The sequence below is a fragment of the Quercus suber genome, unplaced genomic scaffold (genome assembly GCF_002906115.3).
Source record: "Quercus suber isolate HL8 unplaced genomic scaffold, Cork oak 2.0 scaffold_2, whole genome shotgun sequence".
Taxonomy (NCBI): domain Eukaryota; kingdom Viridiplantae; phylum Streptophyta; class Magnoliopsida; order Fagales; family Fagaceae; genus Quercus; species Quercus suber.
Genome location: NW_027069469.1, coordinates 3074759 through 3145893, shown reverse-complemented (window position 1 = coordinate 3145893; position 71135 = coordinate 3074759). Strand labels below are relative to the sequence as shown.

Genomic DNA, 71135 nt, shown 5'->3' with positions numbered 1-71135 from the left:
ATCCTCTATTCTGGTAATATTCACTGACCTCTTCCAAGTCATCCACCTATAAGATTCATAACACAGACCAACATCAAGTAAAGGTTAAACAAATGTATGAATTATCAATATAGAACATGCTGGTTATATGACAAAAAATGCCAAGCATGAAACACTGCCAAGCAATGTTCTCATCTTCATTCTCTGCAGGGGCCCATCTTTCAAGCTTCCAAAAATTCCATGCAACAGATGCTGAATGAAAACAAATTTCAAAATTCAAAGAAAGTATAAAGAATGCAACATTTCACCTGTATAATAATGTTGAGCCCACATATCTGAGCTAAGCGGAACTCCTCCGCGTCAACACAAGCAAAGCAGACTTCCTTCCATGTTTTTGAACTGTTAGCTTTCCTTGCTGCATCCACAGCACCTTGGAACTGTCTTAGTTTCACAAGTGTGATAGCCAACTTGGCCCAATTAGATATAAAGGCAAATATTATCTTTGCAGCCTCATATAAGGCTTCATCATATAAGCGATCACCAACATTTTGGAGATTAGCCACATTTGGCATGAGAATAAACTCTTCAATGTCACTCAGCCTATCTATTTTGGCATATGCATAGATGAGCTCACTGTCAACCTTGGGCTCTTTCACCTTCTGCCTAACCATCAGAAGGTACCTCACCAAGTCATGGTAAACATCAGCATCCTCAGAAGCACGAATAACATCCAAAAATTGAGTTGCATCATCTGCACGAATAAATGACTCAATGGCATCGCTCACCAGGCCCTCCCTGAGTTGAGCCTTGCCCACTTGGCTCCAAACTGCATCTTCTTCAACACGGAATGCAAACTCCACAGCCCGTTCAATGCTTCGGATATTATCCAATAAGACATTGACAGCCTGAACATTCAAGTTAAACTTCTTGAAAATTGCAAATGCTTCCTCATAAAGTTGGGCTTCCACAGCCACTTCCCCAACTGCAGGTCCATCAAAGTTGTCTAGTCTATTAATGTAATCCATAACTCTAGATGGATCTGCTTTAATGGCTGTCAGAATGAGCAGGTTCTGCAGATTAAAGTTCCCACTGAATGCGGAGTTCTGCAGCACAATCTTTTCAAGGAGCTCAATTAATTCGTGAGGTAGATCAGCAGTCATGAAAGCCTTAACAGCAGCAGAAACTTGTTCTGGGCTCTTGCTTTCAGGCAAAGCAGTAGACACAACTTGATCAATGAGCTGTCTTCTAAAGACATTTTCAGGGTTAAGAACTTTCTCCCAAAGATCACCATCCATCCTTTCTACCACATATCTGAAATCAAAGCATGAGTTAATAAACTGCCAAGCACCACAATACAATGTAGATAATCAAACAAAAATACTGAACAAATCACAAACCTTGCTTGCAGTTTGAACAAAGAATTTTTATTTGTGACATTGATGAGCTCATCATCACATTGTCCTCGCCGGTAAGCCACAACTGCCAGGGTAGGATCGCGTTTCTCACAATATTTACCCACAACACGGGAATCATAATAGGGGTTCGTGGTGAGGAAGTGCTCTGGATTGTTGTTGCTATCAATGATGATTTTACCCAAAGCATTATGAACATGTACATCTTGGCTTCCCTCACTCACAAGATGCTCCAAGAACTGAGTGAGTAAACGAAGTCGATTCCTAATTACCACAGAGAAAACATGAGAAAAAATATCAAGAATTGAGAAAAAGAACCATGAAGCGATGAAATAGAGTTGGGACACCACCTCTTCTCACATTCCTCCACAAGGGGCTCCACTGGAAGCAAAGAACGGACAGAAAGAATCAAGCCTTTGATAAAATCTTCAGGACACTCATCATCTAGCAGCTGCCCAACAACTAATGGAGCATTCCCTGGGTTCACCTATTAAAAGAGACATAAAGTATCAAGTACAAGAAACAAGTAAAATTCACATAACAGGAAAGGCATTTGCAAAAGCTCAGGGTACCACAAGTAACATTTAAAACCTCATACCTTTTGAACATAACCTTCAATGTAACGAAGCATGTTATTTGAGTACAGATAGTGCGTGAGATCTGGAACAAACCCAAAACGGTCACAAACATTAATTAGTGGGCGTGCATCTGGAAGCTTAGCTTCCATTAAAAAGTTCTTCGTTTTCTCCGGGTCATAGAAATTTGACTCTCTGGTCACACGCTCAACCTCTTTGATTTGTCCAGTTTTAGCAGCTGCCTCAATGTACTTGAAGTGAATGTCAGGGTCCTCACTGTCCCATATGCAAAAATGAGTTAGCAAAAAACAAAATGGACATACCAATAACTCGCCAAAGTTTAAGTTTTTCTTTATTGAACAGATTACCTGGAGCTCAAAAATGACCCAAGGAAAAAGTACAGTCCTTCATATGACTTAAATTGCTCAAAAAGCTTTATGCATGAATCAATACCCAACTGTTCACAATATTCCTTGGCAGCCTGCATAGATGCATGTAAGTAAGCTTCAGTTAAATACTAATTAAGATACTCCATAACATAACACAAGACAATGACATTTACCTGCACAATTATCTGAAGATTGCCTCTTAGGTTGACCAATAAAAGGTCCTTCATACACTCCAAAGCCCATTCTCGTGACAGAGTGCCAAAAAACTCTACAAGTGACTGTGATGAACCACAAAATCAGTATGAAATTTAACAGCCATCATGTACTGAAAGATATAAGCATTGGAGTACATAAACCTGTGGCTCAATTGCATGTGTATTCACAATGACGCGTTTAATATCTGGCAACTCTGTGTAATGCTGCATCAGAAGTGAAATGTTTTAACACAAGAACATTTAACTAAATGTAAGAAAAAAATTAATGAATACAAAAAAACTGCAAGAAGACATTACTTGCAGAGCACGTATATAAAGACCAGCTTTTTCACAAAGTTGGCCAATTCGAGGACGGTCATAGTGGCTGAACATTCCATTGGCTAATATAGCATCAGCTACATTTGGAAAAGTTACCAGATTGATTTCCAGGACCTATATATAAGAAAGTGTTACAGAGCTCAAAATGGGTACAATTATACAAACCGAAATCACATCACCTTAACAAAGAAAGTGAGAGTTAAGGAAAAACCTTTGTTTGAAGGAAACCATGTTCAGGAAGATTGGGCTTCAAAACATCTAATAGGAAGGCCGTCGCCTCACGAATCAAGTTCCTCTGAAAAAGACAGAATAGAAAGCAAAAACTATTAATTATAATCACTTAAACCTTCTGCAAAATTTGCAACAATGAGAATTAATTTATGCTTTATGAAGCATGTTGACAAGAAACAATAACAATGAAAAGCACAAATCATTGTCGTTATTAAATCAATATAACAACTTAGGCACCACTAGAATCAACAAACCTGAAGAAAGAGATCTGTTATGGTATTGTAATCAACTGGACAACCTCCCTCCATTTGAGACATCATTAATGCAAAATTGACAGCTCCCTACATTCCAAAAATAAATATTAGCTCTATAGTTTCAAAAAGAAAGAAGTCTATCCTAGACTACAGCTACATTGATTAAAGTATGGTTTCAAAACAATGGTACACCAGAACAGACAGTAATCAAGAAAAAAGACATTGGCAACATATGAATAGGTTTGACCTTCAAGTACTAAAAGTTACAAAACATACAAGCATGCAAGAAATACTATGCAATACCTGAGGATCTGAACGAAGAATGGTTTGCAGAAGAAATAGATAGTCTGGAGTGTACCCAACCTAAATCAACAAAGAAATAATGATATGCTCAGGTTGCAGAATAACTTGACAAAATATCAGAAAAATATAGTAGTAACAATAATCACAATAATAACAATAGTAATAATAAGCATCCCTTCACCTGCTTTGAATAGATCAGAATTTTGTCAAACTCCCTCCGCTCAGCAAAAGCAGCAACAACTTTCGGAGTTGCTCTGGCTTTAATATATATTTTCAATGCTAGATCATTATCCACGGTCTACAATAAAACATAATTACCAATAAGAACACAACAGGAAAAATAATTACAGATCCAGCAGCTTTGGGATTAAGTATACAAGACACCCAATAAATTTTATTCAGGAGAAAAGTATTTGATATTATTAAATCCCAAGTTGCACATCAAACCTTCACAAGATCCCCTAGTTCCTCGCTGCATTCCAGCTTATCCTCTGCCAACCAATTTTCCAAAAGATTCTTTTTGTTTTGGTTCACAACCAGGCGTGATAATTCCAATGACTCAAATGCATTAAGCTTTCCTCTCGTCAATAGTGTCCCAAAATATTGCAACAGGGGTGGCGTTTGCCCAGCTTGAACAGGAACACTCTGCAACAGAGCAAAATGTTAACTTAATACGACAAGTCTATTTCAGGGAATGTTCCATTCAGGCAAGGAAACAACCAGGACTTCATACAATCTCAACTCATCAAGTACATTTTACGCTAATTGGTCGATTACAGGTCCTTTACCATACCCATTCCTTGACATATATATATATATATATATCAAGGAATATGTGAAAAATGTTTGTTTCCTCTCCGAACAAACACGAGTCTACTATTATATGTTTTATTCAGTAACTACCAAAAATGCAGAAACAAATGCCAGTAGAAGTAGGAACAATATTCTGCAGATTGAACTATTATTCCCCACAATAAGTGGAGGCCAACAAGTGAAATTTATAATTTTTATACAGGAGGAGTGCAGGCAAGGCTTGAACTCAAGACCACCTACTTTGATGCCATGATAAATAACCCCTTTTCACAAAGCTTAAACTGATAATAAAGGGTTAAGTTTATCATTTAACCATTATTATAACATTTCAATACAATAAACTGTTAAAAAGTGAGATCTTAATTGGCAAGAAATCAAATGAAGACAAAATAACATATGCACAACATACACTAGGATGAACAGTGTTGAAACTATGAACATATTAGCAACAGATTAAACATGAAGATTGGAAAAGCAAAATTTTAAACCTGAAATTTTGCAACTGTGTCAGGTGTACGGAGGATTCCCTGTGGAGACTCAGCAGCAAGCTCCGCAGCTTCTTTGTATTTTGTTTGGGCAAACAATTCTTGGAAACGTTGGACAACCTGAGATCCAAGAAAGCACATTCCCAGATTTTCAGCATTATAGAGAACACAGAAATAGAAAATAAGGACCAGTTGAACATCAAGAACATTTCATTTTATTAGAACAAAATACATGGCAAGTCATCAAGTGCAGCATGAAACATCATTGTTTTCATCACTATGAAAGAACACGCCTAACCACAACAGAATAACAAGAAAAAAGAAGCACAAAGATAAGTTGAACACATCCAATGGTGGATACTTAAGATGGATATACAATATTGAGGACAACAAGATGTATAGAGTGCTTTAATAATTACAAAAACCAAACTATCAAATCATTAGCATAATAAAAAAACTATAGCATATCTGCATCACTACATTAAATACATTACCAAGTTTTGACTTTGATACTTACTTTTATCTGACAGAACCATCCTATTTAACAAAATCATTACTATATTTAGATAGAAAAAGAATCACTTACCAGCTGCTCAGCACCAGGAAGATTCCCTCTTTTGGCAAGATTGACAGCTAGCTCCAAATTGTTCAACTGTAAAAATATCCAGGTAATAATTGTAAAGCAAATAGTCATTTTCCTATAAAACCTCGAAGAAAATGCAAGACTGAACATACCTGGCCACTGACAAATGGCACAATCGTTTGTTCGTTGACAGTAGCCAGTAGCACCTGTCCACGCCTATTGACAGCATAAAAACCTCCCAACGATGAAGCTTCCGCTGTCAAAAATATTGGATCTGGACTAATTCTATTTCTATATACTGCAGTAGCAGTCTCCATGTCATAAACAAATAATAGTCCAAGCTTGGTGATCACATAGATCAAATTGTATTTCTGGGATATCTGTCAATTAACAAATTCATGAATAAAACAATGATGCTGCTATTTACTCCAATGAATAAAAGGAGGAGCGACTTTGATACCTGCATTGCAACTGGAAAGTCATCGGCAAAATCTGGTGGGAAGAAAAGATCTGCTTGTTTCTTTGTAAAAGACGGCTTCCCTACCAACAAAAATGCAAAGTTAGATATTTATAGACTCCAGAAAATCACAGAAGCAGGAATGGAATGCTATAAGTTATAACTACCAAAAACAAATTGTCAAATTCTTTAAACTAATTCAGCCTGCCTTAAGGGTTCCCACTTGATACCAAACCACATTCAAAATTCTCAACTTACTTCTTCCTTTATTCATAAACTCCAGGACACATCTTGACAAGCCCAAACATAGCAAAATTTTAAATTACTTAGGACCTATTTGGATTGAGGGGGGAGGGAGGGGGAGTGGAGGAGAGTAGAGTTAGTTGAAATAAGGCTAATTTTGGGTCAACTCAACTCTACTCTACTCTCCCTCCCTTCCCCTCAATCCAAACGAACCATTAGTAAAAATACAACATCTTCAAAATCACAAGTCAAGCATCCAAAGATAGAACCATGTGAATACTGGTATACAATTATATTTTCCATTTTTTTTTTAGAATCTCGCCTTTTCTCTGTAGAAATTTCAATAACTTACAATACAACACCAAAATTGTTTGTGCATGTTATTATCAAAATTCCAATCCAGGCAACATTAGCCAATCCATCAGATTCTCATGATTTTAAATAAATTTAGGGGCCAAGCTACCTATTTCCATTTACCATGCCAGCAGTCGCAACCAATTACTGATTAACATCAAAAGTAATTTGGTACTTTCATCCTTAACAATCTCTTCTTGATTTCAAGGACGTAAAAAAGGTAATTAGATATTGTAAGTTCACCTGGCTGGGCACCAAGCTCAATAATATGTAACTTTGATGTAATCTGTCCAGCATTGAGGGTCTTTGTCGCAAAGGAAATAAGAACAGAAGGATAATCATTTCCTGGAACCTGTAAAAACATACAAGTTCATAGAATTCTGTAAGCACGTGTGTGTGAGTATGCAATGTTGGAAAGGGACTAGGAAAGGGAAACCATAGCACCTTAAATTGGGCAAATGAAGCAGCATGTGCTTCAAGAGCTTGACTGCGCTGCTGATCAATGGAGAAAAGTTGCATATTCCCTTTAACCAATTGTGGCCTCTGTAAACAAAATCAGATGAGGAAATCAAAAACAGAATACCACCAAAGTTGTCCAAAACAATTCATCACATAAATACACACAGAGTAGCATCTGAAAAATTACAACATTAAAAAATACAAAAGTAATCTGAAACTCAAATTATTTTTTATGAGTAGAATAAGAACAAGATTATGTTAAATGTTAAAGCATGCATCCAATCCAATAGTTTAAGGCTTTAAGATACTGAAACTCATAAATTATTTAATGGCCAGATCTAACAGATTGTACTGCAGGGGACAGGACAACTCCGTGTTTCCAAAAGTTATATATAGACGTGGTAAATTGACCAAGTCCAAGGACTGCAAATCATCCAATTACATGTAGGAAAACTTCTCAAGCCCAGTTCACTTGAAGCAGCATGTGTTTGCAACTTAGGCCAGACCCTGCCTGGCCACCACAGTAACATTGATTACATGTATACTTTTTTTTTATATGTAAACATTGATTACATGTATACTACCATTTATATCCTCTCTTTTTTTTTGGGAAAACAGGTTTTCACTTGGGTAGCATTTCTATATATCCCTTGCGAGAAAGAAATACACCCTCTATACATGAGATGCAATCGACTTCTTTTCTTCTTCTTTTTTTGGTTAAGTAACAATGTAACCAACTTGTTTTTTACCCATAAGTTACATGCACAGTGGATTTTGAAACCAAGATCTCACCCTCCACCTCATTCTAAAAAATGAGGGAAAATGTCAGCTGAGATAGAGCTCATTCAAGAAATAATGTAACCAACTTTGTACAGGCATTAACAGAAATAGTAACACACCTCAGGTGCACCAGGAGCTATTCCAATCAAAACCAACCACTTTTCAGAAGGGTCACATCGATAGTTTATAATCTGATTGTTTGCCAAATTAGCTGTTCTATCAAACATCTTTACAGGTTCAGAATCACCTACATAAGGAAATGCAGTGAAGACCATTAATAGAAAACAATGTCAACTTAACAAGAAAGCCCATACCATAAATGTGAACATGTCCATGAAACAATAACCTCATAAGCTGAAAAATTATGGCAGAATGATAATGAAATAGGTTAAATAAAACCAATTTACCTTCAATTGACCAATGATATACTGAGGTCTGTGTCACCAGGCCCAGCATCTTTGGTGTAATCCACTTCCAAAAGACAATCTATTAAGGAAGCAAGGAGACTTGGTTTAGCTAAATAATTTTGATCTCAATGGAACAAAGTGGACCATCAAAATATTTCATAAACTGTAAGCAGGATGCTAAAAAGTAAAGTCCTCACCTGCTCAGGCATCTGATGAGATTTCATTTTTGCTTTCATCTCAATGTTAAATATTTGCAAGTGATCCTGATTAGTTCCTTGGATTTGGGCTGCAGAAGAATGTCACCAACACAGTTAATGAGAAAACAATGTAAGAACAAAGAACAACAGAAGCGTGCACAAACCCAAAACATATAGATATATACTTCAAAAAAGGACACCCTTCATTTTTTTTTTTAACCAGAAGAACATAAATCTAAGCTACATTACAGAGTATCACAATTAGCATCTCGACAATAATATTCTTTCTTGACCCAGAAAGTGATGCTACTCAGGCAGTATCGACAGTTATACAAGCAACACAGTGCATGACACCACTGGTTCAACCAGTTGCATACATAAACAAAATGGATCACACGCTTATGATCATACAATATCAACATGAGTGGAAAAAAGAGACTATTCCAATCATAAAAGCAATTCCAAATATGCATCTGCAATGCTGAATTCAAAACTGATAACAATGTCCTACCTTTCAAAGCAAGGATTCTGGAATTTGGATTCATTAGCGCAGAGTCCGCGGTAATAGGCCTCCTCAAAGGCTGCATTGGCATACTCATATCAATAATAACAACGCTATTCTGCGGCGCTGTTTCACGAACACATATATACTTATCGGATTCCATAGTAACATGAGTGAACGTGATGAATTGTGGATTGATCCCAATGCTCGGTAACTGCAATTCACATCAGAATTCAGATCACACAAGCTCATCACTCAGCCTCTAAGTATGGTAAAATTATATACTTTGCAATAAATTATCAAAAAAAAATTAGAAATAATGTTAAATTTTACAGATCTAACTATAAACCATACATTTCCAATCCAAATAAACCTCGAAACATACTAAGCATTAAAAAGCACTGTTCAAAATAGCAAATCAAGGAAAGTAGAGCACAGTATTTGACCTAGAATCGAAATTGAATGAACAGGAATTACTAAATTAACGCAATTAACGTATACAATGCATTTTCAGCTCAAAAAAAAGTTACGATTCAAAAATTTAAGCATAAAGTTGAAAGAGAAAGCTTCGAATCGAAGTGGAGAATGAGAGAGGACTGACAGTTAGGGCCTCTTTCATGGTGATCGGAGCGTTGGCGGCCGCCATGGTGGCTGAGATCGACGGAGGCTCCGCAGATCTGTGGCTGCGATTGAATCGCCAATTGAGAGTCGGAGATGGAAAGCTCACAAAGGATTCGAATCGCTTCAAGATCTAAAGCAGCGACCAAATCCAGAGACTCAGAGAGAGATCGATCTCCAGCGAGAGAGAGAGAGAGAGGGTGTGATGTGTTTGAGCTGTGATTTGGGAATAAAGAAATGAAGAGAAAGGCAAAGAAAGAAATGTGATTCTGCAACGGAATAACTAGAAGCAGAAATCGAACAGGGTCTTATGGGAAAGTGAAAGGGGAACACTATATAGAAAAATCTCGTCGATTTGGAATAAGACGTGTGTTCAGATGCGCTGTGCCTGTGCAGCCTGGGTGCGCAAATGTGTAAGTGGAATTTACTTTCTTTTGGTTTTTATAGCCACTGGGTCGAGTCCGGCCCAACACGACAGCTCGGACTTCGGACATGTTATTGTGTTGACTGTGGATTGGAGAAGGGAATTGAGGTCCGGTCCAAACTGTAGAGATTCGTGTTTGGCAAAATGGAAGGTGGGAGAAATAAATAAATAAGAAAACTATTACATTTACAAACATTTTTATTATACTTTCGTAATAAATTTTAAATTGTAAGTTATTATTGATTCTAAATTGAACTTAGCCATTGAAATCACTTCTTTTATCCACCAGTAACAATTAATGACAATTTACCACTTATGATTACGCTTGATTTGTTTCGGTGATAATATTTTTTAAAAAATAAGTCATATTTCAAAAATTATTTTCTATAAAACTATCGTATTTTCCTATGTTTAATAGTAACCTTAAATAAGTTGAAAAATAACCTTCTAACTTCTCTTATTTAGTTGCTGTGAGATAGAGTTGTTTTTCAAATAAATTTAGTGGAAAACAATCTCTAAAAATAACTTATACTTATTATGTTAACCAAAGATAGTTTTCCTTCGACTTATTTTTCCTAATACTATCAAACGCTGAAAAACATGAAAATTTATCTTTACACAAGGTTTTCCATCAAAATAAACAAAGTGTTACTATGAAACATATCTTAATAAATAAATAAATAACATCCTTCGTGTTGTACGGTTATGACGAAATGATTTCCTTGAAAAATTAAAATTTAAACTTTTTATTTCACACTTTGTCCATTTTTTACCAATTTGGAGGGAATGAAAATCCTTCAATTTCCTTTCCCTCCCTTTTCACTTTGTGCAAGTGCCTTTTTTTCTTCAGCACAGCGACCCAAGGATCCTAGGCCAAATAATTGTTCTTGGTAAACTGGGCTTGGTTCGCCGCAGCTAAAGGATTGTTTAAGAACCAAGTGGTGCACAAAGCAAACTTTCTACAACACAAATAAACTAACAAGCAAAAATATTTGTATTGAATGACAGCTCAAACAACAAAGAAACGAACAGTAATAAAAAATATAGTAAAACAGGGGTTAGGGATCCTTGAATTAATGAGAAATTCCTCTATTTTTTCTTGAACTTTACAGAGTTTCTTTCCTAAACTCTATTATGATATCTTTTCTAAGAATCCAAAAAAATGGCAACGAATGAATGTCCTTCAACATGGGTTTCTCCTTCCTTTTATAGTGCGACTCTAGGGCTTCGGAGTACCAACGATTTCCCTCTTTTGCATCTCAGAGCTCGTGCTGTGTCAGTTTACTCAGGGGCTGGTCGCTTCCTTCTTTCTCATAATTTCTTCCTTTTGGTGCGACCAAGCTGAAAGCCCTTAGCTAATTTTCTATTTCAAGATCCCCTCAGGTTGCTGATCTTAGCTATTTGGCCATTTTCTTCACCTTTCCAGCTTTTGGTTGCACTCCATCCTTGTCATTTTTCCTAAACACTTGGAATCTTTTACTGTTGGGTTGAAAGCTTCCTTCCAGTCACCTCTTCTTATGGTTTTCTCATTCTTGTTTCCTTGAGGCACAACTCCTTCGTTCATAAATGTTTGCTTTGTACTTTCTGATCCCTCACTGCATTACTGGGCGCTTGAGACCCGCCTGCCCTTCGTCCTTTGTGTTTTTTTTCCTTTGAGCCGTTTCATCCTTACTTAGACCGTGTTGCGCATCCCAGGGATCCTCGAACTCTAGTAACCTCTGGGATCCCGACCCAGCTTTTTCTTTTGGGCTTCTTTTGGCTTATTGATCTTGGCCAGCTAAGCCTTTCCTTTGCTTTATGGATTTTAAAGCCTGTTTCTTCATGGGTTTTTGAATCCCAATTCTTTGGACTTCTCACCCTTTTCTTCTTTCTTTTTCTCTTTTCTTCATTACGTGAGTCCAGCTCTTTTATTTTTTTTCTAGCTTCATTTCCCATGAAATTAGCCCATTGTGTTATTTCTTTGGGCCTTGGGCTGTGATTAATTTTGAACCTCAACACTTAGCCCCCTAAGCTCATGGGTTTCCTGCAGCCCATGTGTGAGTAGTTGAATTTCTGTAGGATCCTTCCATCTTGATCCTTTTCGGGGATCCTGATATTTTATCTTTGGTCTTCAGTATCCTGGCCCCCTCTTCTTTTTTTGCTTCTTTCTTTTGTAACGTCTCTTTTTCATATGGAACGTGGCAGTTGAGTTTTGGAGTAAAATAAAAACTTTCACCACCTACTTTTACGTTCCCCATAACTTCTATTAATAACTGCTGATAACTCTTCCCTCTTTAAATTAAATTTCTAGCAACTGGTGCGTCTTTCCACATATTGTCTTCTTTATCTGCTCTTTGTGTCTTTATTGTAGGCATTTCACATCATCCTTTAATCTCCCTGAATCTTCCATTACTAGTCTCTTTTCTCTTCCTTTCGATCAGTCTATTACTTTCTGCTCTCTTCTTAATTCCCTTTACTTTCAATATACCCATTGTTTTGATGGCTTCTTCTTCTTCTCGAAAAAAAAGGGAACGTACTCCCAGCCCTTTTGAAGGTGAAGGTTCCTCTAGTTCTGCACAATATAAGTCTTATGAGGTCACTGGGTGCCCCGTTTTTCCTTTACGAGACCCCTGATACACGCTTAGTTTATTCTTCCCTCAAGTGTCCCATGGTGAGGTCCCTTCATCCACTTATGCCTGGGTATTCTCCGGTCAAGCAGGTTTCACTGGTTCCGCTTAAGTCCCAGACCCTAGAGAGATTTTTGATCTCCAGATCAGGCGGGGACTTCGAGAGGTGGTTTCCATCTTTTTCGATTTCGTTGCTGGGAAGATCCAAGGCTAGCCCATCTGGGTGGATAAGGAACTCTTTATCGAGGAGTTCGTGGGTCACATAGAGCGCACCGGTATCCTGAAGGTAGTGGCGATCTCCAGGAATCTTGAGGGTTTCAGAGACGCTAAAGGTCTTAGGCATCTGGTGTCTTGTTCTGCACACCTTTTCCTTTTTTGTTGGCGAACTGACTGTCACCCTGGAGGATGTGGTCAACAATTTCCTCATTCCAGTGCTTGGGGATGAAAATCCCTTCGATATTAATCTCTCTGATAAGGATCTCAAGGTAGAAGAGAGTTATTTACTCATTTTGGTAGGCGTACTACTTCTCTTGGTGGGAAACCGGCCAGGATGGGTAGGTAGGTTATGAACCTTTCACGCGAGAAAGACAAGGAAGTTAGGCGAGCTGGGTTCCTCGCATTCTGGCTTAGCAAGTTTCTGTTCAATGAGTTCCCTAGGTATGGGATCAAGTCTACTTTCTTTCCATTGGCGATTACGTTGGCCTAGGATGCCCAATACCCTCTAGCTCCCATATTCTTAGGCCATGTCTACTCTTAACTAGATCAACTTCATGGAGATAAAGCCCAGGGTGACTCTTGTTATATAATCACTTCTTCTCTTTATTGTGCCATTCTCCAGGTATTTATGAGGGATCATTCTTCGGTTACTTTAGCAAGGTGTAGAAATTTGAAGTTTGTGAAAGACAAGTTCTAGGGATCCCCGGAAGTGGCTAAAGTTCTTTGAAGCAGTTCAACCGACAGCCATCCTTTTATTTTCCATTGGCTCAGCCTGAAAGGTGGCAGCCTTAACTTGGTTAAGTTGTTTGATCAGACGGGTCATTTACATTGGCGTTCTTCCCAGGAGGTCGGCCCCGATTTTGTTTGTAATTCTGTATTATCTCCTTTTCTGACTTCTACAGGAAACACTTTTGATTTGCGTCATAGTGATGAGGGTAGTTTAGCCCACCTTGCTTGCATTAGTCCCTCTTGGCTTCCTATGTCTTCTTCAAGCAGCCCTAAGTATACTCATTACTCGACGCATCGAGTACTTCGGCAATTTGGTTTTGATCAAGATATTCCCCCGGTATTTAATGACATAGTACCATCTCTTCCTTCTTTGGATCCTTTTCTGAGACTCCAGGCCTTCTCCTATTGGTCACAGAAGAGTTCTCAGTTCGTAATGCCCAATTTTCAGAGAGAAGTTTTTGCCTCCAGTGGTTATGTTGGCTATTGGAGAAGAGTGTAAAAATCATTTGTAGACTATGCTGGTTCTGACATAATTGGGAGAGTCCCCAACCCTGGCATTTCTTCTGCTCCGACATCCAACAAGTGCTTGTCTCTAGCTACTGCTGGCATTGTATCTACTATTGTGAGCAGCAAAACAAGTTTCGCAGAGTGGCATGCTTCCAGGGGAGGTTAGGTGACTTATGCACAGGATTTTCTAGAAACTTGGTCAAGATGTGACCTTATTGTTGGTGGTTCTGCTGGGGTACCAATTAAAAAGAGGGCAATAGAGGCCATAAGTGCTGATACTCTTGTTGGTATGAGCAAAGGAAGAGCAATTAAGCAGGAAAAATTGAAGGAGGTTGCAGTTGAAGAAAGTGTAGAGGGCATTGGCCCTGAAACGAAAAAGAGGAAGACTGGGAAATCCCAGAAACAATTGGTGCTTGCTAAGGAAAAAGAAGTTGAGCAACATTTGGCTACAAGAACCCGGGTGAAGACTAAGGTAGAGTCTTCTTTCTCCTAGGTTCCTGTGAGTTCTTCAGTCCATGGTTCTCTAGGACCCTCTAGACGTACCCGTAGTAAACAACAGAGACCCGAAGACCCTGTAGAGAGAGAGAGAAAAGGGTAAAGCCTCTTTCCTTCTTCTCTCTTTTATATTGCAGTTTGTTGTTGTTTTTCTTGAACTAATGAGTGATTGTTTTCTTTGCAGTCCAAGCATAAGTCGGACCCCAAGAAAGGTAGAAGTCAATCGTCTGGTGAAGATGTGGTATGGTCTTCCTTCATTCGTGCTTTCTGCCATTTGCTTTCATCCACTTTTCCAATGCTGTATATTTGTGATTCCCTGTTACTTATGCTTTTTGTTGTTTGTGTTGCTGTTTTTTTTAGGTGGAAGTTTCTCCCCCCACGACTGGTAGGACTTTGGAAGAGAAAATGGTTGTAGCTGCATCACATGGTATGAAAGAGGAGGCCCCCAGTGGTGGCATTGCTGAGGAGGTCGGGCAACCAATGCAGGGTGTCTAGGCTACCCAGGATCCTGAGGCTTCCCAACTTCCTGCGTCCCAAGGTCCCCAATCTGAGTAGACTTCCAGTCTCATCAGAACTGTGTTACCTCAGACGGGGTTAAGTACAAAAACTTTGGAAGGCGCATCCCCATCCAAACAAATGGGTGAGCCTTATTCTTTTATAATAGCGTTTAATCATATTTCTTTTTGTATCCCCTTTTCTCTCTCCCCTTTATGAGTTCTCTCTTTCCCTTTTTCTTTTCAGGCCAAGCCATTGTAAGATCTGTCTCTGGTGCTGCTTCTTCTTTAGAATTAGAGGATTCTAAAGGTAGGTGTTGATTGCTCTTATTGCATTTATTTTTCTTTCTTCTTTATGTACCCTTCTCCTATTTTTCCTTTTTTTTTTTTTTTAGAGAAAGCTTCGAATCGAAGTGGAGAATGAGAGAGGACTGACAGTTAGGGCCTCTTTCATGGTGATCGGAGCGTTGGCGGCCGCCATGGTGGCTGAGATCGACGGAGGCTCCGCAGATCTGTGGCTGCGATTGAATCGCCAATTGAGAGTCGGAGATGGAAAGCTCACAAAGGATTCGAATCGCTTCAAGATCTAAAGCAGCGACCAAATCCAGAGACTCAGAGAGAGATCGATCTCCAGCGAGAGAGAGAGAGAGAGGGTGTGATGTGTTTGAGCTGTGATTTGGGAATAAAGAAATGAAGAGAAAGGCAAAGAAAGAAATGTGATTCTGCAACGGAATAACTAGAAGCAGAAATCGAACAGGGTCTTATGGGAAAGTGAAAGGGGAACACTATATAGAAAAATCTCGTCGATTTGGAATAAGACGTGTGTTCAGATGCGCTGTGCCTGTGCAGCCTGGGTGCGCAAATGTGTAAGTGGAATTTACTTTCTTTTGGTTTTTATAGCCACTGGGTCGAGTCCGGCCCAACACGACAGCTCGGACTTCGGACATGTTATTGTGTTGACTGTGGATTGGAGAAGGGAATTGAGGTCCGGTCCAAACTGTGGAGATTCGTGTTTGGCAAAATGGAGGGTGGGAGAAATAAATAAATAAGAAAACTATTATATTTACAAACATTTTTATTATACTTTCGTAATAAATTTTAAATTGTAAGTTATTATTGATTCTAAATTGAACTTAGCCATTGAAATCATTTCTTTTATCCATCAGTAACAACTAATGACAATTTACCACTTGTGATTACGCTTGGTTTGTTTCGGTGATAATATTTTCTAAAAAATAAGTCATATTTCAAAAATTATTTTCTATAAAACTATCACATTTTCCTATGTTTGATAGTAACCTTAAATAAGTTGAAAAATAACCTTCTAACTTTTCTTATTTAGTTTGCTGTGAGATAGAGTTGTTTTTCAAATAAATTTAGTGGAAAATAATCTCTAAAAATAACTTATACTTATTATGTTAACCAAAGATAGTTTTCCTTCGACTTATTTTTCCTAATACTATCAAACGCTGAAAAACATGAAAATTTTTCTTCACACAAAGTTTTCCATCAAAATAAACAAAGTGTTACTATGAAACATAATATTTCTTAATAAATAAATAAATAACATCCTTTGTGTTGTACGGTTATGACAAAATGATTTCCTAGAGAAATTAAAATTTAAACTTTTTATTTCACACTTTGTCCATTTTTTACCAATTTGGAGGGAATGAAAATCCTTCAATTTCCTTTCCCTCCCTTTCACTTTGTGCAAGTGCCTTTTTTTCTTCAGCACAGCGACCTAAGGATCCTAGGCCAAATAATTGTTCTTGGTAGACTGGACTTGGTTCACCGCAGCTAAAGGACTGTTTAAAAACCAAGTGGTGCATAAAGCAAGCTTCCTACAACACAAATAAACTAACAAGCGAAAATATTTGTATTGAATGACAGCTCAAACAGCAAAGAAACGAACAGTAATAAAAAAAAATACAGTAAAACAGGGGTTAGTGATCCTCGAATTAATGAGAAGCATTTTATTAATTTTTTTTTATTAAGATTACAGTGCGCTCACTAAGACGTAATACAAGGTTCAACTAAGTTCAAAAATTACAGACTTTGATGGCTATTCAAGCCTTCAAGACTTGTAAAGTTTGAATCCTTTTGAATCCGAGTATGTGCTATAGTGGCTGTCTCTGGGATACCGGAAAAAATTCCTCTGTTTTTCCTTGAACTTTACAGAGTTTCTTTCCTAAACTCTATTATGATATCTTTTCTAAGAATCCAGAAAAATGGCGATGAATGAATGTCCTTCAGCATGGGTTTCTCCTTCCTTTTATAGTGCGACTCTAGGGCTCCGGGGTACCAGGGATTTCCCTCTTTTGCCCCTCAAAGCTTGTGCTGTGTCAGTTTACTCAGGGGCTGGCCATTTCCTTCTTTCTTATAATTTCTTCCTTTTGGTGTGACCAAGCTGAAAGCCCTTAGCTGATTTTCTATTTCAAGATCCCCCCAAGCTACTGATCTTAGCTATTTGTCCATTTTCTTCACCTTTCCAGCTTTTGGTTGCACTCTATCCTTATCATTTTTCCCAAACAGTTGGAATCTTTTACTGTTATGTTGAAAGCTTCCTTCCAGTCACCTCTTCTTATGGTTTTCTCATTCTTGGTTCCTTGAGGCACAACTCCTTTGTTCATAAATGTTTGCTTTGTACTTTCTGATCCCTCACTGCATTACTGGGCGCTTAAGACCCGCCTGCCCTTCGTCCTTTGTGCTTTTTTTCCTTTAAGCCGTTTCATCCTTACTTAGACCGTGTTGCGTGTCCCAGGGATCCTTGAACTCTAGTAACCTCCGGGATCCCGACCTAGCTCTTTCTTTTGGGCTTCTTTTGGTTTATTGATCTTGGCCAGCTAAGCCTTTCCTTTGCTTTATGGATTTTAAAGCCTATTTCTTCATGGGTTTTTGAATCCCAATTTTTTGGACTTCTCACCATTTTCTTCTTTCTTTTTCTCTTTTCTTCATTACGTGAGTCCAGCTCTTTTATTTTTTCTCTACCTTCATTTCCCATGAAATTAGCCTATTGTGTTATTTCTTTGAGCCTTGGGCTGTGATTAATTTTGAACCTCAACATTTAGCCCCCTAAGCTCATGGGTTTCTTGTAGCCCACGCGTGAGTAGTTGAATTTCTGTAGGATCCTTTCATCTTAATCCTTTTTCGGGGATCCTGATCTTTTATCTTTGGTCTTCAGTATCTTGGCCCCCTCTTTTTTTTTTGCTTCTTTCTTTTATAACGTCTCCTTTCACCACCTACTTTTACGTTCCCCATAACTTCCATTAATAACTGCTGATAACTCTTCTCTCTTTAAATTAAATTTCTGGCAACTGGTGCGTCTTTCCACATAGTCTTCTTCAACTGCTCTTTGTGTCTTTATTGTAGGCGTTTCACATCATTCCTTTATCTCCCTGAATCTTCCATTCCTAGTCTCTTTTCTCTTCCTTTCGATCAATCTATTACTTTCTGCTATCTTCTTAATTCCCTTTACTTTCAATATACCCATTGTTTTGATGGCTTCTTCTTTTTCTCGAAAAAGAAGGGAACCTACTCCTAGCCCCTTTAAAAGTGAAGGTTCCTCTAGTTCTGCATAAGATGAGTCTCATGAGGTCACTAGGCGCCCCATTTTTCCTTTACGAGACCCCTGGTACACACCTAGTTTATTCTTCCCTCAGGTGTCCCATGGTGAGGCCTCTTCATCCACTCATGCCTGGATATTCTCCGGTCAGGCAGGTTTCGCTGGTTCCACTTAAGTCTCAGACCCTAGAGAGATTTTTGATCTCCAGATCAAGCGGGGACTTCAAGAGGTGGTTCCCATCTTTTTCGATTTCGTTGCTGGGAAGATCCAAGGCTAGCCCATCTGGGTGGATAAGGAACTCTCTAACAAGGAGTTCGTGGGTCACCTGGAGCGTGCCGGTATCCTGAAGGTAGTGGTGATCTCCAGGAATCTTGAGGGTTTTAGAGATGCTAAAGGTCTTAGGCATCTGGTACGTCGTTGGTGTCCTGCTCTACATACCTTTTCCTTTTCTGTTAGTGAACTGACTGTCACCTTAGAGGATGTGGTCAACAATTTCCTCCTTCCAGTGCTTGGGGATGAAAATCCCTTCGATATTAATCTCTCTGATGAGGATCTCAAGGTAGAAGAGAGTTATTTACTTATTTTGGTGGGCGTACTGCTTCTCTTGGTGGAAAACTGGCCAGGATGGGTAGATAGGTTATGAACCTTTCGCGCAAGAAAAACAAGGAAGTTAGGCGAGCTGGGTTCCTCGCATTCTGGCTTAGCAAGTTTATGTTCAATGAGTTCTCTAGGTATGGGATCAAGTATACTCTCTTTCCATTGGCGATTAGGTTGGCCCGGGGTGCCCAATACCCTCTAGCTCCCATGTTCTTAGGCCATATCTACTTTCAACTGGATCAACTTCATGGAGATGAAGCCCAGGGCGACTCTTGTTATGTAATCACTTCTTCTCTTTATTGTGCCATTCTCCAAGTATTTATGTGAGATCATTCTTCGGTTACTTTAGCAAGGTGTAGAAATTTGAAGTTTGTGAAAGACAAGTTCCAAGGATCCCCAAATGTGGTTAAAGGTCTTTATGGCAGTTCAACCGACAACCATCCTTTTATTTTCCGTTGGCTCAGCCTGAAAGGTGGCAGCCTTAACTTGGTTGAGTTGTTTGATCAGACGAGTCATTTGCATTGGCATTCTCTCCGGGAGTTCAGCCCTGGTTTTGTTTGTGATTTTGTATTATCTCCTTTTCTGACTTCTACAGAAACATTTTTTATTTGCGTCATAGTGATGAGGGTAGTTTAGCCTACCTAGCTTGCATTAGTTCCTCTTGGCTTCCTGTGCCTTCTTTAAGCGACCCCAGGTATACTCATTACTCGGCGCACCAAGTACTTTGGCAATTTGGTTTTGATCAGGATATTCCTCTGGTGTTTAATGACATAGTACCATCTCTTCCTTCTTTGGATCATTTTCTGAGACTCTAGGCATTCTCCTATTGGTCACGGAGGAGTCCTCAGTTCGTAGTGCCCAATTTTCAGAGAGAAGTTTTTGCCTCCAGTGGTTATGCTGGCTATTGGAGAAGAGTGCAAAAATCATTTGTAGACTATGCTGGTTCTGACATAATTGGGAGAGTCCCCAACCCTGGCATTTCTTCTGCTCCGACATCCAATAAGAGTCTGTCTCTACCTATTGCTGGCATTGTATCTACTACTATGAGCAGCAAAACAGGTTTCGCAGAGTGGCATGCTTCCAGAGGAGGTTAGGTGACTTATGCACAGGATTTTCCAAAAACTTGGTCAAGATGTGACCTTATTGTTGGTGGTTCCGCAGGGGTACCAATTAAGAAGGGGGCAATAGAGGTCATAAGTGCTGATACTCCTGTTGGTATGAGTAAAGGAAGAGCAATTAAGCAGAAAAAATTGAAGGAGGTTGCAGTTGAAGAAAGTGTAGAAGGCATTGGCCCTGAAACGAAAAGACTAGAAAATTCCAGAAACAGTTGGTGCTTGCTGAAGAAAAAGAAGTTGAGCAACATTTGGCTACAAGGACCCGGGTGAAGACTAAGGTAGAGTCTTCTTTCTCCCAGGTTCATGTGAGTTCTTCAGTCCATGGTTCTCTAGGACCCTCTGGACGTACCTGTAGTAAACAACAAAGACCCGGAGACCCTGTAGAGAGAGAGAAGGGCAAGGCCTCTTTCCTTCTTCTCTCTTTTATATTGCAATTTGTTGTTGTTTTTCTTAAACTGATGAGTGATTGTTTTCTTTGTAGTCCAAGCATAAGTCAGACCCCAAGAAAGGTAGAAGTCAATCGTCTGGTGAAGATGTGGTATGGTCTTCCTTCATTCGTGCCTTCTGCCGTTTGCTTTCATCCACTTTTCCAGTGCTGTATATTTGTGATTCCCTGTTACTTATGCTTTTTGTTGTTTGTGTTGCTGTTTTTTAGGTGGAAGTTTCTCCCCCCACAGCTGGTAGGACTTTGGAAGAGGAAATGGTTGTAGTTGCATCTTATGGTATGAAAGAGGAGGCCTTCAGTGGTGGCATTGCTGAGGAGGTCAGGCAGCCAATGCAGGGTGTCCAGGCTACCCAGGATCCTGAGGCTTCCCAACTTCCTGCGTCCCAAGGTCCCCAATCTGAGCAGACTTCCAGTCTCATCAGAACTGTGTTACCTTAAATAGGGTTAAGTATGAAAACTTTGAAAGGCGCATCCCCATCCAAACAAATGGGTGAGCCTTATTCTTTTATAATAGCGTTTAATCATATTTCTTTTTGTATCCCATTTTCTCTCTCCCCTTTATAAGTTCTCTCTTTCCCCTTTTCTTTTCAGACCAAGCCATTGTGAGATCTATCTCTGGTGCTACTTCTTCTTTAGAATTAGAGGATTCTAAAGGTGGGTGTTGATTGCTCTTATTGCATTTCTTTTTCTTTCTTCTTTCTGTACCCTTCTCCTTTTTTTTTTTTTTTAAAAAATTATGGCGAAACCCCTGTATCCTTACCCTACTTTAGCCATTTTGCTGAGGTTTCCTCACCCTTTCTTCAACTTGCCATGTGCTCTTTCTTAGAGTCCTTTAAGAACTCAGAGGAATAAGAGGAGAAGGCTCCTCCCCGAGAGGCCGATACTGGTTTCCCTTCTTTCCTCTTTTACTTTCATCTTTCTCCTTCCCCTTTTTATTTTAAACTAAGTCTGTTCCCCCCCCCCCTCTCCCCCTTTTTTTTTTGCAGGAGTTGATACAGGTGTTAGAGATTCTGAGCTTGTGATTCTTGAGGGAGTTGTGGGATCCGTTTAGGTTGCTAATCTTCAAACTGCCCAGAGGGTTAAAGGTTTCTCACCCCCTTCAGGCGGTGATACAACAATGGGGGAGGCTCTAGGAGTGGCTGCTTTAGATCCTACTTCAAGACTTCCCATCTTTCTGGCTCACTTCGATCTCCTGGAATTCAACAGCCTCTTTGTTAGCCACTTTCATCACTTTGGGCCCTCCTATGGCAACTTCTTACGCTTCTCTGTGCCTATGAAAGGCCTGTCATTGCTAAAAGGGTTATTCAAGAGTCATGGGGATTTTATCAGCGGTTTTAGAGAAGGTGTATTTTTTGAAAATATTCTAATGGAGTTACTGTGTGCCGTGTTGATTTCCTTGAGAGATTCTTCACTAGACTCTTTATCTAAAGAAAAGCTCTTGGAGTGGAGGGGAGTGGTGTAGGACCTTTTAGAAGCCAAGTTCAACTTGTCTTTCTTGCTAGAGTACTTGCGTTCACTGGCCCACACGCTTTTCCAAAGGCAGGCCTCTAGGAGCATTAATGCTGAGATTGCTGCTGCTGAGGAAGTTATAGCTCATGCTCACAAGACTTTACAAGATTTGAAGATTAAAAGGCAGAGGGTTCTTTCTTCTTCAGCTATCCCTGCCGTTTCCCCAAATGATTCTTTGTTGGCTGGCCTTATTTCCTAGCCTTTTCCTTTCTCTCTTTTTTGGCTGGTTTAGATGTTTATGAACATTTTGAGGTTGTATAACTTTCTATTTTTTTGTTTGAACACTACTTCCAGCTTTTTTTTTTTTTTGCATAGATCTGTATTTGTGTTTCGAAACTACTTCTAAGTGCTTGTGTTTCAGGATTGCTTCTAATTTTTTTTTTTGGCATGTGGATCTCTTTTTTTTTTTTTTTTTTTTNTATTTTAACAGCTCAAAACTTCTCTTGCAGGTACAGGGACTCTCTCTCAAGATGCAGCACCTCAGCAGACACAGAAGGCAGATGCACCAGATCAGAGGAGCAATCTGTAGCAGGGAACTGGCAGCTAATTATCAAGATTGCAGGAGTTAGAAGTAGTAGACCATATAGAAATGGCACAGCTTATGAAGCTCTAACAGTTCAGGGAGAAAGGGTGTTCTTTTGGAGTGAACAGTAGCACTGCTAGAACATCAATTAGGGCACTGTTGGAGGCTGTGGTTGAAGCTGGTATGGCAGCAAAGGATCAAGGTTTTCACCATGTCTTGTATCTCACTGACAGTAGGAAACTTTTGCAGACCTTCAAGATGAAAACAGCACCGGATTGGCTTGATAGTACTAGGCTAGCTGATTTGAGTTTTTGTCTAATTCTGGTTTTCATTGTGATATGCTTTGTGTTCCCCACGTGATGGTTAAAGAGTCTTGGATTGTAGCCAAATTGGCAACCCGTGAGCCAATTCATTTTTGTTGGGTTTCTCCAATTGCTGCTGGCCTATGATGTAACCTGTACTGTGTACATGTTTTTCTCCCTTGAATGGTATGGAAAAAAAATAAATAAATAACTTTTTTATTTTAACTTTCAAAAAGAGTCAAATAATAGAGGTGTGTTTGACATCCAGAAATGAAAGTCTAGGCATATAGGGAATAGACCAAAATGTAAAAGAAAAAAACCAGTTATACTGTCATTTTTAACTAAAATTGTGACTTAAAGTCAATATTTCTAATTTGAAAATATGACTTCAAGTTATGATTTCAGTTATAAAGGATATTGTGTGTATACTATGGTTGTTAGAATCTTGATCCTGAATCTTAGAATCCTAAGATTCTACAATCCTACCCTATAAAAATGATCCAAATCTGTGTAGAATCTTTTATGGGGTTAGATTTGCATGTGATCAGTGATTACAATCCTAGATGATGGAATGTAATACCCTATGATCCTACTCCATAAAATCCTTGCTATCCTACCTCATAAAATCAATTTGGATTGGTGTAGATCGTTCATATAGCCTCTAAGAAACAAAATTGACATCCATTAAAGTTATTATAATTATTTGTAATTATGTCTCTCTATGGTAAGTTTAGGATTGTCTAACCCTATTGATCAAATTGTAATAAGTTTTGAAGGGTTTGAAATGTCTCATTATCTTCTTTTTTAGAAAAAAATTTCTCATTATCTTAATAAAATTGAAACATTTGCAAAGTCTTTATAACTTTGGAATTGGGATGATTTTCTTTTTATAGCCAATGAGAGATTTGTTAATTTGGAACTTTATGTATTATTTTGGTCTTGGAACTTGGAACTTGTATTTTTTAAATTTGAAGTTTGTCATTTATTTATGTATTGGTAATTTGGTACTAAGTAGTTCGCACATTTTATGAGTAATTTATGTCACATTTAATATTTCTCTTATGATTCTTTAATGTATATTATCATTACTAATGATTTTTCATTATGTTTTTTCAAAGGGAAAGTAGAATCTTCCGTTCCCACGAAACCCTCTAATCGATCTTAGGTATGTGTGCAAAACACTTTATTGCAATTTCAATTATTATTTATAACCTTTTGCATTTTTATATTCATCAAATTGACCATTGAGATTAATTTTTATTAGTAATTATGAATAGAAAAATCATGTGATTACATTAAGAAAACTGATCAAATAATTAGATCACATTCCTAATAATTTTTACAAGTAACTCAAATGGGTGTGTTTTTTGTTGGACAAGTTTTATATCTAACCTAGATTGCATATAAACATTTTCCTTTATATTTAGGCCTAGAGAAAAAAGAAAAAAGAAAAAAGAAAAGAAAAAGAAAGATACATATATATAGGAACATTGTGGAATGGGGGTAATTCACAACAAATAATGTCATAGAGAAAAATAATAATTTTTTTTTGAAGACTAATAATATTGTTTCATTGCATATAAACCTTTTCCTTTATATTTAGGCCTAGAGAAAAAAGAAAAAAGAAAAAGAAAAAAAAGATACATATATAGGAACATTGAGGAATGGGGGTAATTCACAACAAATAATGTCATAGAGAAAAAAAAAAAAAAAATTTGAAGAATAATAATATTGTTTCTCAAAATAATAATAATAATAATAATAATTTTTTTGGAAAAATAAATAATATTATGTTTCGAGCGTATAAAACGTGTTTCCTTTCCTTTCCTATGCCAAGTATCTATATATCCATACAATTACAAATTCACGACACACTGATTTGACAATTCCCTTTTTGTCTATCGTGTCCGTACAATCTCCCTCCCAAATTCCAATCCATGGTCTCCTACTTCGCAACCCTGCCAAAACCCTAAAACCCCAAATCCAAAACCTTTCCCCACTTTCATTTTCCATTTTAATTATGGAATCCGCAGTCACTACTGAAGGCGATTCTGCCGCCTCCAGCGGCGGAGGCGGCAGCGGAGGCGGAGGCGGAGGGGTGCAGCAACAGCAGCAAGCTCCGGCGCCGATGCCGAGTGGAACTGGGCCGCCGCCGTTTCTGAGCAAGACGTACGACATGGTGGACGACCCGGCGACCGACCCGATTCTGTCGTGGAGCCCCACCAACAACAGCTTCGTGGTTTGGAACCCGCCGGAGTTCGCTAGGGATTTGCTTCCCAAGTACTTCAAGCACAGTAACTTCTCTAGCTTCGTCAGGCAACTCAACACCTATGTAATGCCACTTTTCTCCTTCTTTCCTTTCTATTTTTCACTCTCTCTGTGCTTCTTGTTCTTGTTTTTCTTGTTGAGTAAATGAGTAATTAGGAATTGGGAACTTGCTTTAGTTGTGATGTGAAGTTGGATATGTAGACATGGATTGAAATCAATTGGGGGGGGGTTTTATGATAAAAATATGTATGTGTAATTTAAAACAGCTCGTATGTTGTGGTTGTGACTTAGAATAAGTATTGTTTTGGTGAAAACTTTTGGAAATTGTTAAACCGTGAGATTTAAGCAAATTTGTCTGTTATGATTTAGGGATAGGTTGCGTTCGCAATGCACATTGTCACCCCCCATTTGGTTGCTGAGAACCCGTTTCGTAAAATTGGGAATTGATGGATTATGTTTTTGTTTTCTTGTTTTTTTGTTGCTTTCTTTGTTTGGAAATTTTAGGAACTCATTTCAACTAAGTGGGATGGTCTTGCCAATGAGCTTTATCTCATATGGCATCTCCAATTAAAAAAGGGTGGGGAGTGAGGTCTTGGTTTCAATATCTATCGAGTTGATGTGGAAATTACTATTAAAAAAGAAAAAGAAAAAGAAAAAAAAAAAAAAAAAAAAGAGAAAATAATAACTAAGTAGTTGGTCCTGTCAGGGATATGATGCTGTTATTTCTATGTCCAAAACAATGAAAATTTTGTAAGATTTTGATATCTCGTCTCCCTATTTTTATCAGCAACCAAATGAAGCAGAAAGGGGGAGAAAAGGAAAAGAAAGCCATTCTCAGTTTGATCATGACTTGATTACAAGGTTAATAATGATTTCATTCTATGTACGATCTTGTTGTTGCATTTGTAGTCCAAACCTACTTAGTAAAATAGAAAAAAAGAAAAAAAGAAAGATTTGTAGTCCAGAACTAGCTGAACGCAAGGTCAAACATATGAACTAATTAGAGGGTATGGATGCACCTCTTGCAGCATTTGAAAGAGCTTCAGAGAGATCCAGTTCTGTGAACTACTGGATAGGTTATAGAAATTCTGGTAGTTTTCTTTTGATGATAAATGCGCTCTTTAGTCTTGTTTAAGTCTATAAATAGGTTATCTATGGTCACACCCGAATCATAAAAATGGTGAATGAAGTTACATTTTTTCTTTATTTCACAAAGCATCAAGGTGATGTTCTGAAATGAGTGTATGTCTCTTCCTCAAATCCTATTTCTAAAGTGTAAGGGTGGATATTCTAATTTTTGGTTTAGATCAAGAATGCAAAGGAATTTGGTGACTCTCATCCAAATTGGCTGCCGTCATTTGTGGCCCAGCATATGATTGCATCCAGTTCAGATGGAGTTTACTCTCTAGTTGTAAGAGAAGATCAAATTGGTTTGTGTTTAGAAGTGAACCGAGAATACGATTAAGCTTGTTGCATGTGAATAAAATGAAGATTAATATGACATGTAGGTTGACTAACATTGGTCGGGTGTTTTCATATTGAAACCTTTTTTTTTAATTGTAGCAAACACCCTATGTTGAGGATAATTTGCTTGGAGGTTTTACATTTTGTGAATGTGGTTAATGTTAAATTGTTGAAACTTGAAACCCATTCTTTTAGTTGAGCTACATATTTTGGATAATATTTGTAGTTGTCTATGATTTCTGGATACGGGCATCTATTGTATTTTCAGGATAGACACATGGACACAAGGTGTCGGGCACAATTCCTAGAACTCTAGATATTGGGACTTGACTATTTTTGAATATACATGCAACCCACTTCTTTACACACATGGTAGTAGGCTGACAGCCCGTCTACTTCTATAGATACTCTAGCTTATATTGATAATATGAGATCTAGATGTTAATTTTGATAATTTTCTTTTCTTTTTTAATGGAGTGCTCTTTTATATAAGTCCTGTTTACTTGGGTTGTGCCCCTTTTGAGTTTTTCTAATTTAGTTATTTTACCTATATCAAAAAAGGATATAAGAACTCTATTTTGTAAAACAAAAGTATACATATAAGTTTTGATTTCATTCTTCTTTTCTTAAACAAAAAAGAAAAAGAAAAAGAGAGGAAAATGCAGGCACTGAAATTCTGCACTTCTTTTTAATGTTAGATGAAAGTGAAGTTTTAGATAAGTATTCAAATGAGTTTTGAGCATTGATGGGCATAAGTGACTGTGTCCTTGAGTATTTGTTACACCAAATCTTGTGTAGGAGTGTCCTACTAAACATGGTTTAATAGTTGACTATATGAACCATCCCTTGATGCAGACGGAAACAAAAAACAGGTTCAGTTTTATTTGATTTTAGGAGTGAAGGGTTTTTTCCCCATAAGTATGGAGGGAGATGAAATACAGGATATTTAATGGAGTGGAGACCTCGTTTGATCATTCTTCTTGACATCATTTTTTGAGTGATCTTGAATTCTTGGGTCTTGGCAATAGTGATTCGCAGTCTGTTGTAAACTTTATAGTTTCCCTTTCATTTTATCGTATTTTTATTCTATGAACTACTTGCACTATCTCATGTAAATACCATATGTATGTGAGGTTTCCCCTCTTTCTCAATAAAATTATTACTTATAAAAAAGAACAATTTCAACTCCAATTTATCAGAATGCCTTCTCCTTCTTAAATTGGATTGAGGGGTTGAACGTTTTGTTTTAGACATCAGGCCAGCCTCTTTTTGCTCTCCTTCTCATGGATGAGGAATGCTCCATAAAGCCAACGTTTGGGCACCTTCTCATCGTTGAGGAATGCTCCAGCACCATCTCAAATTTGAGTTCTTAATTTTGTTGACTCTCTTTTATACTCTTTTTTTTGGGTGTGTGTGCACATGTGCAAGTGAACAATTTCATTAATGTAAAAATGGGATGTATACAAGAGGGAGAACAAATAAAGGGTGCAAAAAGTAAGTATTAAAATTAAAAAATTTCTTGAAAACTAGAAAGCTTGAGGGGGAAGCTGGAATCATGGCTTTAGTCCATTTTTGAGGAATCTTTAGTAAATCATTCTTCAATCTATCTACTGGAGTCTCCTTCGTGTAAGTGATCAACAATTTCATTAACGTAAAAACGGGATGTATACAAGAGAGAGAACAAAAAAGGGTGCAAAGAGTAAGTATTAAAATTCAAAATATCTTGAAAACTAGAAAGCTTGAGGGGGAAGCTGGAATCATGGCTTTAGTCCATTTTTGAGGAGTCCTTGATAAATCATTCTTCAAACTATCTACCAGAGTCTCCTTTCCTTCAAACATTATCTCATTCCTCTCTCCAAATACACCACATCATAAATAGGATAATGGCCTTCTAAATGTTGGTTCCTTTGTGTTTACCAAACCTCCTTTTCCACCCCTTGGAAACTTGATTTCGATGAAGGCTGGTGCAAAACAAATGCCCAATTGTCAGTACTAAATTTTGAAATGCTGCTCCTCTAATTCTTGGATGAGCTAGGGTGTTTGGTTTTACTACAGAGTTTTTTCAATGAGTTCCAGTTGTCCCTACAATTAAAATCATCCTTATATGTGGTAAAAGATAGCATACTTTTTCAGCCTTACTGTTGTTATGTAAATATTTTGCATTTTTATTTTCATTTACATTGTTATCTAAATTTAGAGGTAGACATAATTATTCCAGTTTCTTTGTTCATAGATGTTTATGTCTCCATGAAGAATTCATAATTTTCTTTTTCCTGTTTAGTATTTATTGTTTTGCTAGGTTGGGATCACTCAACTTTATACTCTTCGTGTATTCTGCTGATTGAACAGGGTTTTAGGAAGGTTGATCCAGACCGCTGGGAATTTGCAAATGAGGGTTTTTTGAGGGGTCAAAAACACCTGCTTAAGAATATTAGTCGGCGAAAACCTACACATGGACACAGTCAGCAACAGCCACAGCAATCACATGGACAGAATTCATCAGTGGGGGCTTGTGTAGAGGTTGGGAAGTTTGGCCTGGAGGAAGAGGTAGAGAGGCTTAAAAGGGACAAGAATGTGCTTATGCAGGAACTTGTCAGGCTGAGGCAGCAGCAACAAACTACTGACAATCAGCTGCAAACCATGGTGCAGCGTCTTCAGGGCATGGAGCAGCGGCAACAACAAATGATGTCATTCCTAGCAAAGGCTGTGCAGAGCCCTAGCTTCTTGGCTCAATTTGTGCAGCAGCAAAATGAGAGCAACAGGCGCATTACTGAAGCCAACAAAAAACGAAGGCTCAAGCAAGAAGGTATTTCTGAGAGCGAACATTCTACTACTACTTCTGATGGACAGATTATTAAGTATCGGCCTCAAATGAATGAGACAATGCTTAGGCAGATCATGAAAATGGATGCTAATTCCAGGCTTGAACCATTTAAAAAAAATGATAGTTTGCTGATTGCTGATGGTTCATCTTCATCTGATGCAATGGACACTGGTAGCTCTCCAAGCCGTATATCTGGAGTGAGACTGCAAGAGGTAGCACCAATGACTGGGCAGTCATCTTATATGCCATCATCTTCAAGGGTAGCTCCAAGGGTATCAGGGAATGGACCCTCAGCTGCAACTTCCGAAATTCAATCTTCACCTCGTGCTGTAACTTCTGATAAAGTTACAACACCATTCCCAGATATGAGTGTGCTGGTTGGAGCACAAGATGCACCTTCCATTTCAATTCCTGAGGCAGATGTAATCATGCCTGAGCTCTCTCAAATACCTGAAATGATGCCTGGAAGTATTGTTGATATTCCTGAACAAACTTACGTTGGACTCGAGACAGGCAAGAGTGGATTTCTAGATCCCACTTCTTTGGAAGTGAATGGGCCAATTCCCATAGACATTGATAATATTTCCCCAGATCCTGATATTGATGCCTTGCTAGACAATTCTGACTTTTGGGATAACTTCCTTGTGCAAAGTCCAGTGCCTGAGGACATTGAATTAAACTCTGCAGATGGTTTGTCCAAGGAGAATGAAGCGCAGCCAGATGAGAATGGATGGGAAAAATCTCAGCATGTGGACAAGCTAACAGAACAAATGGGCCTTCTTACATCAGATACCGAAAGGGTTTGATAGTGGTTACTAATTGCACATATGGGGACCCTAGATTTAGTTTACTTTATGTTTTTAATTTGGATTTTCCTTTGCTTCGTGTTGGTGCTGAGTTAAATGAACGAGCAAAGTGGTGTTAGTGGCTATATGTTCCTTTGTACAGTTTGATGCCCTGCTCTATGGAATGTCTGTAGAGAGCCTGTGTTCGATGAAACAACTTGTAGTGGATGCCTTCTTCTAAAATTTTAGTCTTCTGGTCCCATTGCAAATATTTCACTAGTTACATTTCCCTTCTCTGAATACACTTTTGTTCATAGTTATCTGAAACGTTCTTAGAGCATCAGCATCCGGTATGCCATATGCCATATGGAGGGTGCATTTAGCATTTTTGCTCCAAATCTCCCCAACATCTGGACTGCTAAAAGCCAAGTATTGTAAAAAATTTTACAATTGTGCTACAGTGCAATTCTATTTAGAATTGCACTGTAGCACAATTCTAAACGTAAATACTATTATTTAATTCTCTCTCCCTCCTACTTTTATTAAATAATGATAATACTCTCTCTCTCCTCTTTCTCTCTCTCTCTCTCGTTAAAACTCTTCTCTCGTCCTTCTTTCTTTAGACCCAAGACCCATAGCTTTTGTGCTTTGTCTGCTCTCTTCCTTCTCTCTTTCTCGGTGCAGATCGGTTGGCTGACAGCTGCGATCGAGTGTGGTGGTTGATCGAGTGTGGTGGTGTGGGTTTGGGTTCGGCGTGGTGGTTGATCGAGAGTGGTGGTGGTGTGGTGGTTGATCGGTGCGGATTGGTTGATTGAGTGTGGTGGTGTGGGTTTGGGTTCGGCGTGGTGGTTGATCGAGTGTGGTGGTTGATCAGTGCGGTGGTGGCGTGGTGGTTGATCGGTGCAGATTGGTTGGTTTGGTGGTGGTGTGGTGATTGATGATGGTGGAGCTGTGGAGGTGGGGACAGTGGGTTGCTGTTTTTTTTTTTTTTTTTTTTTTTTTTTTTTTTGTGGTGTTGATGGTCGGAGAGGGTGGTGTTGATGGTCTGGGTTTTGTTTTTGTTTTTGTTTTTGTTTTTTTTTTTGTTTTTTGTTTTTTTTTGGTGTTGATGGTAGATTATGAGTTGGTGGTGGTGGTGGTGGTGTCAGGTGTTGATGGTAGATTATGAGTTGTTGGTGGTGGTTGTGTGTAGTGCAGTGGTGGTGGGCTTGTGGTGATGGTGGTTTCAGTAAATGTTGCGGTTGTTGAACAGAAAGAATGAGAGAGAGTAAATAAAAATGTGTTGAATTGTAAATGAGGAAGGTTGTTGGATATATTATTTTATTGTGTAGAAATATTATTTTAATGAGTACAATAGGAAAATGAAAGTTGGGATGCTGGAGGTATTGTAAAATGGTAGGGTATAATTGATAAAGTTGCTTTTTGAGATGGTAAAATAAGATGAAATATAGAAACCGGATGCGGATGCTCTGATGCTTTTCGTATTTGACATAGTAAATGTAGGTTTTAGGCTGCTTTAGGCTGGATGCAATGCTCATAGACAAATTCATTCAGATTGCACATGGATATCCCATGAACATGGGTCCATCTTATTATTTTTTATAAAATCTTCTGAATGGTCAACGGGACATCACACAGGCGTAGTATCATTGAGATAATAGGACCTAAATGTGGACAGTCATGTTTAGCCTGAGCAAGATGCGTTGTGAGGTTTTGTGTTAGCCGTGGGGTTTACATCTTATACTGATTCGAGTAGAAATGATATTTTCTCCGGTGATGGTCTATGGGTGGAAGGGGTGGAAGGTGGGCACACCTTTGAAAGTTGAAAGGACAAAAAATAGGTTTTCACGTACATAAAAAATACAGCTATATTTGTAGATTGGCAGTACGCTACTCTTTATTTTTTAGGGGAAAGAAAAGTTAGACTAGTATCTATCTGATATGGTTTGTGCTAGAATCTTGGAACGGGTGACAGATTGTGGAGCTTTATAATTTTACTAATTTGAGTTCTCTAAAAGTAATGCTCTTTAGCTTATTGATAAACAAAGATCCTCCCACTTGGTGAATCCCTCGCAAGGATAGCCATAAGCTAATGATGCAAGTCATTCTAGTGTTGGTCCGTTTTCTGTGCATTGCAGACTTATGAGTGCCAAATGTTTCCCAGTTCAACCAAGAAAAAGTTTCCCTCACTCTTCTAAGTTCTAACAGCTTCCAGAGAAATAGCTACACGTTTTAGAGTTTCTGTTTTGGTGCATGAAAAGGAACAATTACTCTCAACCCAACCATGAAAGCATAGCTATCCATAATTCCATTCGATAACCTATACACTTACCTCTGTTAGTTAAGGGAAAAGCGGCTGTTACATGGCTTTGCCTTCCATTTCGGCTTCTGATCCTAATTATATGATTTTGCCGGCACAATCCCTTTATCACTCACTATCTGTTATTGTAACAAATCCTAAATGCGCACTTGCTATCACACCCTTGATCATGAATGAGGTTGTCATAATCAAGCGGATGAGATTCCCCTTATCTTTCAATTGTAACCCATGAANGAGTGATTATTAGTAAATGAAAATATGATATTAATGGTGGGCCTAGATAAAAACCAATAAAATGTTAACCATGTCAACATTTTGTAAAAATGTTGTAAAATAATTTGTAGCTGCAACATTACTCTATGAGATATTCTCGCGAAAGAGGGGAAGTGGGATCAATTCCCATCCCCCAAAATCATGGGAAACCGGGTTACCATTAAAAGAAACTTGATGGTAATTAGGATGCATCAAATACAATATTGTGGAGAGTGGTTGAAGCAGCAATATGAATCCCCATAGTCTCGCCTATGTGAGGCTCATGTTGTTCTATTTCGTAACATAGGTTTTAGGTTAAGTTCTAATAGGCCTATCTCTGCTAGAAGGCTTCCCAGTAGCTGCTCAGCAATACCTCTCAAGTGGGCGAGGACCCTCGTAATTGGCAAGGCTCCCTTTGTACTATGCCCACAAGTCGACCTTGGGCCTACACAATGAGCAACAAATTGAGGAAAAGTGGATAACAGTGACCAAGATGACTATATTGCTCGGTCATCAGCTCAAAGCTTGATTGATCCTTTACTGACCCCCACAAAAATGCAAATAATGCAATATATATATATATATATATGACAACACTAATTATGCAATACTAACCCCCACAAAAATGCAAAAAATGCAATATATATATATATATATATCTGTGACAACACTAATTATGCAATACTAAATTGCAAAACAAACTGCTGTGAAGCCAATAATAAAAAAATTAATTAAAAAAAAAAAAAAACTTTATACAAGGTTTTGCAGCCAACATGCATCACAATCTCAATTTTGGCAGAGTGGCTGCAATGCATTTATCACTATGGTTCTTTGCCTCAAGCACACATTGCCAATTACAAAACAGCCCCTATAAGGAGAATTAAACAGGAAAAAGAACAGCCAAGGAACTTAAGCTAAATCAATATGTAAGTTATAGTCATCAACTATTTAAGTGTAAACAGTATCATATATATGTGTGGTACCAAATCTCAATATCAAAGTGCAGAAGGAGCTGTATGCAGGAAGTATCATCAACCAATTACACATGCAGTAACCATCTCCAGAGAATGCTAATAAACCTTTCATGTAATTTCTATATTCTGCATTGCTTCATTTTGCGCCTTGTTAGTCCACTTGAATCAACCACAGAACTGATGATGGCATCATAAGAGATTTCAGCAGGGAACTTTATACTGTAATTTGCTCTTCTTTAAGTTGTAGAAGTACTGGTCTCTGGTCATTACTTCCAAAATTCATCTCCTTAAGCAATGGATGTTTCTCAGTCACCACCTTCTGTGGTGCAATTCTATTCACTGTGTTGTGGCTGCTGTTTCTAGCTGCTGGGACATCATGATTGTGCTTTCCCTCATATGTTGTTATGACAGCTTTAGGATCTGTTGAAGCTCTCTCAACATGCTTACGGACATTGCATCCCACACTAGTGCATTTGTAATAGCTCCTGTTAACAGATAGTGAGATATAAAAATGATTCGAACAGAGAATAAACATCATTAATGGTTTGAGTGCCAAAAAATTGAAGAAGAAAAAAAAAACTTGGGAGAGGATACCAAGATAAAATTATAAAAATAAGCTAAGCATAGCATTGGAAAAAACTAGCTTTGGAAAGCATGCCAAGATCAAATTGTTAGCTCCAAAGGCAAACACACTCGGAGAAGTTCTTTTGGTTAACTGACATGGGAGACAAAATAAGGACATTTGTCATCACTGATCACGAAATGAGAGTTTAATCTCAGCTTATCATAATAATCTCATCAAGAAACTGGGGATAAACCAATTATACAGCACACAAACTATTGGAATATGAGCTTAAAAGAAGCAAATCCACATGAACAAGAAATAATAAAAATAAAAAAAATCACACAAGACATCAATTGTTGGAGAGAACACCTTGGGAAGCGTCCAATTGAGTAGTTAATATAAGATATAGGGACACTACTTGACCCAAAAGGCTTAGGCCTATGAGTTTGGACATTGCTATATTATATTAATCACTCCATCTTGTTATTCTTATTCAATGTGGGACTTCACTTACACATGTATACCCAACATCAATATTTCACATAGTTTGGCCAACTAGTCAACTACATGCCTACATCCAAGGTCGATGATAATCAAAATCTATTTTCAGAAATATGGACTACAAATACATGACTAACTCTCACAAATAAAACTCACAGACGCTCACAAACAATACTCACAAACTTCAAAAACTCAAACACTCTCAAAACCTCTCACAAACATGACTGACCCAAATCCAAAAACACCAAAAATAAACTCTCAATACCAAACTCACAAACAAGACACTCACAATCCCAAAGTCCCAATAGTGTTCGTTTAAACAATATCAAGCTCTTAACTCTCAAATGCAGGTATCTTTTAACCTCAAAGGAACTACCAACTCTTGAAAAACCCATGCTATGTTCTTCTATGAGTCTTTTCCTTGCCCTATACAGGAGCCCTTCAAGCTAAAGCCATCAAACCCTTTGTAACACTATCTATTTATCAGACTTCAACATTTACTCCTTGATGGACTAGCAATACCTTCCCTAGTGGACAATGAATACTATTGCTTCTTGAACAAAGAGTAGACTTTCCTTCAACTCAAAGAAAACCCAAACCAATTCAAAATAGGAATACGAGGCAATTTCTAACACAAATACTTAGACACAATATCTCATATGTGAGGGCCTGATAACTCGAGAGACCAATTGACGCAACAAGGAAAAAGTAATTAGATTCTATATTGAATGATATAAACATTATCAAGTTTTGCATTTAGTGTTTAGAATATGAAACAGAGAAATTTAAAATTTTATTCTAGAAATGTAAAGGATTATGTCTCATATCACTCAAAGATGCTTCTGTCTCATGACCAAAATTTTGGAAGGGATAAGATTTCTTATTTTTGAATATTAAGATATAATAAACAGATGATCAGATTCTTGGTCTCATATATAAAACATGTGGTAAATGTGCTAGTCATCAAGTGCAGAGGGAAGAAAGAAAACATTCAAAGAAATAAAAGTATAGAAAAAAGCTTGTAGGACCTACAAAATAACTGTTTGCACAAACTAATGATGGTCAAGTGAAGCAGAAGAACAAGAGACTTGAGGAGACTCTCTTTTTTTTTCTTTTTTTCTTTTTTTCTTTTTTTTTGTGTGTGAAGGGGGGGGGGGGGTGTTAAGAAAAGAGACATTTTTTTAACTGTCTTTCATTTTCAATCTTCCAATAAAACTTTAAGTCCACAGTGAGCTACTTGAGTTAGACACTTATAAATCAAAGGAAGATAAGGGTGGCCTAAATCAACATTCTTGTAGCCTAGTTCTAGCATGGTGATCTTTTCAAATGAATACAGAAATTGTAAACCATACGTAAACTCTTAACTTTAAGAGGCAGCCTTACTAGCATGTTTACTCATATTTTTGGATTGTAAGCTTCAGTTTATGGCCCCTTTAATATATATGAAATTTCAAATTTTTTGGAAATATCATTTTTAAAAGTTGAATCCAAATCAGATCAGACAATTGAAATTAAAAGCTCATGACACTTCAAATTATAAACATTAAAGCTTCATCTTAGAGGTACAAGAAGCCGTTTAACTGGGGCCAAAGTCGATGCAACTCTTTCACTCAATATATTTGATTTTTAAATGTCAGGTAGAAAGATACTGAAATATTCTTAGAATCCTCTTGCACCAGGCAATCATTAGAACAAAACACAAACAAATAGAAACGGATGAGGTTACCACCTTGGATGAGGATTGCCTTTGACCACCTTTTGTCCATACTTCCGCCACCTGTATCCATCATCTAAAAGATCAACTTCACTTCTTGTTTGCACAATGATTTTTGGTTCTGTTACAGTCTTGTGCGACAAAGGTAACTCAGATGTCCCAGCATCTGTCATCCTGCACTCCAAGGTAAAAAAAAATTTTCCAAAAATTACAAAAAAGCAAAAAAATGTAAAAGAATGAATATGTACAATAATAGGTTGGGAACATGCCTTCTCTTTGGATTTGGCTCATCACCACCCCCCTCTTCTCTTGTTTCTGAATCACCTTCCTCCTCACTGTCACTTGATCCAGTTAACTGAGTGGGTGCTGTTTGAGTAGATTCTTGATCCCTCTCAGGAACTGAATAAGCTGGTACCGCTTGACTCGACTTGTTCCAATTTCCAGCCTGATTTTGCGAACCCAGATCTGGCTTAGCTAGAGAATTTGTATTTCCACTAAGATCACTACCTTCTTTTGCACGCTTATTGGGTGGAGGTAGTTCATGATTATGTTGTCCTTTGTAGATAATTTCAGTTATTTGTCCTTCATGAGAACGCTCAACCTTTTTTTTGACAGGACAATTCAGATGTGTACATTTGTAGTAGCTTCGTGGAAATTCACTGCCCTTAACCTGCTTTTGCCCATATTTACGCCAGTTGTAGCCATCATTGGTAGGCTTATCAACAGCATTGGTAGGCTGGTATTTCCTATCAGAATGTGAGGCCTCTGATTGTTCCATCATGGAATTTCTGGGGTCTGATGTTGAGGGTGCCATCTGCTGTTGTGAAGCTTCACTTAAAGTAAAGGATGGATTATGCGTCAATGACTCTGTAGAAGCTGCTAGTGTAGAAGGTTGATATTCAGCTTGCATGTTCATGTGAGATTGGACTAGTGCAGCTTGAGCTGTAACCTGTGCCAAGGCCTGCTGGTGAGACATTCCAAAGGGGCTCTGCATGGATTTTGCAGAACAAAAATAAGCCACAAGAAAATTAGATGGTAGCATAATAATCCATGAAGTTCTCACTCCTCAACATAATATCCAACTTGTCTTATAAGGAAATACAGACCAAACCAAACTTTCATTTTTCAAAAATCCAACAATGCATGAATAGCTTAGTATAATTACACTATCAGCTATCCATCCTTAACTATTGGCTTGTTTGTGATGTCTATATTGAAATTCAAACTCTTGCATTCCACAACAGATTCAAGATTAACTTGCAAAGTCGTTTCTCACCAAAATAAACTTGCAAAGTCCACCACACAATTCAAAATTAGTGTCAAAATTAATAAATTAGTGGACCTGTTGAATGGTGGAATGCACCAATATGTCAAAAATAATATTAGTTCCCAGTAATTTACAATATCCACCCTAATCAATCCAATAGTTTGTTAATTTAACACCAATTTTGGATAATGAACAGACATTGCACATTAATCTTCAATCAAAGAATAGATTGCAAAATCTTATAGTTTAGGGTGAAAATTGCAAATAACAAAGTTTAGGGTGGAGAGCTACAATTAAACCTCAATAAAATCACGATAAATTCATATCATTAATAGTTCCTAAGCTATAATTTATCATTTCACTTTTTCATAAAATTCACTATTATTATTATTCAAAATTCCATAATTTTTCCAAAAATACATTTTCACCAAGTCCAACCCCTCAAAATTTCAAGTAAAAAAAAGTTCTCCCCATGCTTGACACAACAAGGAAATGCCTCCTCAATAAATAGTTGTAGCCACCACAAGCTGAATCAAACATTAATTAGAGAAAGGAACCGAAAGAAATTGATCCAGCACATGGGAAACAGGTATACTTCTTTGCTTACAGGCACAATAGCATGAATCTTACACAATATCCACAAATGAGATAATCTAAGTGCCTCTTGCTTGTCCCATGGAATTTGAATTGCTTCGATGTGATTTACATTGTTCGAAAGCAAGATTTGAAAACCTTATCCCTTTACAACCAAAGCATCAAACTTAAACACCCTCTAGTTTCAAAAATGAATCTATTCCAGTTATAGTTCAAACCCCTCACCATATATGCATATTATTCACAATCTTAAAATCTGAATAAAAGTGGCTCTTTCTTCAAAACAAGCATTATGCAAACTCCATAATTTCACTTTTCCTAGAATCAGAAACCATCAAATTAATACAGAATCAACAAAAACATGTTACTCACAATCTTAAGTATAAAATTCTTAATAAACTACCTTAACACAATGCCACAACTTCAACTGCCACCCATACCTTATTCCTTATCTCTCAACCTCAACACTCTAAAACAGGCATTATGCAAACTCCATAACTACATTTCCCTACTCTCAAAGCCAACAAGAACCAACCCTTACTCCCAAAAATTTGGGGTCAGCTATGAATCCTCAATAGACTAGTCAAGGTTCAGCCACGTGTATTCTTTTCTATCATTCTAATTTATCATACGTCCTTACTTGATATGTCATTTCTCAAGAACCGTCAGATTCATATCTTATCCTTATCTTGTTCTCATCCTCAACGCAATCACTCTAAAACAAGCATTATGCAAAGTTCATAACTCTGCTTTCCTACTCTCAGAAACGATGAAATTAACACAGAATTAATCAAAAACAAAACAAGCCCGTTACAAAAACACCATAATCGGATTCAAATTACCTGAGGAGAAAAGAATCCAGGGGAGTTGAGAAAGCCAGAGGGGCTCAAGCCAGGTGGAATAGTGAACAATGGTGAGGAAGCAACAACCAAATTGTTTGGCCTACTTTGCTTAAACCCAGAAGTGTTATCCTTCAAAGAATTGTCTTTGTGGGTGAAGAAGGTGGGAGTGGCTAGAGGAGAGGCCATGGCTCCAGCGAGTAGCTGAGAGAAGGAACGGCAATCAGAGTCAGGGTAGTTGTCAGAGAAGAAGGAAGAGACAAGAGTCATGGGTCCAGGGCTTGCTCCAGGCCCACCTGTGAAAAGGGTCTCCATGGATGGTCCAGGTGGGAGTGTTATTGTTGGCCTTGGTGCTGTAACTCTCCCTGAATCTTCACTCTTTGCCATTCTCTCTCTCTCTCTCTCTCTCTCTTTTTGTATGTCTCTATGCAAACTACTTTCTTCTAAAAGCTCTCTCCCTCTCTCTCTCTCTCTCTCTCTCTCAAAGTTTCTATCTTTCTGTGTATAAATGTCTCTGTGTCTATGCAATATTTCTCTCTCTCTCTCTCTAAAGACTCTGCAACTCTCTCTCTCTCTCTCTCTGTGTAATTGCTTGCAACTACTTTCTTAATAATTTAATAATTTAAAAAAAAAATGTGTGTTTTTTTTATTTATTAGTTTGCGCGTTAGTGAGAAGAAATGATGGTAGTTGATGTTGTTGTTGGTGTTTCGTGCTCTCTTCAAATTTATCTCTCAGTGGAAAGTCCACGGAGCCGAAACCGATAATGACTTTTTTTTTTATATAAAAAGAAAAAAAAATGTATTACTTAGATTTTAACCTTGTTTGTTTTGGACACTTTTTTTTTTTTTTTTTTTTTTTTTTTTTTTTTTTTTAGTACAAGTTACACTTCCACTTAGTGAGTATTGAAGACACGACCTCACCCTCCATTCCATTATTATGGAAGGAGGAAGTGTAATTTGAGTTGGAGCTCATTGGCTCCATCACGTTTAACTTCTACTATGAATTCACATAGAAACCAGAAAATTCTAACCGTAGAAAAAATGAACACAGGATAAATTAAACTATGTTCTGGGTGAAATTCTATTCTGCAATGATACCTATCAAAAAAATAAAAAGAAATTATATTCTGCAATGATAATGGAAAACCTATTGCATACATCAGGTAGAGTCAGCATCTTTTGTTATGAAAAAGGAACATCAACAAATGCACCAATAGAAAGAAACTTTCATTAGATAATAAGTACTTTAAGAATCATAATACTGATTTAAAATATGCACAGAAAAAACTGATCGACACTAGTATAATTCAACAACATACAATTCAAACCCTACAAATAAAAGAAAATAACATGCAGACATTTTCTATCTAATTGCAAGTGTATAAATTGATTAAGGAGAAACTATGATAGGGTGAAGTTTTTTTTGGATCCTGGGGATACTCACATTTCTATGTATAATAATCATATTAATTATAAATCAAAATGATTCAAACAAATCTATAAAGTAAGAGGGTAGACGATTTTCATATTTTGTTTGAATCAATCAAATAAAGTGTCCTGTGTGGCTGTGTCTTTACTTATATTTGTATAGTTAATATGTAGCATATATGAGCAAAAAAAAAAATATATATATATATATACTACTAAAAATAAGCACTGAATTTTAATAAATTCACTTAGTTATCTAACATATGATAGATGCTTAGCCTATTGGATTTTCTAAATTACAAAATCATAATTATATACAGACCTATCAAAAAAAAAAAAAAATTTATATACAAAAAAGGGAGTGGCCCTGTCAACTTTGATGGGGCACCGCCCTATCATAGTTTCTCCCATTAATTAAAAAGAAGTTTTAGGATTATGGTTCACTCTAAAAGCTCAATAGTTACCTGCAATTTATACTTTTTCTTCTATAGATGCTATTTATATTGGACCAAAATTTTATGAAATTTACAATTCAATGAAAATATTTGCAAACTTTATCATTGGAATTAATTATGCTTTTAGTTATACTTTCTTAACATATATAACCACATTTTTCCATTTAAGTTGTCCATAAGTATTAATTAAAATGAAAGTCACTTGAATTTAATCAAACTCCCGTGAATAAAAAAAAATTAAAAAAAAAAGGTGCTTGTGCATAGTGTGGGCTATAAGGCTAGTGGTCCAACATAAGACAAAGTGCCACAACTAGAACCCCTCCCCCATCCCACCCACCTAAAAAGAGAGAGAGAGAGAGAGAGAGAGAGAGAGAGAGTTATAACTTATAAGAGTAATAACTAACAGAATCAAGTCAGAATGTCTGGAATCATCCCAAACATGCAAAAAAAAGATGCTCTATCAATGCCAAGAGTCAATAAAAATAAATAAATAAATAAACTCATTCCAATGACAATATCTATCTCCGTTTGTTAAATTACCAATAGTTTCAAAAGCTTAAACTATTAAAAAATGGTAAATTTAATTACTTAACAATAATTCTAACACTCCCCTTTACATGGAAGGCCAAACTCCCCCTTAATAAGCGGAACCTAACATATGCGATTTTTAGCAATTTAAATGGGACGTAGAGTGGAGATAAGGGATTGAACTTAGGACCTCCTACTATGATACCATATTAAATGGTACCATTTGCCCCAAAAGCTTAAACCTTTTTCTTTTTTTTTTTTCTTTTTTTTTTTTTTCGGATAATTAAGAATGTTATATAAACGAAAGACTACTCTATGCATGAACAACATAGAGCAAACCCAGAATAAGACTTAATCTCAACTAATTAAAGTTGTCTTTTCACTTGATAGAAGCATTCGGAAATAATGAGATATTGAAGGCAATTGCATTGTTTCTAAGAATCAGCTCCCAAGTATGGAAAGGCAAAAGCAAAATGAACATGAGTCATATATCATTCCCTTTTTCCACTGGGTGCAGTCTATTCTATCAGAATAAATAGAGTTATATGCTCCAACTTGTGAGAGCTAAACTAATATTTTTTGCTCTTCAGCTATGCACAACCCCTCACCCCAGCTGTTTTTCTATAACAACTAATTATAAGCTCTTTTCTGACCTACTTTTGTTATTTCTCACTTAGTAAGTTCAGAAGGTTAATTGGATTTTAATTATATGATACTGTGACCAGTCTTTTGATATTGTGTTAGGATCTTGCCAAAAATCTTTAACTCAATGGCATAGCTTGATGTTTCTAATGGAGACATTCACAGTTCGAATTCCCTCTCTTCCACATAAAAATGTATCAAAAGAGATATTGGGTCAGGATCAAGTCCATTTTCTTTGTAATGGACAGGCCATTTCATGGTGAAAATTTAATTGCCTGTGAATTTAAAAGTGTATATGGTACCATATAATTTAAAATCCCATTTCACTAAGGAAATTATAACCATTTTAAATGATGTGACACATTATTAACCTTTAGATTTGTAATATATTAAATCTTCACCTTAAAACGGATCCTTTCCATTTCAAAGCAAATGGAGAGGACCTTTTTCCTTTGATATCTTTCTTTAACTTTTAATTTGTAAATCATCATCACTACAATTGCTAAACGATTTAATGAGATGTACACAGTAAACTATCATTGTAACTGGCTTGATCTTCACCATTAATGAGCAGTTGAAAATAGTTTTTCAGGAAGCACCTGTAACAGAAACGCCTTTCTTACTGCCTTGATTTTTGCATTTTAGTAATATTGAGAACTTTCAGCAGGTGCCATTTAGAAAATTTGAATAGCATAGCAATAGATTGTAGTTCACTTGCTATTAAGGCTTTATAACAAGTCTATCAGCGACCATGTTCTAAAGTCTAAACATCATTTGAATTTTTATATTTCTCTTCTTTAAGCCTTCTTTTATTTCCTTTTGGCATTGAAGAAGCCAGAAGAAAAGGTCTATGATGAAGCTAAGCAAAGTAAAGCATTAGGAACTCATGCTAGGTTTAAAAAATTAGCAAGATACAATAAAGGATTGTTTTAGTAATATATCCCAAAAATCTCTTGAATAAACCTCTAGCCAAACAAAGCCTAAATACATGAGAAATGTTGATAAAAGCGTCAAGCACACTTAAGCACATAGGCCTCTTGGAGCCTAGGTGCAAATTGCAAGCGCAGGTCTGATTGAAGTAAAGCGCACAGTTTTCAAATATAATATCTCATAACTTCTAATAGGAATATTCATAACATATAATAAAAAATAATAATAATAACTTAAAATTTGTATATTTTACCGATTATGTAAGTGCGATTATATAATGTTTGTGAGTTCAAATGCTACCAAAGTTATTTCAATTCTTAATTTTTTTTTTTTTTTTAATATAGTAAATTGAAAATAGTTATCAATGGTCAATATCATAATATCTAGTCATAGAATGTTTAAAAATTATATTTTATATAATTCTTTTATGCTTTATAAAAGTACATAACCATGACGGTTATGATCAAATGTATATGGTTCAATCAACATACATTTAAAAGTCAAAGACCAAAAAGCACAAGAATTGTAAATTAACATTGTTCATGACATGTAAATAAAAAAATTGTGTGTAATACAACACCCTAAGGATAGTGGTTGTGTAGTAATCATTGGTCCATGTCATTTCTTTCAAGATCAAGCAATTAATTTTGATGGTCCATTATATTGGGTTTGTTTGGAGTTCATTGGGTGATGACAAAATCCGTTGTTTAGCTTTTAGCTTGTTGGCAAGGATGGTTTGGTCGTCACCAGAATAGTAATATTTGGATGATCAACCCCTATTGATTGATGTGGTGCATTTGGAGGGAAAGAAATAGCAGGAGTTTTGAAGACACCAAGAATTCTATGCCTAATCTCAAGTTATTCTTTTTTAGAACCTTATTGGATTAGTTGTCAGCCATGAGGAACCTTTCTTTATTTTCTATTGTTGATTTACTAGATTTATGTAACTTTTGTAACTGACTATTTACCCCAATGCAGCCATGACTAGTTTTTTATGATTTTATACAATTTTATTACTTATAAAATATAAAATAAAAAAGTGTGCCTAAAGCGTGCTTCATTAAATGAGCTTTCTTTTGGGCCTAGCGAAGCGTTGAGAGCTTGGGGCTTTGAGCTTTGAGCTTTGAGCTTAAGCGCGCTTTTAACAGCACTGTACATGAGGCACATATAGTATACTAATAAGCCTATCAAGTTGAGTAGCATTATATTTGAGCTGTCCCCAGCCATTAACCTATAACCAAATCAAGCCCAGAAAGTTGAGGTACTTAAGGTCCTGACAAGTCTATTAAGCCAATTAGTACTCAAGGATTGCTTTAAAGTTAAAAAAAAAAAAAAAAAAAAAAAAAAAAAAAAAAAAAAAAAAAATATGTATAGATTTTTCTAGGCATACGAATGTATGTTATTATGTATAACACAAAGAACAGGCTTCACAATGTCTATTTTCATTGCTTGAAACAAGTCAGTAGGGTGGAGAATTCAATATTTTTACCATATAGTGCATATCAGGCCCATCATCATCAATAACTACAAGAGTACCACCTGCTGGAGCTCCAGTTGACACTATTTCAACCTTTCCCCCAACATTTGTACGCAACATTGCACCCTCAATCAAATTACTAAGAGCCTGCCGCAAAGCAGGTTCTTCCACAGCAACTTGCAAGGGATCTGAGACTTCACTTAGTTTTATCATGCGTTGCTGCTTATGGGCAAGAGGTCTCACAGCCTCAACCAGATCTGTCAACACATCAGAAACATTGCATGGTCTTCCTGACATAAAAAAGAACATAAGCAAAAGGAATATTTCAAATTTAAGACTAATGAATGAAATCAGATTTAAAGTATAAAAACAACCAGGTGTGTGGCTTTTATTAAGGTAATCCCTAGATGTGCCAAAAGAAGAAAAAGTAAGATACCTAATGAATTACAATTTGTCCCAAAAGCTTAAACTATTAGGAAATTGTGAATTAAATCATTAAATCATTATTCTAACTATGTCTTAAAAACACACACACGCTACTTTGAGTCACAATTTATTTTATGCAGTTGATGAGAGAGGGTGTTGGATCCCTATTCATCCACAACATTGATCCCAACTTACCTAATTCCATGTTGTAGAGGAGCAAGAGCCAGAGGTGGGAGGGGCATCTCTAAATCCCTGGCTCCAGCATTTAGACAGAGTTGCTCACTAGACTTTTGCATCTCATTTCTGGAACCATCCCTTGCGAAGTTATTTGATAACTGAGACCTCTCTGACTCATGGGCATCAGTCGAATTATGCATATTCTTCAATGTTTCTTCATTATAGTGCACTATATTAGCCTAGGAAATAAAAAATTCACAAAATAACAATGTCAGAAACATAGTTGCTTTATTTTACGTAATAAATTATACTAACAAGATGACATTTTGGAGTGAAATTAAAACAAGAGAAATCTAAAAAATTCCAACTTTTTTCTCTTTAAAAGTTGGTGCCAAGGGAGCACCTGGTAGACAAGAAGGATATAAGATAGGTTCAACTTGATCATAACTAAAATAAAAGGGAATCAATAATCTAGAAAACCAAGATGTGGAAAGAAATAGGTAAACCAGGCATCTTATCCCAATAATTTCAAAAATCCAGCATACTTCTAAAGGCTCGAGATTCATAACACACAGAGGGTGAATGACTGAGAATGTTACTTGAAAATGAGTGACCAGATTCTAATATAATGTGCTAGCCAGGAAATTGATAGTTGAGCAAAATGGAAATATAAAATATAAACAAATGAAAAAGAAAAGGCTAAAATTTATTTTCACATACAACTACATCTAAACAAAACAATGACACCTTAAGTAATACCATAAAAGAAGCCAAGCCAACATGAATATAGATATGTGTATCTATGCATGAGAGAGAGAGAGAGAGAGAGAGAGAGAGAGAGTGAACCTTTGTCAAGTAAACTGCATCTTGGAGTTGTTGAAGGGTATCTCTCATACGATCACCTTGCACCAGTATGTCCTTGACAATGTCATAAGAAATCTGCCAGATCGTGTCTTTTAGACATATATTGTGATGCCCCAATTTGATTGATTGTGTGATGTGTGTGGGTGTGTGATGAGTCCCACATCGGGTATTTACTGGATTGTACTGGGCTTTATTAACAACTGCAAGAAGCCTCAATTGTGACAAGTCCTTTTGAGATATAGCGCAGATATAGCTAGTGCTTTTCCTTGGGTTGTTACATATATAAGTTAATAAATAATAATAATAATAATAAGATTAGTAAATTCCAGGTTTCAAAATCACAGAAGCAGACAAACCTCGCTTCTCTTCAACTGAATAGACAGCATTTTACTTAAAGTCCGAATGCTAGAAAGAGGACCACGAATCTGATAGAGATTTTACGAAAGGACAATCACCAATAAGTTTAATTAACAACTGTAGCCAATCAGAACAACTGTCAGCAAGACATCTTACTTGCTCAACAAGATTGCTCAGCCTGACATCATTTTGCCATGATGATTGCTGGAGTAACATTGCTTTCTGGGGAAGAAGTCAGCAGGTTAGCAACAGAATTTAAAGAAGGCCATCAAAACACATATAAGGTAAAGCGTCAAATACGCCAAACACTATCCAGTCTTCCTCAGGGAAAAAAAATGCAACGTATAGAGAGTGACATGCAAGGTGATACAAACAATAAAAACTGTGGGAGTGCAATAAAGAACTATAGCCAAGGTGATTAAAACTCAAACCCAAGTGAACTCGACCTTTATCCCAACTGATAGCAAACGATTAGAAACATACAAGACAAATAACAACCACAAAACTTTGAGAGATGGATTCTCGACAGACTAATAAGGCGTTGGGCAGATGTAGTCTATTTTTTTCATTATATCATTATCCAAAATCATATTCTCTATAACCTCTTTAATTGAATTGTCCTTTTTTACTACTACTAATGATATTTTAGGTCTTCCTACTTTGCTTGTTCCCTTGACCTGAAACCCTTCCTCACTAGTGCTTAATCGCTCTCCTCTGCATATAACCAAACCATCTCAAATGAATCTCCCTCATATTTTCCGTGGGCCACACCTATGTTTAAGCGAATTTCTCATTTTGAATTATATATTTCCTTGTATTTCCACTTATCCATCTTAACATTCTCATTTCGGCCACACTCATTTAATGAACATGTTGCTTTTTAATAGTCCGACATTCAATTGCATAAAGCATAACTAGTCTTGTATTAGTCTTCTAAAAGTTTCCTTTAACTTAATAGGTATTCTATGTTCACACAATACTCTTGATGCAATTTCCTACTTCATCCACATGTTTTTATCCTATAATTCACACACTCTTCAATCTCTCTATATGAAATATCAATCCAAGTCACTCTTGGGTATCTTATGACCAGTAAGTCTTAGATGTAAGAAATCCGGCTTAGGGTTAGGATAACCTTGGGGTGTTTGGTATTATGGTTTAAACAACAGTTTTTAGTGTTTAAACAACATTATACGTATTTCCACACACTTTTTTACCCACATATATTTCTACAAAACAACAACACCGTTACTAGAAGTCTCTTACCAAATGGGCCCCTTGCTATTTAAGTGGGTTCTTGGGTTAAAAAGGACAAAGTTTAGCTCCAAACTGATTTAAAGCTATCTCCTCCAATCCACTACGTGGTGGTTTATAAGACTATCTGTGTGTATTATTCAAACAAGTCACAAGATTCATTTAAAAAATCATGTGACTAAAACTACCCATGGATGGTCTCTTCAATTACCATATAATGGGTTGGAAGAAGATAGCTCCAAACCGGTTTGGAGCTAAACTTTTTTCCAGTTAGAAAATGTTAGTGTTTGATTTTTAGGGATTTCTACAGTTTCAATTATATAAAATTTAAAGTGGTTCTTAATGATGGAAGTGTAAGGATTGGTATTTAGAAAGCTTTAAGGTTTCAATTGGGAGTCACAACCTCCATAAGAGAGAGAGAGAGAGAGAGAGAGAGAGAGGGACTACTTCATGGGGATCACCATACCAATTGTAAGGAACCCAATTTAGGGTTAGGATAACCTTACTATTTAAATGGGTTCTTGGGTTAGAAATGTTAGGATTTTGTGTTTAGGGATTTCTAGCATTTTGGTTATATGGTGTTTCAACTGGTTCTTAATGATGGAAGTGTAAGGATTGGTGTTTGGAAAGCTCTAGGGTTTCAAATTAACTAGGATTTGTGTGGAAGAATATGAGATGAAATTAATTAAGTGACTACTTCAAGGGAGTCCACCTCCATGAGAGAGAGAGAGAGAGAGAGAGTACTTCAAGGGAGTCACTACCTCCACGAGAAATGAGAAAGACTAGAGAGTATTAAGAAAGAGAAAGCAAGATACAATGCAAAAACCTTGATTATTTTTCCTTATATCCCTAGTGATTATTACATTTCCCTATTTATACACTTCATGTCTCATTCCCATTGGCTACACATGCTTCATCCCTATTGGACCAAACTAACTAGGCATGTACTTGAATGAATATCCCCATGAGTTCAATATGTTACATGTGCACTTGTGCAACCAACTCTAACTTCTAACTAACCATTTGGACATGTATATTGTATAAATCAATTAAAACATGAGTTATAACTCCAATGTAAGCTCATGAATGATTGTTTGGTGTTTCCCATTTGCAAGAGGGTATTGGTCTTGGCTTGACATGATTTTGGTATTTTTACATGTCAGAGACAAAGTACTGATTGGAGCTCTATATTTCCCAATAGGCACTTAGACTGGCGGACTTGTTTTGGCTTCCTTTCACGCTGTTCTGAATTTTTTTTTTTGGGGGGACCTAACATCACAACCCCTTTATCTTTGTAACTTGACAATAACTACATGGTGTTTCATCCACTAAAACTATATCATCTACAAAAAGCATACATCATGGGAGTTTATTTATGAATCTATCAAGTGAGCTCATCCCTAATCAATACAAAGAGACATATATTTAATGTCAAACCTTGATGCAAACCTATAATGATAGAAAACTTGCTTGCGATGCCTCCACTTGAACCTTATGGAGATTTTTATCAGTTTCTTCCCAATATTTTTGTATTAGACGTTTGAGCAAGAAAACAGCTTCCCCAAGTAAAATAAAATAGATACTGATAGATGACAAATTTTCCCAGGTAACCATTAAAGCTTTTTAAGGACTTGAAATCCTTGCTTATACAGTCAATACTATTAATTCTGAAGCTTTTGTAAATGCATTAAGTTTAAGTAGCATAGTTAGAATTATTAACACATATTCAATTAACCAGTTGCAAGTGACAAGCACCCATCAGTACCCAAAAGGAAAGGCAACTTCAATCACAAGTGTGAACAACATTGAATAAGGATCTAATCAGTGAAGCCACACTGCCACAAGTCTCTGTTAAAAAAAATAACACCATTGAAATTATGTACATGTCATCTACCTGATCCATAACATACGCCATGGCTAGAGACTGTGCAATGTTGATAGCATTCGCTTTCTGATCAGCACTAAACCTGCACATTCTCATCGGCTCATCCTTGACACACTCAATTTTCCACGATTTCACACCCGATCCAAATCCTGGAGACAATGCATATGCTTCCTCAGGAGAAGGATAGTGAACCAAACCATTCCCTTCACTCTCAGTCACACTCTCCCTATTCCCACATGATTCGGGCTCCACCATCATTGGAAGCTCGGCAACCAAGAACCCCACCACAAATGGGTGTTTCACCATTGGAAAAACCACAGCCCCCTTCTCATCCACAACTTCTACCTACAAAGTTTTAATTTAAACCCCAAAATTCAATCAATAACCTAACCAATTAACCGCACAAACAGTCAATGTGATAGACCAAAAATGAAATGAAAAAAAAACAATGCTGCAAAGTACAAACACAACTATCTTCATAACAAATGTCACAATTGCAGAAGTGGTAGGTGAGTGTTAGTTGAGTCCACCACTTCAACAATTGTGAAATTTGAATGAAAACAAGAGTGATGCAAGTAAAACTACAAATTTTACGACGTTCGTCTTACAAACTGATGTGTCACCAATCACAAAATAATAAATCTAACATTCATTTATAATGATTAGAAATTCACCAATGGCATTCATTGCCACTTCAGTTGCTAAAATTAGCAATTTTGGAGAAAATGAACATACTTGTTGATTGGAGAGAGCAGATTCAGCAACACGCAAACCCGTGGGAACGCTAAAATTACCGACTAGTATCACAATGTCGGTGACATCGTCATCATCTACTCCAGGATATAGAGTAATACGACGTAGTTCTAGACGGTCCATTACGTAGCTACCAGCTGGTCTAACATAAACCTAAACACAAACCGATAATTAATCAGTCTCTTTAACCAGAAATAAAGAGGAATTCAGAAAAAGCTCATGATGAAAGTAGGGATCACCGAGAGAAGAGCGTGAGGATGGACGATTCGGCGGAAGAGATGAAGTTGCTCGATACAGAGGCGTTGAAAATCGGGGCTAGGGAGGACGAGGCGGCGGGTTCTACTCGCGTTGTCCTTTTCGATTCTCTGGACGAAGTCTACGGGGGACGTGGAAGCTCTGCGAATGGCGGAGGCGACGGCGGAGGCGGAGGAAGCCATGGATTCATCTTCAGCTCCTTTGTCGTCTTGATCGTGGTCGTGGTGGTGGTGGGACACGTGGCGGAGAGTGTAGGGGCTGTTAGGGTTTGCGACGGAAGAGGAAGAGGAAGAGGAAGCGTGAGAGAAGAGAAGGAAGGAGCGTCTGTGAGAGTGAGAGAGAGAGTGAGTGTTTGGTTTGAGAGAGTAGAGAGGAGTAGTGTGGTTAGGGAAGAAGAAGAGAAGAGGTGGTTGAGAAGGAGGAGTTATTGCAGAGAGTAGCATTGTTTGAGTTTGCAGAGAGAGAGAGAGAGAGACAGTTATCATGGGAAGAGGAGTTATTATTACTTATCAGACCCAAGAGGAATGGAAGGAAAGGAAAGTGATTTCATAGTTTCATTTGGCCGTTGAAAGCTATGGGGATTATGTAAGGTGGGGCCCCACACTATAAGAACAAAACAAATGGACGGTATTTTTTTTTTTTTCAAACTTCCAACGACGCCGTTTGAAGGGAAATATTTAATGCAATCAACACCTTAGTTTGAAATCGAAATTAATTTCATCAAAAAAAAAAAATTTTGAAATTAATTTATAATGTTCACTTGTCCAAATACAAGGATATCATAACGTGCAGTTTCTTTTTTATATTAATAATTAGTCGCTAATATGTGCAATGCACATAAAAACTATTGAATATGAGATTTTAAAAACTTTTCATTAAACTCTCCACCACAAAGATATAAATTTACCAGAACACAAAAATTTTAGTATGAAAACAAAGATAATGATATTTCATGAATTGGGTAATAAAACATGCTTTTAGAAGAAAACAATTTGATTTAAAAAGTCAAAAATTTTAGTACAAGCAAGAGCAGTTATAATTGTTAAGGAATGATTAAAGGTCCTATAAGAAAATTGTTTCCTAATATTTGGGCCCAATGGTAGAGTTCAAAGAAGGAGACTTGTTACACAAAATTCTTCTCATTATAATCAGCATCGTAAAGTGAATATTCAATCCAAAAATGAATAACCAATGTTATATATTGAAGTGTTGTACAGGGCAGAGAACAGAACAAACATATTCTTATGACCATACCCATATAGCTTCTAAGTTCTAACTATTATGCTAAGGAACCAAACAATATTAGTAATCGAAAAAGTATCATAATCCAACATGCTAATTTAAAAGTTACAATTTCAAACACAATCTCACTATGAAAATTCCAAGGACATTCAAATATCACCTTTTTTTTTTTTTTTTTTTTTAGGAGGGGGATGAAAGTCATGGAAGGTAATTTGCCAAAAAGCAACCTTAAGTTTATATACGCAATGAATTTCAAAATTTTATAAGATTTTCTATAAAAGAAAATAATGTCAATGGTAATGTCATGTGAAAATAGTGTTGCATTAAGCATAATTTTCCATTTCACATAGAGTAGAAAAAATAAAAAAGAATAAATTTGGATTTTTTTTGTAAAGAGTAAAATATGTTATGTAACTGATAATAATAATTAAAAAAAAAAAAAAAAAACTGTTATGTATGCGACATTTAGAAAAGTAAAATGCATTTTAGTTTTAAAGAAAATGAAATGTATTGTCCAAATTAGGAATTTTGTTGTGTCATACTTAATTAGTTATTTAGCATTTTGGGAGTGCGAGGATGTTGTATTATTTCCTCTTTTAATAAGAACTAATTGCTAACCTGTGCGATGCATGAGATAGTTTAACAAAATTAAATTGTGGTGCATCAATAGAGCAAAATGGTAGAAGAATTAAGAATATTTGTTGAAAGCTTCCTCTAATATACAAATTCTAATAAGCTAATATATTAGAAAAGAGTATATGGTACTCGTATTCTGCACGATGACAATAAAATTAAAAAATAAAAGCTGAAGGGAAAAATATCAAGAGAATACAATTTGACTGAAGAGTGAGAGAAGTGACTCGTACTAAATATTAATTATCAAACAATTCTTGTATGTAAATATCTTACATATTATAACGATGACAACAGTTTAAAATAACCACATATAAGTGGAAAGTCTTGTGCCACTAAATTTGAAGCTTATAAACATGAACAACCTCCATATCATTAGGTTTTATATGGATTGGGGCATTCAAGGCTTTGGCAATATCAATGCAACATTGTGAAGAACTCCCCAAACTTGAATTGTGCTCCATATAAGCCAATTAAAAATTACCTCCCGACTCTGCTATTTGTATGGCATCGATTTGGAGATTTCAAGTTTCAACCTTGAGCAAAATAAGAAAAAATAACATCTATCTGAATATAAAATTGAGTCAAAACAAATATAAAATAAGCCATAAAGTCAGGAAAAATAAAATTTTAGAACAATTTTTTCAAGCTCAAAACTAAATGTGATTGTCCCTTTTGTCTAACTTAATTTTGTCATAAAATATCTCTCTTCAAAAAGGACAATATTTAATGTCGTTCACTATTCAAATTTGTGTAATTTGACTAATGCATATGATGTTCCCAAGGAAATCAGTGGGCTGAAGATCTCCGGGTCTTGATCTCAAAGGGTGTCCTGGAAAACAAAATAGGATCAAAGGAGACCGGTGGAGGCCGGCCAAGGGTCCACCGATGGCAAAGTTAATCTTTTTGCTAATCGCTGAAAGAGAGAAAATGCTATCAAGAATTTTTCAGAATGTTTTTTCATACCTCGCTTCTCTGCCAATGAGTCCTTTATATAGTGTTCGCCCAAAGCGGTTACCTTGTAACTTCTCCAGTCATTGCGGGTCTCGGGAGTAACCGCTATAACTGTCATGGAAGTTACAATACTTAGATTCCATGCTCAATCATTTACTATAGAACGGTTGATGGAACATTGCATCCGTTGAGAACAGATGAAACGTCTCATCTCGTCTGTCTTACCTTTACAAAGGACGAGACGCTGTTATAATGCCTAGCTCGTCCGTCATCAAGGACGGACGAGACATTATTACAATGTCTAGTCTTTGTCCCTCAGGATGATGGAGACCGATTAGGATGAATGTTGATTTAATTGGCGAAGGCCCCTTCCTTTTTCTTGGACGAGGTGTGTGGATGAACTGGGAGTTAGATACTTTTCCTTCCACATCAGTTGCCCCCTGTCCACATGGGTCGTTCAATTAATGGGGTGAGTTGTCAATTTGTCCTTAGATATTTATAGCTGATGTAAAATAAATCAATATGCCACGTGTCAGTATCTTATTGGCGATTAATCTCGTCGATTCATTTTTTCGAGGTAAGCGCCACGTGTTACTCTCGTATTGGTGACGTCGTTTTAAATGCCTAGGTGAACATCCTATAAATAGTGGAATCCCTCTTGTGCCCTTCACATTTCTAGAATTTTCTACCTTTGACATTCCTCGTCTAGAGCCTCGTCTAGGAGTTTTCACGCGTCTATAGCCTTCATCCGTCTTAGAACCAGGTATTCCCTCCTCCTTCGTCTTTTAGGTTTCTTCAATTTTTCTTTTCAAAGAAAATGTCAGCAACAATTATCTCCTCGTCTAGTGATAGCGTAGAGAAAGAGATAGACGAGTATTACGACGAGAGTAGCTCCAATAACTCTAGTAGTACTAGTGATAGCAGTGGGGGGAATTCTTCAGACGAGTACATTTCTGGCGTCCCTGGGCTTCCTTTGGAAGTTGTTCAAGATCAACTTCGGAAGGCCTCAGGGTCCAGGGCAGGTACCTCGTCCAACATTCCCCCTAATTCTTCGGACGAGCAGACCACTGTCTTTAGATGCGCTGTAGATGTTCCTTCTAAGACAGACGAGCAAAGGTTGAACAATCTTAGGACATGGTACCAAATCCCGGACGAGCTTAATCCCAGATTGCCAGTCTGTGGAGAATGGTGTTGTGACCCTCGTTTTGGGATAGGCGTCTATGAGGCCTATCTTTTGGGGGGTCTAAGATTTCCATTGAATTCCTTTATCAGAGAATTGCTATTTAGGTTAGGTTTAGGAGTATGTCAGTTTAACCCCAATGAGTGGAGGTTAATTATCTCCATGCAAATTTTGTAGAGGGAAGTATTTGGAGGAGACCGTCCTTTTACCGTGGACAAGTTCCTCTTCTGTTACAAACCCTCAGAAATTCATCAATCCCTTGGCTTCTATCAGTTCACTGCCAGGGGTAATGATTGTAGATTGATCAAGTCCTTGGCCTCGTCTGATAGGAAATGGAAGACGGAGTTTTTCTTTGTCTCTAGTTTTTGGGTTGGCTGCCCTGCGGATGTTGGCCGAGATACGTTTGGTCCTTATACTGGGGATTTAGGGAACCTCGTCTAGAGGATAAAGTCCTTATCCTTCCCTTTTTTTTTATTATTATTTTTTATGCCTAACTTTTATTTGTTTTCTTTTAGCCGTTGGACGACCTTCCCTCAGCAAATTTCACCGTGACCGCGTCCATAGGGCTCGTCTACACTCAGACAGAGACTTCCATTCCTTAGTTACACTCAGACGACTTGCCAAGTGGGGACTTGGCCCTAAACCGTCTGAAGAAGCTCTTGCACATGAGATTACAGTAAGAAGAAGTAAGTTCAAAATTCTAAGTGTTTCTGGCGTTGTTTGTCTTTCATCTTTGTTCTAAAAGATTTGTTTCCATTTTTTTTTTCTAGGAATGGTAACAATGAAAGGAAACAAAGGGAAGGAGGTAGCTGGTGAAGGGACTCGTCTTGAGGGCGAGCCTCAATCTCGTCCATTGGCTGGGGAGAAAAGGAAGACTTTGTCCAAAACTCTGGATTTAGGAAATCTCCCCAGCCGACGAAGCAAGAAAGTTAAACATGGCTCGTCCCAAGCGAAGCCCAACCTACCTCCGTCCCAACCACCTACCCAAGTGTTTGATGTTGATTCGTTCACGCCAATTGAGACCCCCCCGTCCAAGACTCCTACACCCAAGACGACTATTACCGCCTCGTCCCAGCCTTCCCAAAGGGTTGCTTCAAATATTGTTGAGAATGAAGATTTGGCCTGGGAACGGTTCCAGAGTGTTGTGCTTAATGAAGACATAAACGCCTGTTATGACATGTCCTTAAAGGACTTTGAACACTCAGGTGTTCATGACCTTTTTAAGGTATGGACTTCTTGAGTTCGTCTTGGCTATAATAAGAGGTTCATTTTGTTAACTTTCCTTACTCGTCCTCTTTTATAGGCTATATCCAAGTTTATGGCGGCTTCTAAGCAAGCTACAGAACTGGACAAGACGAGGGTCTTGCTGGAGACGAGGATCCAAGAGGTGAAGGACGAATCCAAAAAGTGGGCCGAGATAGCTGCTAAGGCTAAGGAGAAGGCGAAGGAGTTAGAAAATTTGGTCGAGGAGCTGAGAGCTGATGTTGTGGAGAAAGATACTTGTCTTGATCATCTCCAGAAAAAGAATGACGAGCTGAGTTCTCTTCTCTCCAAAGCACAAGAGGACGCGGTGGTTGAATTTAAGGCATCCAAACAATATACTGATCTCCTAGACACCAACTATGCAGCAGGCTTTGAAGATTTCAGAATGGAGACTGTAGAAAACTTCCCTGAAGTTGACTTTAGCTCCATCAAACTTAATTTGAACGCTGCTGCTACCAGCTCTCTCCTTCAAAATGGCTCTGAAGACATCAATATTGAAGACGACGCCTCGACTCTGCCTCCTCAGGATGATTCCCATATTGATGCTCCCCCAGTTTAAGGACGAAATTTTAACTTAGTTATCCTTGTATTTTTATTTTTATTTTTTTTTTGGTTTTCACTGGGTCTGTATTATGACCGTTTCATGTAATTTAAGCACATTCACTTCGTCCATAGCTCTTAGGACGAGGTTTTGAACAATTATTTGTGCCTTCGATGAATGAATGTTGTTCCTTTTCTTTTATATATGTATGAACAAGATTTTTATTCCCATGCATTTTTAACTCGTACATATTCCATATACTTATCTCCTACCATTTTCTTTGGAATTTCACTAATGTAACTCGTATGTGAAATGGTAATTGATAGTATTGTCCGTCCTTAGACTTGGTTTTCATGTTAGATGAGCTTTAGACCCCGCATTATGCTCGTTCATGGACTGATTACTATTCTCATCCATGGACTAGATTGCTTTAGCAGGTGCTTATGAAATAACTCATCCATACATTCTCTCGTCCATAATGGAGATGTGCACCTTGTTTTACTGTTCATTATTCGGACGAGGATAAGCTTTATCTCTTCCTTTTTTCTGGATGAGCTTACCTTGTTCTTTTAAGAAAAATTTGACGATACATCTCTGCGTCCAGAGAATTTTCTCGTCATGGGCTCTTCAGCCTTTTAGTGAGTTAATAAAGATAGTATGAAACTTCAAGAATTCACACACAACATTATGTACATAGCATAAATATTGTTCATAGACGAGGCACATGCTTATGAGCTAGTGCTTATTGTAAAAACAAATACAAGGTGAATTATTACTTCGTCCATAAGTTTTAACATAATAACAGAAATATTAGAAATATAGACAATATTAGACATGGATAAACAAGTCTCATATAGCTTTCAGGTACGTCCAGAGTTCTGCTCCTCTAGGCTGGCTTTTTATTGATAGTACCTCCTCAGGTGCTCGACATTCCAAGGATGCTCCAGCTTCCTCCCGTCCAGGGCCTCCAAGTAATAGGATCCTTGTCTTTTATAGTTGATAACCCTGTAAGGGCCTTCCCAATTAGGTCCCAACTTCCCATGAGCCGGGTTCTTTGTTGCCAAAGATACCCTTTTCAAGACGAGGTCTCCTATGTTGAAACGCCTTAGCTTCACCATTGCATCATACTGCCTAGCCATAAGGTTTTTGTACCTTGCCATCCTTTGTTCAGCGTCCATCCTTACCTCGTCTATTAGATCAAGGTTCAAACGGAGTTACTCCTCGTTATCTTTGTCTTGATACGCTGCCACTCTATGATTGGCCATATGCACTTCTGCAGGTATGATTGCTTCTGTTTCATAGGCTAGCTTGAAAGGAGTTTCCCCTGTAGGAGTTCTCGTTGTCGTTCTATATGCCCACAGAACACCTGGTAGCTCATCTGGCCATACTCCCTTAGCCCCCTCAAGCCGAGTCTTGATTATTTTTAACAAGAATCGGTTTGCAACTTCTGCCTGGCCGTTAGCTTGTGGGTGGGCTGGTGAGGAGTAGTGATTTTGAATTCCAAAGTGTATGCAAAAATCTTTGAAAAGTGCATTGTCAAATTGTCGTCCGTTGTCCGATACCAGCACCCTGGGTACTCCAAATCTGCACACAATGTTCTTCCACACGAAGTTCTTGACATTTTGTTGTGTGATGTTGGCCAAGGATTCTGCTTCTACCCACTTGGTAAAATAATCAATACCAACCACGAGGAATTTCATTTGTCTTACACCCAGTGGAAATGGACCCAGAATGTCTAGTCCCCATTGTGCAAAAGGCCACAGGGCCGTCATTGGAGTCAAATACTCTGATGGTTGCCTGGGGACGTTGCTAAACCTTTGGCATTGATCACAGACCTTGACGTAGGCCTTAGCGTCAGCTTGCATGTTTGGCCAATAATATCCTGCACGGACGATTTTGTGGACGAGCGACCTGGCTCCTGAGTGATTGCCACATGCTCCTTCATGAATTTCTCTTATTATGTAGTTCGCTTCGTCCGGGGCCAAACACCTGAGATAAGGCTGGGAAAAACCTCTTTTGTAAAGAATCTCGTCCATAAGAACGTACCTGGCCGCCCTTGCCCTCAGCTTTCTAGCTTCGTCCTTCTCTTCTAGAAGTCATCCGTCTTTTAGGTATGACACAATTGGAGCCATCCAATTTGCTATATTTTCCACCTATTGTACTTTTGGGATGTCTATACTTGGCATATACTGAATTTCATCAATTTTGTCTACGGCTTCACTCGTTGAGGCTTCTCTCGCCAAGGCATCAGCTTCCATGTTCTCCTCCCTTGGGATTTGAACGAAGCTAACTTCCTCAAACTTTTTTATAAGGCGTATCACTCTGTTTAGATACTTCCTCATTTGTTCTTCCTTAGCCTCAAACATTCCATTCACTTGGCCTATGATTAACTGAGAATCTCCCAAGACGAGGAGTGACTTCGCTTTTACGGACTTGGCCAATTCCATCCCTTTGAGAAGAGCTTCATACTCAACTTCATTATTAGTTGTCTGGTACTGCAAATGAACTTTGTGTTTTAGTTTGTCCCCCTCTGGAGATTGCAAAACCACACCTATTCCTCCTGCGTACTGTGTAGACGAACCATCCACATAGACGACCCACTTGATATTTTCCTTCTCACCCACCTCGTCACAATTTAAGGTAAACTCTGCAATGAAATCTGCTAGAGCTTGAGCTTTTATGGCATGCCTCGGTTGGTACTTTATGTCAAACTCACTGAGCTCGACGGCCCATTGGATCAAACGTCCTGCAGCCTCTAGTTTGTTCATTGCCTTCTTGAATGGGTGATCTGTCATGACGTTAATGATATGAGCTTGAAAATAGTGCCTTATTTTTCTGGAGGCTGTTATCAATGCAAAAGCCAATTTCTCCATTAACGGATATCATCCTTCCACTCCCCTCAGTGCTTTGCTGGTATAGTATACAAGTCTTTGTACCTTGTCTTCTTCCCTCACTAGTGCTGAACTCACTGTGTGTGGGGTGACTGCCAAATATAAATACAACTCCTCTCCTTGCATGGACGGGCTTAACAAAGGGGCCTTGGTGAGATATGTTTTCAAATCTTCAAAAGCTTTCTGACACTCGTCGGTCCATTTAAATGTTTTTTTAAGAACCTTAAAAAATGGCAGGCATTTGTTAGTAGCTTTAGAAACAAACCTGTTGAGGGCGGCAACTCGTCCGGTGAGGGACTGGACTTCTTTACCATTGCTCGGAGGCTTCATACTCAATATTGCTTGAATTTTGTCAGGGTTTGCTTCGATTCCTCTGTCGGAGACCATAAACCCTAGGAATTTCCCTGATGATACTCCAAAAGCACATTTGCTAGGGTTCAACTTCATGTGATACTGCCTCAGTGTGTCGAATGTTTCCTGCAAGTCGTCCAAATGCCTATCCTCATCCTGAATTTTCACCAACATATCGTCTATATAGACTTCCATATTCTACCCGATCTATGGATGAAACATATGATTAACCAGTCGTTGGTATGTTGCTCCAGCAATTTTCAAACCAAAAGGCATCATTTCATAACAAAATAATCCCTGACTGGTGATAAAGGACGTCTTCTCTTGGTCTGCTTCATCCATCCTAATCTGATTATATCCAGAGAAAGCATCCAGGAAACTGAGCAACTTGTGGCCTACAGTAGAATATACCAGCTGATCAATGCGTGGTAACGGGTAACTATCCTTGGGACAAGCCTTATTTAAGTCAGTGAAATCAACACACATTCTCCACTTGCCGTTCGCCTTCTTGACCATGACCACATTGGCTAACCAGTCAGGATAGTATACCTCTCGAATGAACTTCGCCACAATTAACTTCTGAACTTCCTCCTTAACAGCATTGTCTCTCTCTGGGGCGAACACCCTCTTCTTTTGTCACACTGGTTTGGAGGAAGGGCATACACTCAGACGATGGGTAATGACACTAGGATCTATACCCGGCATGTCTTCGTGACTCCATGCAAATACATCTCTGTTTCTTTTTAAAAAACAAATGAGATCCTTCTTGATCTTCGCTTCCAGATCTGCTCCAACCCTGGTACACCTCCTAGGGTTATTATCATCTAAAGAAATATCTTCCAACGCTTCAATGGGTTCTGCCACAACTTTCTTTTCCTCAATATTCATTGCTTGAATTTGCTCGTCCGTAGCCAGCATGGCTAGATAACACTCTTTTGCTGCTAATTGGTCTCCCTGTACTTGGCCTACCCCATGTTCCGTCGGGAACTTGACTGACAAATGGTAGGTAGATGTAACTGCCTTCCACCTATTTAGGGTTGGCCTCCCAATTATTGCATTGTAAGAGGATGAACAATCTACCACAAGGAAGTTCACCTCCTTAGTAACTTGCTGCGGGTATGCCCCCACTGTCACTGGTAATGAAATACTGCCCACAAGTTGCACCTTCATTCCACCAAAACCTACTAGGGGGGAGCTCGCTGGCCGGAGCAAGTCTCGTCCTAACCTCATCTGCTGAAAGGCTGGATAATACAAAATATCAGCAGAAATCCCATTATCTATCAACACCCTTCTAGTCTTGTAGTCAGCAATAAGGAGGGTGATGACAACAGCATCGTCATGAGGGTGATGGATTCTCTCTGCATCCTCGTCCGTGAAGGTGATCGCCTGCTAGTCCGTAGTCCTTGCACTCGGTGATCGTCCAGAGAGCTGAACGCTCTGCACTGCTTTCAAGTATGCTTTCTTTGACTTGGATAATTGTCCTGCAGAACTTCCCCCTAGAATGATTCTTATTTCTCTGAGCGGTGGTCGTGATGATTCTTCTACCTTCCCTTTCAATTTCTCGTCCTTGTGATCTTGTCCAAGGAAATTTCTCAGCTTCCCTTGTCTGATGAGATTCTCAATCTGCTGCTTCAAATTGAAGCACTCGTCCGTGTCGTGCCCATGGTCTCTATGGAAGCGACAATACTTATTCCTATTGCGCTTGTTGGGATCTCCCTTCATCTTCTCTGGCCACTTTAAGGAAGGCTCGTCTTTGATTTGCATAAGGACTTGCTCGAGCGACACGTTCAAAGGAGTGTATTGTTGGTTCCTCGCTGATGGACTTGCCTTCTTCTCTCGGTCTTTCTTATCCTCTGTTCGTCCCTTCTTCAGATGAGGACCCTGTTCAGAATGACGAGCGGGATTTGTTTCCATTCTTTCAGCCCTCTTCCTCTTCTTAGCTATAATCGCATCCTCTGCATTCATGAAATTTTAGGCAGAATGGACGAGTTCAGCCATGGACTGAGGTTCCTTCTCATAAAGTTTATGTATAAATAAGTCAGAATTGACACCATTATGGAAAGCTGCCAACAGTAGCTTGTCATCTACCTCGTCCACGGTCAGGGTTTCCCTATTGAAGCGTGTGATGAAGGAACGCAGGCTTTCATTCTCTCCTTGCTCTATGGTTAGCAAACTAGACGAGGAACGCTTATGTCTCTGTCCTCCAATGAAGTTATTAACGAATAATTTGCTTAACTCCTCGAAAGAACTTACTGAATTCGGGGGTATTTTACTGAACCAAACTCGCGCAGGCCCTTTGAGGGTAGTTGGAAAGGCTCTACACATTATCTCATCCGGAACCCCTTGAAGATGCATAGTAGTCTTAAAGGTAGCAATATGGTCAAAGGGGTCACGTGTGCCATCATATGAGTCTAAGGAAGGCATCTAGAACTTTGGTGGCAAGGGATGGCCATTGATGGATGCGATAAAGGGTGAGTCAGTTCTGTGAACTAAATCTTCTACAAGATTGGTCCTTCTCATGCTCTGTCTCTCCAAATGTGGTACCCTCCGTGAAACAGCACCCCTTGATTGATTTTTAGGTTTAAGGTTTCTTTCACCTTCCTGACTTTGTTCACGCTCCTCTCCACGAGCCTCGTGCCGTTGCCTCCTGAAATTAATCTCCCTCTGCAAGTCTTGATTTTGGAGAGTTAATTCTGCCATGGCAGCAGCCATGGATTGCATGTGTTAGGCAGAAGAGGGCTGCATGGCAGGCGCCGATTGTTGACCGTGATTGGGATTACTGGAAGCGTCTCTACTCTCTTAGGGGCCTGGACTGGTAGCCCTTGATCTTGTCCGGACCATCTCAGCCCTTTTTCCTGAGAAAGAAATAGTAGGACTCGACAAATGAAATTCAAATGCAGTGAATACAATCTAATTTCTTTTCCACAGACGGCGCCAACTGATGTTCCCAAGGAAATCAGTGGGCTGAAGATCTCCGGGTCTTGATCTCGAAGGGTATCCTGGAAAACAAAATAGGATCAGAGGAGACCGGTGGAGGCCGGCCAAGGGTCCTCCGATGGCAAAGTTAATCTTTTTGCTAATCGCTGAAAGAGAGAAAATGCTATCAAGAATTTTTCAGAAGGTTTTTTCATACCTTGCTTCTCTGCCAATGAGTCCTTTATATAGTGTTCGCCCAAAGCGGTTACCTTGTAACTTCTCCAGTCATTGCAGGTCTCAGGAGTAACCGCTATAACTGTCATGGAAGTTACAATACTTAGATTCCATGCTCAATCATTTACTATAGAACAGTTGATGGAACATTGCATTCGTTGAGAACAGACGCAACGTCTCATCTCGTCTATCTTACCTTTACAAAGGACGAGACGCTGTTATAATGCCTAGCTCGTCCGTCATCAAGGACGGACGAGACATTATTACAATGTCTCGTCTTTGTCCCTCAGGATGACGAAGACCGATTAGGATGAATGTTGATTTAATTGGCGAAGGCCCCTTCCTTTTTCTTGGACGAGGTGTGTGGACGACCTGGAAGTTAGATACTTTTTCCTTCCCCATCAGTATATATCCTAGTGCTATATCCAGCCAAGAACCATAAAGAAACCAAGAACTATAAAGAAAGGTAGAGGGAGGAAGGCTGATTTAAACGAAGAAAAATGAAGGTCTCTAGAAGAATTTAAACTCGTATCAATAGCAAGCATCACCTCCAACTTAAACATTAGAGCCCTTATGTTTGGAATCTGGGCAATTTATAGGATTGAAACAATCAAATATTTATCAGTGTAGTACTCTCAATTACAATGATTAAATAATCGTGCATGAATGTCTTTAAGGAGTGGCCTCAGACCCTTGGCCCAAATGATATGCATTTGGCTGTAGTTTTTATTGAGGTCTTTGGGGTTTACTTTGGGTACACAGTCATGAGGCCTCTCCTAAATTTTCAATAAAATCCAAAAACCAATGCACTTTCGTGGGCTTTCAAGTGTGAAATCATAATTTCAGCTGTAATACTTAAGCTTGTAACTTATATATTCATGCAGAATCATTACTTTTTTTTTTGGTAGTCGCAAAATCATTACTTATCTTTTTGCATAATTGGATGCCAAAATGCAAGCATCACAGATTCATAATTTGATTTGATTTAGGTCTTTTATTTATTATGTTTGATAAAACATGTATTTTAGTGCTCAATGTTTGTTTCACGATTAGAAACTTCTCTCAAAATAGTTTATGAATTCAAGTATATCTTATGTTTCCTAGAATGTAAATGGAACACATAAATAATATTAAATCTCATGCTCAAACATTATGTCCCTACTTAATCGTAGTTACCTGCAAAACTATTGAATCGTTGACTTGTATAATGGCCAATTTTGGGTATCACATCTTCTACCTAGACATGGCAAAACAGGCGGGGCGGGTTGGGGCCCGGGTTCGGGATGGGTCAATCGGGTTGCGGGTCATTTTAAGCAGGTTAAAAACGGGTTTGGGTCAATCAGGTTGTGGGTCGGGTTGACCTGTATTTTTCACGTGAGTTTTATTTAATAAAGAAAACAACATGTATTTGCTATTTAGAAAGTCATGCAACAAATTACTTGATGTAAAATGCATTACTTTGAATTCACCACTTATATTAAGAATGAATTACACTTATTAATACTTATTCAATAATTTTAAAATTATACAAATCCTAACATTGCTATCTAAAACAAAATAACACAAAAATAAGTAAAACAAATACACAAGTTTTATTTCTACACAATATCAACTCCCAAGATATAAAACAAAATTACAAATGACTTACTGGATAATTCATTTGACAAAGAATAAAAACATATAGGAAATTTACAATTTTGAAAATTAATTTTATAATCTATTGTCAATTGTGGTTGGCACTCTATTTCAATTTGAGATATATATTAAAGTTAATTTGATTGTTTACTTATTTATACATGGTCTCTTTTATGAATATCATATTATTGTTAAGCAACACACACTCTAGGAAATATCATAATTTATTTTGAAAAGCTATTTATTTTGAACATAAATTGTTAAAAATAGGTCTAAGCATTCACAATTTATGTTAATTTGATACTTTGGCTTCACTATTTTCACACTTGTAAATGTTTCTTACACATGTCTACAATTTTAAATTTATGTTTTTAACTGTACTGTAACCAGATTATCTTGACATGTACTTTACTATTTGATATCTAAAAATCTTTACTCATTACAAAATGCTCAATCATTCATCTTTCAATTAGTTTGCATACAGTTATGTAAATGTCTCAATTGTTTCCTTAAAGCTCATAACAAACAATTAAACCAATATTGTCTTAATTTTATTTTTATTTTTACTATAAAAAAAAAATTAAAAATGGTTTGGGTTTGGGTCATCGGGTCAGGTCTGGTCGACTCGCAAAAAACATGGGTCAGGTCACGGGTCAACCTGTTTTTGCTTCGGGTAAAAAAAATCAGGTTCGGGTCAGGTATTTTTTGGGTCGGGTCGGGTCAGAAAATTCTGACCCGTTTTGTCATGTCTACTTCTACCTAAAAAACAACAAACCCCAAATAAGAAATTTGGGCAATAGCAAACCAATGTCTCCAAGACATTTATTCAAGAAAAGATTGATGTGAACATTATAATGGAAGGGGGAAATAGAATAATGTAAAAAAAAAAAAATCTGAGCAACCCAAATTTAAGATTTTAGCATTTGGTTCATTTTCAAATATTCTAAAAAGGAAAGACAGGTTTTATGGCCTTGAAACTCGATATGAGTAAGGCCTATGATAGAGTGGAATGGCCATACATGGAGCGTGTTTTGGTGAAGATGGGTTTTCATAGTAGATGGGTGCATCTTTTGATGCTCTGTATTACAAATGCATCCTATTCCATTTTGATTAATGGTGAACCCCATGGCAATATTATTCCTACAAGAGGACTTAGACAAGGGGATCCCCTATCCCCCTACCTCTTTCTCATGTGCACTGAAGGCCTTCACGGTCTAATAAAAAAGGCAACCCATAATGGCGACATAAGAGGAGTATCTATTTGTCAAAATGGACCTAAGATAACTCATCTACTCTTTGCAGACGATAGTGTGATTTTTTGCAGGGCCAAGGAAAGTGAATGCCAATACCTACTTGATATTTTGGCTAAATATGAGAGTGCTTCGAGGCAACAAATTAATCGCACCAAGACTACTCTTTTCTTTAGCAAATCCACATCTGAAGAGGTGCAATCTTCAATCAAAAATATGCTTGGAGTTTCAGTCATTCAACAATATGAAAAATATCTAGGCCTTCCATCACTTGTGGGTCGAAAAAAGAAGGAGAGTTTCACCCATATCAAGCAACAAGTTTGGAAAAAACTAGCCGGTTGGGATGCAAAACTCCTATCTCAAGCGGGAAGAGAGATCTTAATCAAATCCGTGGCCCAAGCTCTACCCACTTACACTATTACATGCTTCAAAATACCACTTTCCTTATGCCATGAGATCGAATCAATGATATGCAGATTTTTTTGGGGTCAAAAGGGTGATAATAGGAAAATTCATTGGGTGAAATGGCAAGATTTGTGTAAACCCAAAAGCCAAGGGGGTATGGGCTTCAAAGACCTTGCTTTGTTTAATGATGCCCTCCTAGCCAAACAAACTTGGCATCTACTTCATGACACAGATTCCCTATTCTACCGGGTTTTTAAGGCGAAGTTTTTTCCAAATTCTACAATCATGGAAGCAAAAAATCCGGCAAATGCCTCATATGCTTGGAAGAGTATATTGAAGGGGAGGGATGTCATTAAGAGAGGTGCAACATGGAGAATAGGGTCGGGCCTATCGGTCAATGTATGGGGGGAGAACTGGCTACCTACTAAACATAATCCTAGAACCATCACACCTGTGGTGGTTGGATGGGAAGGTGCAAAGGTTGGAGATTTTATTGATCAGAGGCAAAAAATTTGGAAGGCTGATTTAGTTGAGGCAGTTTTTTATGATTTTGAAGCATCAATTATAAAAAACATTCCCCTGTGTTGTTCCATTCAAGATGATGTTCTTATATGGCCATTCACAACGAACAGAAATTACACTGTCAAGTCCGGTTACTGTTTTTTTATAGGAAGCCTCTAGAGTGCAACAACCGGGTCAGTCATTAACCCAAGCTTTGTCACCGTTGTGGAACAAAATCTGGGCTCTTGATGTTCCAAACAAAGTGAAGACACTGATATGGAGAGCATGCAAAAACTCCCTACCCACCAAAGCAAACCTGTTTCGGCACAAGATCACACCTAATGGACGATGTGAGATATGCAAATGAGAAGATGAAGATGTTCTGCACGCACTCTACCACTGTCCAGCCTTGCAATCTCTTGGAAACTCCATACCAGCATGGAATCAAAGCTCTCTCAAATAGAGCACATGCTTCACTGACTTTATTGGTTTTATTTTTGCAGGTACAGCAGATCCGACGCTCTTTTCCTTGGTATTATGGAACTTGTGGAATCGGAGAAACAATCTCCGACTTGGGAAACCAACACTCCTACTAGACAAGATACTGGAACACTCTCAGGAGCGACAACTTGAGTCCCATTCCAGCCCCATAATATCAGCAAAACAGAGGAAAACGCAGTCAACAACATGGACTCCGCCCTAAGATAAGTGGTACAAAATCAATTTCGACGGGGCCACATTTGTCGAAGATGGAAGCGCAGGATTGGGTGTTTTCATACGAAACAAAGAAGGACAAGTTATGGCATCGTTGTCTCAAAAAAACCCCCTGCCAATGACAGTCATCGAGGTTGAGGTTCTTGCAGCACGGAGAGCCCTTGAACTTGCTGTGGAGCTGAGTTTTGACCATCTCATACTTGAAGGGGATTCTGAAATTTTACACAGAGCTTTGCTAGCAGAAGGCAGGAACTTCACACCCTGTGGACATTTAGTGCAAGACATTGTATACCTTAGTAGTTTCTTTTCAGCTTTTAAAACTTCTCTTGTACGTCATTCAGGTAATAAGTTAGCTCACTCTCTAGCAAGGAACTCAAAATCCCTCAATCATATGCAAATCTGGATGGAAAATGTACCACTAGATCTATCATTTGTTGTTCAGGCTGACCTTAGTAGCCTACCTTAATAATATTCAGTAACTTGCTTCTCAAAAAAAAAAAAATTCTAAAAATTCTAAAAAGATTAAACATACTAAAAAAAAAATACTGACCCAATAAGATCACGCTCTTAACTCTTTCAATTAGCAAGTAACAGTTTGTCAGTACCACCCTCATCTTGAAATCAACATAGGTAAATAAGCATATCCATAAATAGAAGAATTTGTGCAAAAAGTACAGCAGGCTAATATGAAACCAATTGTAACGAATCAAAAAATTCACCAAATTTAGACCCTCTCACATTTGGTAACATAAAAAATCATGACAATAATAAAATGTAGGTCCATAGCAAGATTTTATGTGTTGTACTGTCTTGAAACGATTGTTTGTGGAATCTTTTGAAATTCATATAAAAGATAATTTTAGTGTGTTATAGAGTTGATCATGTGTGGTTTCCTTGTTGCTATGTTGCTGCACTATTCACAGGTTACTACTCTACACCTAGTCTAGTGCTAGTATATTAGTGATTTGGTCATTTGGTCAACTACCTGGCTGATATATTTATTGTGGGTCCAAATGCTAACACCAAAAAAAAAGAAAAAAGAAAAAGAAAAAACAAAAGCATCAAAAATACCAAATTGTAATCAGCCCATCAACATTTTTTTCTTAACAAAGAATAGTAATCAAATAACACCACCCAAGCAAGCAACAGAAACCATAAACCCCAGCAAAATAAAAATTGTACGAAACAATTCTGAAGTTTAAACACTATATTCTAACTTTGTATAGCTTATACATACCTTCAGGTGTTTTAATCGGTCCAAAATTCTTTCATAAAGCTCTCTAGTCCTTTCAAATTCATCTTCTAATATTTCAAAATCAACGTATACCTATTATTAAACAAATTAGAAAAGAAAAAAAAATTAATGGTAACATAATTCTTTTACAATACAACAGAACCAAGGGCAAGTATATAAAACAATACTAAAGAGAATTGTTTTTTTTTTTTTTTTTTTGAATTAATAGCTTTCTCTTTTTGTTTTCCTAAACTCTGTGTTAAATTTTTTTTTTTTTTTTTTTTTTTGAATTAATAGCTTTCTCTTTTTGTTTTCCTAAACTCTGTGTTTTTATAGATTGAATAAACTTAGTTGCTTATATATATATATATATAAAACCTTCACACATACCCTTATTTGCACTGCACGTATGGTACAAAAAGAGGAAAACAACATCAAACAAAAGGAAAATAGAAACGTGAACTGAATCATCAAACAAAAGGGGTAGTAACAAAATGTAAAAAGGGGAAAAAAAATATCAAACAAAATAATAGAACACAAAATAAACTAGATTTAGAGATACCTGATCTGAATCATCAAGCTACTGTCAATATTTATATACTATGAGGTGAGGAAGTTAGGAAGGAAGGAAGATGGAAAGGCTGTCGTTAGAAAGGGTGAAACCGTAGAATAAAAATGTGGGGAAGGGAAAGGAATCTGAAACCATACAACCAAAGGAAATTTGATACCGTGCAATAAAAGGAAAACATAGAGTTTGAAACTGTGAACATTGGAGAAGGGGAAGGATTCTGAAACATGCAACAAAAGGAAAATTGAAATTTTGAGTAAACCCTGTTTCTCAAAAAGCCTAAGTTGAAAAGGCCTTGCACTTAGGCTTTATGGTGGAATTAAATTTATAAGAAGTGAGATTTATGTTGAAGATAGGATTAAGAAATATTTTATATACGTGAGTAATTTAAAATTGATAAAAACTATTTTCAAATTATAGAAAAAATAGCAAAAAAAAAAAAAAAAAAAGATCAAGATGATATGGCTGATGATCTAGTTCAATGTAAACGTAGCATCTTTAAATGTTATGCTTAGTATTGTACAGATTATAATTTTCACTAAGGTTGCATTTGGAAAGCTTATCTTTTGCCGACTTAGTTTACTGATTAATTTATTTTTACTATTATTTATAGTCATACTATACTTTTTAATACTATTCACTGGGTGAAGTGGTCGGAACTTTGTAAGCCTAAGACACAGGGAGGAATGGGGTTCAAAGATTTGTCTCTATTCAATGATGCGCTTTTGGCCAAACAAACTTGGCGCTTGCTCCATGACAAGTCGTCTTTATTCTACCGTGTGTTCAAGGCAAAATTCTTCCCTAATACATCGGTTATGGAGGCCAAAATTCCCGCCAACTCCTCGTATGCTTGGAAGAGTATTATGAAGGGTAGGAATGTGATTAAACGAGGTGCAAAATGGAGGATTGGGTCCGGCAGGTCTGTTCCTATTTGGGGTGAGAACTGGCTACCTAGCTCATGTCACCCCAAGGTCTTATCACCACGAGCTGAAGGGAGGGGAATGAGGTTGGTGGCTGATTTAGTCGACCCAGACATTAAGGAGTGGAAGGTGAATGTCATTGATAATTTGTTCTATAACTTTGAAGCAACCCTTATAAAAAATATGCCTCTCTGCCGATCCATACAAGATGACGTCCTAATTTGGCCTTTTAACCCCGATGGAGTCTATTCTGTCAAATCCGGATACAGGTATCTTCATGAGCAATAGCAACATGGCCTGCTTGGGCCTTCAGACATTTCGGTGCTCACGCCTCTTTGGAAGAAAATTTGGGGACTTCAGGTTCCAAATAAAGTCAAGCACCTAGCTTGGAAGGCTTGTAAGGATTCATTGCCAACCAAGACTAATCTGATCCGCAGAAAGGTCATTACTGAGGGCTGCTGTGATGTTTGTAAATTGCATCAGGAGGATGTGGTTCATGCCTTGTTCCTCTGCCCAGCTTTGCAACCCGTTTGGAGGTCTCAAGCCCATTGGAATCATAGCACGCTTCAGGCGTGCTCCTCTTTCACTGATATTTTTGAGCTTATTTTTGCATGTAATAGGGAGCCCGATCTTTTTGCTGCTGTGCTATGGACACTATGGAATAGGAGGAATAATTTGCGCCTGGGCAAGCCTGCACTCTCACTCGGTCAAGTGGTTGAATTTGCTCAAGATTGACTCCTAGAGAGAGCTTCTTGCAGCGTTGGCTTTCACCAAACCCGACCCCATCAGGTAGCAGCTTGGCAGGCA

At 37.7% G+C, this 71135-nt stretch overlaps 4 protein-coding genes across 7 annotated transcripts in view; 1 reads left to right on the top strand and 3 right to left on the bottom strand.

The window, feature by feature from the left end:
- LOC112015521 (clathrin heavy chain 1) overlaps positions 1–9978 on the bottom strand; it is a 12961-nt gene extending 2983 nt beyond the window's left edge. Inside the window, exons 1-25 of the mRNA XM_065762128.1 lie at positions 9558–9978; positions 8966–9170; positions 8455–8543; positions 8258–8336; positions 7970–8097; positions 7056–7154; positions 6855–6963; positions 6018–6097; positions 5710–5937; positions 5561–5626; positions 4978–5094; positions 4124–4321; positions 3858–3974; positions 3677–3736; positions 3374–3460; positions 3100–3183; positions 2868–3002; positions 2712–2774; positions 2529–2633; positions 2335–2447; positions 1990–2242; positions 1742–1878; positions 1377–1655; positions 288–1290; positions 1–46 (exon numbers count right to left, since the gene is read on the bottom strand). The exon at positions 1–46 is cut by the window's left edge and continues 440 nt beyond it. Coding sequence (XP_065618200.1) covers positions 1–46; positions 288–1290; positions 1377–1655; positions 1742–1878; positions 1990–2242; positions 2335–2447; positions 2529–2633; positions 2712–2774; positions 2868–3002; positions 3100–3183; positions 3374–3460; positions 3677–3736; positions 3858–3974; positions 4124–4321; positions 4978–5094; positions 5561–5626; positions 5710–5937; positions 6018–6097; positions 6855–6963; positions 7056–7154; positions 7970–8097; positions 8258–8336; positions 8455–8543; positions 8966–9170; positions 9558–9602 — 3925 coding nt within the window. The 5' untranslated portion in view covers positions 9603–9978. The remainder of the gene's footprint in view (positions 47–287; positions 1291–1376; positions 1656–1741; positions 1879–1989; positions 2243–2334; positions 2448–2528; positions 2634–2711; positions 2775–2867; positions 3003–3099; positions 3184–3373; positions 3461–3676; positions 3737–3857; positions 3975–4123; positions 4322–4977; positions 5095–5560; positions 5627–5709; positions 5938–6017; positions 6098–6854; positions 6964–7055; positions 7155–7969; positions 8098–8257; positions 8337–8454; positions 8544–8965; positions 9171–9557) is intronic.
- A 14957-nt stretch (positions 9979–24935) lies between these two features.
- On the top strand, positions 24936–30710 carry LOC112034707 (heat shock factor protein HSF8). Its single transcript, XM_024067524.2, has 2 exons — positions 24936–25430; positions 29180–30710. The coding sequence occupies exons 1-2, from the start codon at positions 25119–25121 to the stop codon at positions 30458–30460; spliced, it is 1593 nt and encodes a 530-aa protein (XP_023923292.2). The 5' UTR covers positions 24936–25118; the 3' UTR covers positions 30461–30710.
- A 3008-nt stretch (positions 30711–33718) lies between these two features.
- LOC112034995 (probable WRKY transcription factor 3) lies at positions 33719–40066 on the bottom strand. 2 transcript variants are annotated; one of them, XM_024067819.2, is made up of 4 exons: positions 39469–40066; positions 37035–37714; positions 36781–36939; positions 33719–34470 (listed from the first exon to the last, which is right to left on the bottom strand). In XM_024067819.2, exons 1-4 carry the CDS (start codon positions 39850–39852, stop codon positions 34200–34202), a joined length of 1494 nt encoding a protein of 497 aa, XP_023923587.2. In that variant the 5' UTR covers positions 39853–40066; the 3' UTR covers positions 33719–34199. The 2 variants fall into 2 exon arrangements, with proteins under 2 accessions (XP_023923587.2, XP_023923586.2); XM_024067818.2 differs by having other exon boundaries at positions 37035–37753; positions 39469–40065.
- Positions 40067–44875: 4809 nt separating this feature from the next.
- Positions 44876–51435, bottom strand: LOC112040969 (chloroplast sensor kinase, chloroplastic). Of its 3 annotated transcripts, none has more exons than XM_065761882.1 (8): positions 50881–51435; positions 50624–50794; positions 49898–50233; positions 46906–46971; positions 46749–46817; positions 46375–46467; positions 45547–45767; positions 44876–45211 (listed from the first exon to the last, which is right to left on the bottom strand). In XM_065761882.1, the coding sequence occupies exons 1-8, from the start codon at positions 51379–51381 to the stop codon at positions 44908–44910; spliced, it is 1761 nt and encodes a 586-aa protein (XP_065617954.1). In that variant the 5' UTR covers positions 51382–51435; the 3' UTR covers positions 44876–44907. The 3 variants fall into 3 exon arrangements, with proteins under 3 accessions (XP_065617954.1, XP_065617986.1, XP_065618026.1); XM_065761954.1 differs by having other exon boundaries at positions 45067–45215; XM_065761914.1 differs by lacking the exons at positions 46749–46817; positions 46906–46971.
- Positions 51436–71135: the final 19700 nt, after the last annotated feature.

Coding starts and splice junctions, on each gene's coding strand:
- LOC112034995 (XM_024067818.2), bottom strand. CDS start 39,852: ATGGCAAAGAGTGAAGATTCAGGGAGAGTTACAGCACCAAGGCCAACA. Junction 37,754..39,468: donor CTGGATTCTTTTCTCCTCAG/GTAATTTGAATC, acceptor AAATCCATGCAG/AGCCCCTTTGGAATGTCTCA. Junction 36,940..37,034: donor GAGCCAAATCCAAAGAGAAG/GCATGTTCCCAA, acceptor CTTGGAGTGCAG/GATGACAGATGCTGGGACAT.
- LOC112034707 (XM_024067524.2), top strand. CDS start 25,119: ATGGAATCCGCAGTCACTACTGAAGGCGATTCTGCCGCCTCCAGCGGC. Junction 25,431..29,179: donor TCAGGCAACTCAACACCTAT/GTAATGCCACTT, acceptor CTGATTGAACAG/GGTTTTAGGAAGGTTGATCC.
- LOC112040969 (XM_065761882.1), bottom strand. CDS start 51,381: ATGATAACTGTCTCTCTCTCTCTCTCTCTGCAAACTCAAACAATGCTA. Junction 50,234..50,623: donor CTGCTCTCTCCAATCAACAA/GTATGTTCATTT, acceptor AAAACTTTGTAG/GTAGAAGTTGTGGATGAGAA. Junction 45,768..46,374: donor ATGCAGTTTACTTGACAAAG/GTTCACTCTCTC, acceptor TTTATTTCCTAG/GCTAATATAGTGCACTATAA.